Source organism: Lepisosteus oculatus, chromosome 14 (assembly GCF_040954835.1).
Source record: "Lepisosteus oculatus isolate fLepOcu1 chromosome 14, fLepOcu1.hap2, whole genome shotgun sequence".
Taxonomy (NCBI): Eukaryota; Metazoa; Chordata; class Actinopteri; order Semionotiformes; family Lepisosteidae; genus Lepisosteus; species Lepisosteus oculatus.
Genome location: NC_090709.1, coordinates 5,647,223 through 5,718,433, shown reverse-complemented (window position 1 = coordinate 5,718,433; position 71,211 = coordinate 5,647,223). Strand labels below are relative to the sequence as shown.

Genomic DNA, 71,211 nt, shown 5'->3' with positions numbered 1-71,211 from the left:
GTTTTTATTACAGTTCCCCACTCGATCAACTGAGCTATCGAAGAGATATCAGGAGCTGCTCTCTGGCACATACTGCCCAATGTAGTGAAATGTTCCGGATGAGTAAAATCCCAGATCGACATTGTTTCCAACTCGTTTCCTTAGTCTTTTTTACTTTGAATTTAAGCCACAAACCAGGATTCTACTGTATAAACTTCCAGGGATATTTAAACATGTTTGATGGGGCATCAATCATTCCAGGCGGAAATTGACACCTTTTTTTTCTTGGGGGAAATGAGGAACAAAACTAAATGTCATTCTGTGTTTCTTAGAAGCATTATCACAGCTAATGCATGTAATGCCTTTAGTATGTGAAGGTGAGAGTTCAGTTATGCCAGGGAGTAAAGAGAACTGAAATTTAGAAAATTCATATTTAAATAGATTGCAAATCTTCAAAGTGTTCTGTCACTGCAAAATTATTACAGGGGTCTACCAGCTGCGATGCGTGCTTGTTTTGGGACTATTTCCAATAAGTATCGCATTAGTAAGTGTGTGTCCTTACTGGTATCTTTTAAACTGGGAGGGACATTCGGTTATATAGTCATAATCCGATTTTAACGTGTTCTGCATTTTAATTTACTGAACAGATAAATTGAAACGTTCTGATTCAGAGCCCCTGCAGTTCGCGCTAATTAGAACCACAACAATGCTCACATGTCCTGAGCACCACTCTAAGCACATGTTCAGCTGGGCTCTGACTTTGTTCAGCACGATTTCTTGTTACAGTTGAGCTCAGAGCTAGAGATGATCTCCATATTCTACCGCACTAAGTACTTCGAAAGTTAGTACACAGTACACACTTTTAAGTGGAGTCAGGTTTTTAAAAAATTAAACCAGCGCCCTGTCACAGAAAAGTACCCCGGTCTCCCGTGCAACAAGCGTAGGTACTCAGCACTGTACTAACGAGGAGCACTTATTCGCAGCTGAACGTGAGCTCTGTTTACTGTCAGCAGGCATTTCCTCATTTCCAATGACGTTTTTGCCTGCTCTCGGCTTTTTAAAGAGGGTCATAAACGCTCAAGAATTAATTCATGTGAGTTTGAAGTCTGTTTCTGTTGTCTCGGCTCTTGACAAAGAAAAGCCGTACGTGGGAGACTCCCTCTCTGAAGAAGTTTGCCGTCACCCTGCAAGGGAGAAGAGCCATCAATCACTGAGACAATTAACATTAAACACGTGAAATGCGAGATGTTGTGATTTTTTTCTATCGTTTCTACTCTAACGAGAAAAGCTTTTCATCAGAAGTGGGATTTGAACAAATGTCTCCAGGAGAAACTGCTAACTGACCGCAACGCCTTAGACAACGAGCCTTCCTGCCTGTGGTTATTGTATTGAATTAAATGTTTTATTTATTTATAAGAAAAAAGTGAAATCAAGTAATGAGGGAAACGTATTTTTTTCATGGAGGAAACTAGTACGAGCAAATGTAAAGTTTAGAGCAGCGCTTAATTAAAACGATCAGAAACCGAAAGCGCTTCTTTTGCGGAACAGTATATTCCGATACCAGTGGTTCTGCAGAAGAAATAAGCCGAAATCCAAACACTGTTGCCATTATGGCTACTCTGGCTGCAGCTGCTTTAAGATCTACTCAGCGGGCACAGGTTGTAGGAGGTCAGACTGGTTGGCGCTGTCTAAATAACAGTGTGCAAATTTAAACTTATTTAAATAAGTTTTGAAACGCCTTCATAAATGACGCGTAATAGAGATTGATGCAGCTGGCTTTTATGCTTCACAATACATTGTGTAGCGTTTGTAGGTTCTTTTCAGAACTAAAGAACAGTGGAGACGCGGTTAACCAACCAAGCACTAGCTTTATTTAACAACCACACAAAAACCAAACACAGGAGCTACACACACATGAGGAGACTGACGGAACACGTACACGTATTTAGGGTGGTAATTACCTAACAACACACTATACTTTTACAGGACTACACAGGGCACTAGAACTACTAGGACATTATTTACACAGGTAGGGTCAGCCGCTGGTCATCGTGCTGACCCTCAGACTCTCCCCGGCTACCACTCCCAGCATGCCCAACGGTACTACGAGCGCCTAGGGGCGCTTCCTCCTCATCACCAGGCGAGGGCGTTACACTATTTAAAACCCATTAAAAATGCCCTTCATGCAGTACAACAAAAAGTATTTTAGAATATGGTGGTGTGGGCCCCGTTTCCAATCACCTTGGTAAAATATTTCCAATCACCTTGGTCGTGGTACAAAATGTTAATGACCACCTTTAAATGTTTTTCAAAAGCGGTAATGTCTGACAAACTAATTTTCCGATTCTCTGGAAAACCCAACTCTTTGTACATTCGTTTAGCGCCCTGTAACATTTCCCCATCGGTACAACCTTCATTCAACAAACCGTACACACTCCCGGCGAAACACAGATTACCACCCGTGTAATGTAAGTCGATAAGGTGCGCTTTTTTCTGAGCAATTACCCGGCTGTACAGAACGGATTTAAATCTTCGGCGGGCACCCCCCTGCATTTTCCTAACTATTGTCACCACTAATCGGAGGCTGTCATTGGTGAGAGCTTCTGTGTGGCTCTGTAAGAGGTCTGAGATGTGGCTTAAAAAATCGGCAGCATTTAATTCTCCAGGTTGTCTCCTGCGTGAGAACAAGGGTTTTGTTAAAACCACCCGCAGTCAAATGCAGCTGTACAAAATCATTCGCCCCGATGTTTGGAGAAAGTTCATCCAATATTCTCTGGACTGCACCATGCACAGCGTCTATAGCCTGTACATACGAGGCTATTCTGTTGAGATTAACAAAACAAAATTCTTCATGGTGCTCTGTTGCTCTAAAGTTATTATAAGACCTGTGTAGAGGTTTGATGGGTTTACTGAGACAATTATTAATTGTAGCAGTAATCACAAGGTTGTTCGTTGTGGCTTTTAGAAAATCAATCGTCAGAACAACTAACAACGCACACACAATTTATTAATATAAATTGTGCACCAAACATATACTAGTCTGCCTGGATTCGAGCGGCAGACCTTACTGTGAGGGTTATCAATATACAAGGTATATAATCTCGAAGAGATGCAAACACAAAGAGATACACAACAGAGAATATATGTCAATATATATCGTTCGGTTACCAAATCGCTAATCAGTGTTATTACCCACTTCTATACTCGGAAGTAAATACATTACTCATGAATTAAATTGATAACAACTTGTGTTGAAGTACAATTGAATTCTCGAGACGCAATGTAGAACATGGGGTTTACTTATCCACTGTGTATGGATTTGGAATTTCCCGGCACGAACACCAAACCAGCTGACAGGCTCTGTTGCAGCCTCTGTTCCAGCGGTTGTCCAATGGGCGTTGTCCCGGCGTCCTCTGGCTACCGGCCAACCAGTAGAGGTGCAGCTCGGAGTAGGATGGGCGGAGGAATCTGATTGCGGCGCGCAGGGCAGTCGTTGCTCCGAGGGGATCTACCAGCAGTCCGGCTGGCTAGTAGACAGTCTCTATGCACAGAGTGTGACCCTGAGTCCTCACAAGCCACTCTTTTGCCCGGGAAGAAGCTGGTTCATTCCCGGACCAGCGCTGCTTCTGAATAAGCTATTCAGGTTGTCGACGAGGGTCCAACTGTAGGCTGCTGTTGATCAAGCAGAGTTTTCACGTTGGTAGAATTCTGAGTACGTACGGGATCCTCGGCTTCACGCTTATAACAAAGTCCAAGTCCCAGTGCAGACAACAGCATTGTCAAGTGATTGTCTCTGAGGATGCACGAAAATTGCCAAGGAGAGCCCCGATCTGAGCTTGCGCTCCCTTTTTGACCAAGACACAGATGTGTGCTGATTGGTTGAGAGTTTGGCGGGCATTGGAGACCCACGTGGTGTTACCACGCCCTGCCAATCCCTGATTGGTTGATCAAGGTGAGATATGAGTCACTTACTCCTGATACTTAGGAATGCAGTCCAGATGTCCATTCGGCACTCTCTAGACAGATAGGCGCCAATGGATGACCATTGATCATGAAAGCCAGGCTTAGCTAAGTGCATCTCCGTTTGGGAGCTGTCCCTTATCAAAAGAAAACATCTTAAATCAGCCTGCATGGAGAGGGAGAGTGAGACGGGGCCTCATTTAGGAAAGCACAGCAACGCTTAATTCTGTCTTATTAACAAGCATTGCCGCTACAGCTTTAAAGTTATTTGGCGAGCTTGGACCTCTGAGAAGGAGTCTGAATCCATCAAGAAGACAGGAATTCTAATATCGCACTGCCGTCTTGTGTACAAAATATTTGTTCAGCTCTAACGTCTGTGTGCGTTGACAAGGCATCTCAAAAGGACGTATTAAATAAGAAAATGATCCTTTCTGTTACCATTCCTGTGGTTGGAGCGTTGTTTCACCCTTTTACGTTCTACAATATTTACAGACAAGGTTTTATCACTGGAGTTGTACAGAACAAATGTGCATCAGTCCATGAAAATCATCAGTACTGCTGTTGTTCTTTGCATAGTTTAATCAAGAGCACTTAAAAGATGCAAAAGATGGATTGTGTTCTGTGAGCACCTGCACATCTCTAAGTCACTTCCACAGCCTCTTATGTCAGGGGTGTAGCTCAGTGGTAGAGTGCATGCTCTGCATGTATGCGGTCCCAGATTCAATCCCTGGCATCTTCAAGTTCTTTATGTTACTGTGCTCACATCGCACTCTTCTGTTGAGTGAGAACTCTTTGCTCGTGTTCATACAGAGCCAGGTTTACACAATTAAACTCGAAGTGCTACAGTGTTCTCTGCAGTTTTAAATGTACCTCCAAAGCATTTAGTTCTGTTAACTACCAAAGAATGTGAACTAATTTAATGTCACATTCAGGAAATCCAGAGAACGTCTTCACACTTGTCGTGGCTGTTGCAGAAAAACCTCACCCGGGATGTTGAATCTCACCCGGGATTTCCTGAGAGATCATTCACCGAGCGAGTCCTCCCTCTGGATTCCGCACTGAGCTGAAAGCTGCGCGAATTCCTCACTGCGTGTCCTGTACTGTGTAGTACAGTGACAAGAATGCCTTGAGTTCTTTTCCGTATGTGAAGGAAAATGCAAAAGAGCATGAAAAGTATTGATGGAATAAAATATCCATGGTACAACTCGAGAAAGAACTGACGGACAAAACAATGCCATTTGATGATTACAAGAGAAACACAACCGTCTGAATATGGGCTTGGATCCTGAACGCTTGTGTTAAAAGACAAAGCAAATGATATAACCTGTAAATGTCTTCATGTCTTACAGTTTATGAAATAACACAATTTCTTCCTTTGTTAATAATTTCTTACTATTGATAGATGCTTTTTTTCATTTTAACAGAATCACAATTACAGAAATTTGGGGTTAAACTGTTATTCACATATTCTAACGAAGAGAAACGTTAGTGTCTTCCAGTGTGTGAGCCCATTTCTCAAATAAGAAAAAAATAAGTTATATAAATTGAATTATTCTGTTTGTAGGCTTGCATAGTCTTATTCATATTTCAGTTAAACCTTTTCTTCTGTAGTAATTTCATTTGATATTGTATTAGTCCTGATTTACAATTTTTGGACATGGTTCATCTTAAATCATTTGTATTTAGTTTCAGTTTTGGAAAATCGTGCCCAGAAGCTACTAAAACTGGTAATGTTTGCATAATGTGTAATGCAATAGTAGCATTTTGGGTGGGAAAACAAAAGGTATTTCTTGGTATGAATCCTAACACTTCATAAGCGGTGTTCGAGGATTTCTCGCTTCAGATAAAGCTGTCACTACATCATAGATTTTTACTCAATCAATATCAGCAGTGTAATCGCTACCGAACGCTAAATATAGATCCTGGCAATACTTCGTGAGATCTTCGTAAGAAAATCCAAAATACTAAGGAAGCAATCAATTTATACATTTTGATCATTGATATTGAGGAATAATATTATACAAATTGTGGTTTTCTGTTAATTGCCAATTTTATTGTAACTACATCTTCGTTTACAGATGTCTTGCATGTATCACAAGGTATAATAGTCGCCGTGTGTCCTCAGCTAAAATGTTTTAAAAAGTACAACAAAAGTACAATATGCTTAACAACATTTATGGTTATATCTATATTAAAATGAAGGTAAATATACCAAGATATTAAAAACAATTGTACAGTCCTAATCTCATAATGCTTGTGAAGTTTTCCAATAAATCTGAACTGTAATTTTGAAATATTATTGCTGAGAATGGAAAGAGAATACAAAGATCAAAATCAACGAGTGAAAATACGAAAGTAGTTCATTAAACTGAGTTTCTTCCCTGAAATGATTTGATTTGCTTGCAAAGTACTGAGCAACTTTGAAAGGATCGCGGGAATCAAATATACAGATGGGTTCAGAGTGTGCTTTCCAACTTTTGTTTAACATTTGTCTTTGATAGGGCAGAGTCGTCTTCACAATCTGGGTTACATAAACAGGAGTGACGTCAGTACAAAACAGCTTTCCTTCTTGGGGAACAACAGTTGTGTTCCATATTTCTAACTATTTTGGTTTCTGTGGTTATAGCTGTGACCTTGTGGCGCAAATGTAGCATGCCTGACTCCACATCAGAAGGCTGTGTGTTCAAATTATGTCGAGGTCTGCTTTTAGTTTTTCAGGTTCTGCTCGTCCTGAACACGGAATTCACACCATGTAGTTGAGTTCTATCTGTACACCACATAGATAATCTAAACAACATAGAGCCCTACCGGACATACAGTTAGGATCTCACTCAGCGAATACCCTTGAACACAAGAGAGAAGGCACAGTTCACATCTGCGAAACATCACATCCGTCTTTAGAGACAGCTACATCAGAGAATGGAATCCCGGAAGTTTCAAATAACTTCTTTTAATACAGGTTCAAGCAAACCTGAAAGTTAGGGAGTTTCTGGACACTTTTGTTTTATTAAAAAGTGTCTGAAGCCTGAAAATGTAATTTGAAAAAAAAACGCTATTGGACATTAGCAGGTACTTTTTGTAACAATTTGCTATTTCATGCTGGAAAACAGAGGAAACAGACCCAATGTTTGCTTTCAGGTGCGGTTCATTACATAATAGACATCTATTACTGAGGAGCTTGAATAAAATTTACACAAGCAAGGTAGAAGTCGAACCTACAATCTTATGATCCAAAATCAGATGTGTTATTTATTAAACTGCTGGTATTTCACATAACCTGAATTCCCCCATAGTGTGCTCAGCGTCGCTACTAGTAATATAACGCCCTGTCTAAAATTTCAAAGTGAGAAACATGTGTTTTCTGATTTTTTATGAGTTTTAAAATATAATCTCTTTAAATCAGACAAAGGGTTTATGTTTCGCACTGAAATTCCAATTGATTGAGAGTTCAAAGAAAGACTGTTTTCTTCCACAACACCGTATATTTATCACATCCACCAGACTCTCCAACTTCTCCAGACCTTGCTGGGTGAGCATTTGCTCCTATAAATCAGGTCACGTATCATGTTAAATCACTTCTTCTCAACACAACATTTCCCGGTCCACATTTTCTCTATGAAAAAAAGACATTTTTCCCTTGCACGATTTCTCATTTTTTATCAAAGCGTACAGAAATAAAAAAGAAGAAGAAATAGTGTTGCAAAAGAACTCTGTTGCCCTTGGGAGATGTCAAACGCATTGGACATGAAAAATGCCAGATAAAAGCCAATTCTCTTAGTTTCTCGTTGTCGGGGCTGCTACTGTATGTAAAAGAGGCCATTTGCTCTGAGAGCAGGTTCAGCGCTTTCTGAATGCAGATGTCTCAGAGCGATGTGTCCAAGTGGCTGTAAAAGGGGTTGGATGTCATGTCACCGTAGCTTAGTTGGTTAAAGTGCCTCTTTATTAAACAAAAGAACTGCGGTTTGAATCCCAGCTGTGTATTTCTTCCTATCTTGTAGTACAGAACGTACCATTTTGGGCACTCACAAAGGGCTTGATTTCGTTAAATGCATGTGTTCATTTCCTTTCTGGAAAACTTGTTTTTGATTAAATTCACACAGCTTGCGAAACATGAAATTCAGTTCTTGGTTATCAGTGCAGAAGAAATATTACCGGCCGGCAAAAAGAACGGTAAGAGATTTTTTTGGGGGGATTTGAGAAAATTCTCCACCAGTCAGTGTTTGTGGCCCGATCGGTTAGTGCATTTGGTTGTTATCCAGAAGGTTGGTGGTTCAAGTCCAACCAGGGACGGGGTTCTTTTGCGATGTAAACATTGTTTTCGCATAGGTCGATTGGATTTTTGAGCTAAACCATAGCTATTTTAATATTTGTAGGAAATGCGACTGTTCAACACGTGTCAAAAATGTCCAATAATGCCCAACATTGCAACTCCCCAGAAAACCATATTCACCCAAGAAAAATGATCGTTGAATCGTCATTTATACTCCCGTCACATCCTCTGCTGAAATATTTTAAAAATACAATGCAGATTTGTTTGAGAACTTGACAAGCATTGTTTTGTTAGCACTGTGCAGTTGGATTTTAATATTTTGACATATTTACCTTAATTTTAAACTGTAAATACTGTACAATCTATTGTAATTGTGTTGTAATATTAAAATATGTTAGCTGAGGATGCAAAGGGGTGAAAGGGAAAGGTCAGAGGGTACAGTAACAACAAGGTTAGGATTGGTGGAGGTGTTGATGGTTTTTCTCTGAGTTGGGAGTTGAGAGATCTGATGAGGTTAGTTATAAAAGGAAGTTGATGTGGAGCTGTTAGCTGTAAGAATTCCTTAATGTCTTTGATGTTGTCATCAAAGATAAACTGCAGTCAGCAAAGCTAAAAAGAAATGTATCTTTGCATACTGCCCTGTCTTTCTAACACCTGAAGAAGGCTCCACGGCCAACACGTTGTGTTTCCTTTCTTCTCTTTTCAGCATGGAATAACCTTTTACTTGTTCCTTTGCAGCCTACGCATGCTGACGCAGCTACTCACCTGATATTTAACATTCCTATAATCACAAATATGAATGTCCACTGTGGGTATTTTTTCCATGGTTATTTATTCTGTCATTGAAGCATATTTTATGTCATACCGAAGTGTCATAATCACTGAATTTTATTTTTTTATTTAGAAAGTAAGAAAATGATAAATCACTATGAATTGCATTTAGCCTGTTCTGATCTAGATTTTCTATATACTTTAACATGCCATGTTCACAATGTCACAACTGAAATGCAACAGGAACATTGAGATGTTTTGGTAATGAGGAAGGAGGGACATGCCATGTTCACAGGGTCATATTTAAAAAAAAATGGCACAGTAAAATTTCCTAAAGTTCAGAATTTTGATAGTCTGTTCAATTGTCTCTCACACCTCAATGTCAGACTTTTTAGATATTTTTTATAACCAGGGGGTAGGTTTATAGCAAGAAGCAGAAAGTGCCATCACCCGTTGCTCATCCTCGGTTAACCATATATTCTCATATGCCATGTTCTAAATGTCCCATTTATATTAAAAAGTTCTTGTAGAATGCAAGATTTTAAGACTTTTTATGATCAGAAGGTAAGGTCGTGGTAAATATGCAGAAAGTGCCTGTGAACTTATGTTTTGCCTTTGTCTTATTTAATTATTGTGTTTGTGTTATTGTGAGTTTTGAAAATTGGTTTACAATTTTCTGAAATGTGTTTCACACAAAAATTCTATTTGGATATTCACTACTTACATATTCCCCTTTGCTGAGGATAAATACAGTAATCCATCCCGATTAGTACTTTTAAAAATTACTGTAAAGAGCCATCTACAGGTGAAAGGCGGCATAACATCACAGCAGCAGCATTTAAGGCAGAAGAAGCTGGCGAATAAGAAGCCAGATTCAGCTTCGTTAATGCAATACCATTGGGTGAGGTGGAAAAATATTTCTTGCTCTGAATCCTAACATTTGTATAGGAGGTGTTCTAGTACTTCTTGCCTCAGATAAAACTACCAATACACTTATTTCTACTCCATCAATAGCAGCAGTGTTATCGGTACTGAGTCCTAAATGTACAGATGCAGCCATTCAAAATGGGTGAGGTATTTCGCGGCATACCCCGGTGGGCGTGTCGCGGTATCACGCGGTTTCACGCAGTTCACGTGTGTCACGTGACTTACTATCCGGCGTCACCTTGTAAAACCGCCAGGGGGAGCTTAACCTCTCATGTACAGCATTTGAGCCTTTAATTTTGAACTGTGTATTACAGCATGTTAATCATCAGTCATTAAAATGTTGGTATATTTTATGAAAGCAAGATTGCTCAGTTGGACAAAAGTACACAACCTACCTTTATCAGAAATATTTATGCATCAAAGCCTTTACTGAAGATATTACTAATAGTATTAATAATGGATGACTTTGGACAAGCTGTATACTCAAAGTATAATTTCTTTAGCACATTTGTACAAGCACTTGGAATCTGTACAAGCCATACTTTGTCAGGCATTTTGTTTTACTTCAACGGGCATAAAAACTTCCTTGCTTTTAACAGGGCGTTTCATAATTTCTAGCTACGAAAATGATTTAAAATGCGACACCTATCATTCAACTAGAGCTTAAAATATCACAAGGAAAAATACACTCCGGTATTCCATTTCTCCCTAAACATTGTAAGCTTCGAAGTCTTTAACTAACGTGATACCGGAGTCAACAAGCATACTTTTAGAATTTGATTAAAAGGGAATATAATATGGAATTGCGTATCTAAAGAATTTAATAACGGTATGATTATATCCGTGTACTGCAACAGGGCTGTGTAGGGCTGTTTCGCCTGCCTGATCATTGTGTTTACAAACATTGCGAGCTGTCTTGTAGTCTACTGGTCTAGGTGCGTGACTACCAACTGGTAGGTTGTGTGTTCGAATCCAGCTGGTGCTGGACTTTTCTTTTAACAAACATTTCTTCGAAAAAATAGGTAAGCGATATTATGGACAATCAATTGACTTTTATATTTCAAAATATCGCAACATTATCGATATTTGCGATATTTTGAACATATCTTCCCTTCTGACAGCGGTTCCTGCTTGTGTGTGTGTGTGCAACAGTAAATTTTTATAGAGAAATGGAGGCTGGACAGTATGCGTTACAATATAAACATTTATATTGATTTAAATCGTGTTTTGATTTAAATCGCAAACGCGTGTTTAATTATGTGTTTTTTAATCATAATCAGGCTAATGCATTTCTACATTTTCTGTATGAACCAGCTTAGAGGTTCATACAGAAAGACAGCTTGTGTTTAAATTGAGTGTAAGGTAATTTATGCTTCTAAAGTCATGGTCAGTATTATTGTACTGTGTCACATTATTTTATAGCGTTTTTATTGCGTTATTAAATCCGGTGGCGCTGTGTTAGTTTCCTGACTCACATTATTTAAACTGCGACACTGATCATTCATCTCTAAATAAACTTTATTTTATATAGCGTTTTAAGCGAATAGGTAATTAGATTGCTCATAAACCTAATCGCTTTTTCTACATAAACACAGCGTGATTGCTCTCTGAAAATGCTTTTCCTTTATTTTTAAAGTAGGCTCAGATTTCAACTATAGATCGTATTATTATAAACTTTCTTGGAAAAATGTATTTTATGTAAACCATGTTTGCTATTAATTCATTTAGGGCTAAAATACGTTCATTGTCTTCCAATCGAGTCGAGTTGACATTGGAAGCCTGCCACACCCAGACTGTTAAACCAACGCATTAGCACGTCAAAGCCCATTGAGCCAGTATTGGCTTTAGTATTCCCCCCCTTCTCCCCTCAATTCAATTCAATTCAAGGTGTTTTATTTGCATGACAGATGGGTACAAGCAGTGTTGGGTATGTATATTGTAATGCTTACGGCAGACAGGCACTGTGTAGGAGCCGACGCACCAGAGCAGCGCACTGAGGGAGCGTCTGTATTTATAACTTAGTTTTTAAAATTAGTCAAGCAATACGAAGCATCTCCTTTTACTTAGTGCCTGAGCATACTGCAACGCGTGTGAGCCCATAAACGATATTAATTTTGGAACTTAAACATACAGTATATGGCTGGTCTCGGTACTTTAAAGAAAACATACACACCAGTATTCCATTTCTCCCTAAACATTTTAAGCATCGAAGTCTTTAACTAACGCGATACCGGAGTCAACAAGCATACTTTTAGAATTTGATTAAAAGGGAATATAATATGGAATCACGTATCTCAAGAATTTAAAGACCAGACAATCGCAAACTCGTTTTCAATAAAATTATTTTATTCATTCAACAGTTTGTGAGAGGGACATCCAGCAGGGAGAGACACACACACCGGTTTTCATTGACAAAATTGTTTTTTTTTCAATTCCTCTTGTCTAACAGGAATGTTTTGTTTGTGGACAGACTGTTAGACAAGAGGAAAAGACCGCCTCCTCCTACGAAGCATTTCGTTGATCCGATCACGAATTCTTTTCCAGTCGTACGCAGCAAGGGTTGAGAATCTCCGATTCACCATCGTACTAATGGTTTCCCGGAGATTGCAAGGCAAGGCACTTTTGCCTCTGGACCCATCGAAATTTACAGACGTGGTCCACCCCCAGTAAATTTCAAAAGTCACAAGATTTCGAAACACGAGGGCGGTGTAGCGGTCGGCTCTTGCTTTCCCGTCTATGCCGATGCACTGCAAGTACAACCCCCCCTCCATCTCCTGGGTGATGGGTAGCAGTTGGACATCTGGGAGAATTATTCGTCCCACTGGCATCTGTGAATTCCGCTGTGCTTCCTGGGGGGAGATAGCAGGCGGGGACAGCATCAACAGATTCCTGCGCGGTGGTGAACTGAGAGGCCGGGATGGAGTGTCCTGAGGCGGTGTGTGCTCTGCGGGGGGCAGAGCTTCCGTCAGGCATTGCAGCCTGCGCGGCGGGGAGAGGCACTTTTCGGGAGACAGCTGCTCAACTGTTTGATTGCTGGAACTCTACCCTCCCAATCCTCCCCAGTAATGCATCGTAATGCTCCCGCTGCTGCCGAAATGTCTCCATACAGGTGCTGCTTCTACAGGTTGGCACCCTGGCCAGTGGCCGAGAGCAGAGACCCACGGCCTGTGGCAAAATAACATAATTCATGTAAGAAATAAAGTCACACAGTAGTATTCATCAGTCGCGGAACAGAAGTCAAAATAAACTTTTCTTTTTTTCCGTCTTACCGCTTTCTTTTTTACTGTCCTGGTGGTAGATCGTTTCGCCCGTGCGGTGTTTTCTTGAAGAACAGGCTACGAAGAAATAATTATAATTGAATTTAAAATTCAAAACGGCAATAATACCTTGTAATATGCGCTGTAATCGCGTATTTCAGATGAAGTCTGCTGTATTTACTTACCCTTCGCTCTTTGGAAGCTGGGGCGGCAGAAGCACCCCGTCTCTTCCCGTAAAACGCCTTGGTCTCCATACTGTACTATGGTCGCTGTAGTGCAGGTTCGCAGTTTTTTTTTTTGTGATGGGAGCTCACCCAATCCCTTGGTGTCTTTTATGCGTCACACATACTGTATTTCAGCGGCATATATTTCATGGATATTATGGAATATAATGGATGGATATCTTAGTTATCTTTCTAGTTCACAGGTTTGCATGCATAATTTAATTTTGAAAGCCACTGAGACATCAGGTACTACTGTTGTATTTATGAAAAAGAAACAAAACAAAAAACATATTAACAACTGTGCCATCCTACTCCTTAGTTAATACATTTTATTATTATACATTTTATTATTCAGAAACAGTTAACATTGTTAGCAAAATATTTTGAATTATATTTAACCCTATTTTTTCTTTAGTTTTGTATTTAACTTATTATATGATAGTCAGACTTAATGTATATTTGAACAATGAAAATATATTTTTACAAGATTACACATTAAGCACTTAAAATTAATATGGTTAATAATAGTAAACTGTAACATGCTGTAACAAGATCGGTTAAACTGCGAAGAAAATGCTTTCAGAGAAAATGTTTCAGGTGTGAAGAACATAGATCTCCAATGCAATTTCAACCAAACCTGTTCCCACACACCCTGCCCCCACTACCATTAGAATATACACAAACATTTTAGCGTTTCATTCTGAGCAGAAGACCCTCACACCTGAAGAGTGCTGGCTGTGACGAATTAAACCGGTTTTACAGGTTTCAATCACAGACCATGTGACATGGGACTCAGTAAAGTAACACACAGCGCCACTGGATTTGATAATACCTAACCAAAATCCGCAATATGGAAACAGAACCTGTGTAATTGTTGATAGATGATGTACTCGTAACATTTTTTCAAGACGAACTACAACATTTAAAAAATGACTTGTATGTACTTGATATCTCTAATCAATCCACGGGTCCCAGCACAAAACAAAACTAAAACGCATACCGTTTCGCGCTTCTTATTAGTTGCTCAAAAGTAATTTGACCGTATGAAATGCATAATATAAACCTAGAAACATATACGTGAGCAGTACTTAAGCACTGTAGTATCGGTGTTAAGACATACCTCTCAAATACTGTAAATCAAGTTAAAAATATCTCAAGACCGATTCTGGTCGTAATGAAACCATGTTTCGTGTATGTTTTCTTTTTCATCTTGAAATAACTCATTTCTAAATACCTTTTTCACTGTTAACATCTTGTAGCAACTTTGCGACAAAATATACACTCTGACAGTTCATCCTGCTACCAACATTAAATAAAACAAATCTTAAGATTTCTATATTTATGTCTTTATTTAGTGGTTTCATTCGAAGCTTACAATGTTTAGGGAGAAATGGAATACTGGTGTGTATTTTTTTCTTTAAAGTACCAAGACCAGCCATATACTGTATGTTTATGTTAAGATTTCCCTTCAGTGGTAAAATTAGATATGAATATTCAATACTTAAACGGGCACAGTTAAGACATTAAATATACATATACATATTGTATACAGTACAGTTTGCATACGGTAATATGTTTATGTTACGAGATTAAAAAATAAATAAATAAAACTGAAAGGTCCAGCACCAGCTGGATTCGAACACACAACCTGCCAGTTGGTAGTCACGCACCTAGACCAGTAGGCTACGAGACAGCTTGCATAAAGAGGCAGGCGAAACAGCCCTACACAGCCCTGCCGCAGTACATACCGTTATTAAATTCTTGAGATACGCGATTCCATATTATATTCCCTTTTAATCAAATTCTAAAAGTATGCTTGTTGACTCCGGTATCACGTTAGTTAAAGACTTCGAAGCTTACAATGTTTAGGGAGAAATGGAATACTGGTGTGTATTTTTTTCTTTTCATGATAGGTGTCGCATTTTAAATCATTTTCGTAGTTAGAAATTATGAAACGCCCTGTTAAAAGCAAGGAAGTTTTTATGCCCGTTGAAGTAAAACAAAATGCCTGACAAAGTATGGCTTGGACAGATTCCAAGTGCTTGTACAAATGTGCTAAAGAAATTATACTTTGAGTATACAGCTTGTCCAAAGTCATCCATTATTAATACTATTAGTAATATCTTCAGTAAAGGCTTTGATGCATAAATATTTCTGATAAAGGTAGGTTGTGTACTTTTGTCCAACTGAGCAATCTTGCTTTCATAAAATATACCAACATTTTAATGACTGATGATTAACATGCTGTAATACACAGTTCAAAATTAAAGGCTCAAATGATGTACATGAGAGGTTAAGCTCCCCCTGGCGGTTTTACAAGGCGACGCCAGTTAGTTAGTCACGTGACACACGTGAACCGCGTGATACCCCGGTGGGTGTGTCGCGGTATGCCGCGAAATACCTCACCCATTTTGAATGGCTGCATCTGTATAAGAACATTATTCAAGATGCAACATGGCCCAGAATCGTGCATCGGGACAAGGATTAACATCAATTGAAAGTACTCCCAAATAAAAGATTTGACCGAAAAATTGAAAGAGTAGGCAAGTATTAAAACAACGCCATAAGTGCTCGATTTCCAGTCGCTTTTCCGGTTCAGGCTTTGTAAAATGACATGATCAGTGGAGTCATGCCGTGGTTGTGAGTTCAAGCCTCACCTGGAGCATCCCGGTATTCTGTCTTGACAGGTAAACAGTGTTTTGTGTTATTTGCTAAATGGAGAGAGGATTCTGTGTTAATTGTGCTCCTCCTGGGAGAGGTCAAGATGAGAAGTTCACGAGGCTGGTGGTAAATATCCTGTCCAGGAATATCGGGGGTCAGATCTATAGATGCAGTAAATACATCAGTGGAGACGGTGTGTCTGCTCTCTGTGAGAGAGCCGGGCGGGAAGAATAATCTGTGGTCTGGGAAGAAGAGACCCTCGTTGGGAGAGCGGCGCTCCTCACAGGAGAGAATGAAAAAAAAATCTTTTTCAGGGACGCTGATTGTTCTCTTTGGGGGAATTAAAAGCACTTGAGGTGAGTGACCTCGAGGCGCAACGGTAGTGCGTCTGACTCCAGATCAGAAGGTTGCGTGTTCAAATCATGTCGAGGTCAGCTGAGGAGTTTGCAGGTGCTGCTGGTGTCGAACCCAGAAATTACACCATGCAGTCGGGTTTTATCTGTACACCACAGAGGTAATCTGAACGAAGTAACAGCGCAGTACAGAACACCCAGTCAGGAGCTTATGCAGCGAATCATCATGAACATGACAAGAGAAAAGGCACACTGCACATCCGTGAAACATCACGTCCGACTTTAGAGACAGTGACATCAGAGAATGGAAGTTTCAAACCGCTTTTCTGTTACAGGTTCAAGGAAACCTGAAAGTTAGGGAATGTTTGGTCACTTTTGTATGAAAAAGTGTCTAAAGCCTGTAATTATAATGTGCCCTTCTTTTAATTGTGGTTGAAATCCACTCCCATGTACCAAGACCTTACAGTATATTCATGTTTACTTAAATGACTAACGCCATTGGACATTAGTTGGTGTTTTTTTTTTTGTAACGATTTGCTATTTCATGCAGGAAAGAAAGGAACCCAGACCCAACGTTTGCTTTCAGGTGCGGTTCATTTACATAACGGACATCTATTTCTGAGGAGCCTGATTTAAATCACACAACCCCGGTAGAAGTCGAATCGACAATTTATAAACCGAAATCAGACGCGTTATTCATTAAACGACTAGCCCTTCACGTAAATGAATTGCACCATGGTGAGTTCAGCGCCGCCCCTAGTAATACCCCACCCCCATCTTAAATTTCTACGTGAGAAACGTGTTTTCTACATTTTTATCATTTTTTAAAAATCATCACTTTTAAGCAGACAAAGCCTTTATGTTTCGATCTGAATTTCTAATTGATTTAGAATTCCAAGAAAAAAGCGTTTTGTTCCACAACGGCATGAAATGATCACGTCTTTGACTCTACTTCTCTTTTGTAGTAAAGCAGACCTTGCTGAGTGAGTATTTGCTCTGGTAAATTAGGTCACAGATCATGTTAACTCACTTCTGCTAAACACAACATTGTCGGATTGTTTCGATGTAAATATAATCTTTGCTAAAAGCCCTCTTGAACTTTGCAGGAAATGTGCGTGTTTTAAACCATTTTCACGTATGAAATTTTATCTTCAGCTGGCCGTAGTTAGAATGCCTTATACACCCGTTGTGTATCCTTAGCAAAAATATTTTAAAATTATAACAAGTTGTTGGAGAACTTGACAATCCTTGACAATCATTATTAAATGAGCACAGTACAATTACAAATGTACATTGATATTTTTGTTATATGTACTTTAATTTTAAAATATATAAACATAATTGTGCTGATATGGATGTTCATTTGAAGGATTTGAGGAATCTATAAAGGATGTCAGAACAACCAAAGAAACATTTGGGCATCTGCATATTTATAAAGATTAAAGAGCACCGTAATTGTGAAGTTTGCACACACGAGAAGAAATCAGTTTCAATGCACGTCATTAAACTGATGGTGTGCATAAAAGGTGTATAGCAGAGGATGGCTTTGCTCCATCGATCTTTGGGTTATGGACCCGGCACGCTTCTGCTGCGCCACTCAGCTATGTTTAACACAACTGCTTTTGCACCTGAGATGAAAAGTTTCAACGGTAAACGCAGACGTCACTGAGCACTTGGTCTTTTGTAGTACAAATCATCACACGCTGCTCTACATGGGCGTGTCTTCAAGATCGTTGAGAACCAAAGCTTCTGCCTTCCTGGCTACTGATTCTTTCTTCGTTAATTCCCAAATCTTCAATGAGAATCGGTGAAACGAAAACCAAACACATGTACACACTCGCGTCCTAGCCTGAAAGAAAAATGATGGAAGCGTTTGAGAAACAACAAGAGTAGTCTGAACAGCTCCAGCCTATCAACTGCTCTACAAAGTGATCGCTATCTCCACACCCAGTTTATAACACTGAAAATGATTCAGGAAGCCCAGCAAAGTTCTAAAAACAGCGGTTGAAAATCGTCTAGATACAAAAAATGACAATTTCTCAAAAGTAAAATCTTCAGCTTTTAAATATTGTCATCCATATATTTTCGTTTTTCTGTTTTTTACATAACACGATTTCGAGAAATAGAGTGTCTTGTAATGAAGGCTGCATTCGAAAATGTGTATCTAAATTAAAATCGAGTTTATTACTTCTGCGTGTTTCAGCTTTCTTAGCGCTTGGGTCTCGATTCAAATATTGCAATGAAAGCAACAGGGGAGTAAGTTTTCCTTTTCTAAATCAAAGGTGATCTGCTCACAAGGAAGTATAAAAACTTCAGCGTTTACTTTTTGAAGACCGCAAATTGTCGAAACAATATTGCTTCATAAGCTAATAAGTAACGTTTCTGAGCATGCAATGTATTACTAATGCTGTTATTAATAAAAAAAGCTTAAATTCAATTAATGGAATTTGGACGGCTCAAAGTAGTCTTTTCCTTGTACAACTTTACTTGCCCGCTGAGTAGAGTTTAAAGCAACGGCAGCAGAAGTAGCAGTAATAGCAACAACGTGGTTAGAGTGTCACAATACACTCTATGAAAGAATTGCGGCTTCAGATCGTTTTGTTCTGTTGAAGCTGCCTACAGGCTCCGATTTGCTGACATTGGCTGTGATCTTTTTCATGAAATTCTTCACATATTTGAAATATTTAATTCGGGTTCGCCTAATACACGGTGCAAACAGTACCTGCAGCAGAATGCTGTGGCACATGAAGTCGTTTTGTTTATCGGTTGTAAGGATTGAGGAGCGTACTACAAATCGAGGAAGCGAAAAGAAAATTAAACAGGAGTCACTTTTTGGATTGCTAATCCATTGTGCTCTGCTCGTCTAGGTTCAAATCCCATCCTTGTCATGGTTAAGGCCTGAGACGTGTGTGTTTTTTCTAAACGGTGTTTGCATTTGTTTCCTCTTTACTCCTGTAAACTCAGGATTTTTTTTCCTTGGTGGCAACAATACGCTTCTGTAAATGGTAGACTCTGCTTTCAAATTAGCTGCACCAGGCATTCGGATACAGAAAAACACAGGGATTTAAAATTCAGGAATATGAATGGCCAATGGCTTCTGTTCTGATATGATTGTACGAGAAGCAGGAGGAATCTCTTCTCTCCTATGGAGCATGAGCTGAACCAGGAGTGAGACATTTCGTATGCTCGTGCATATGTTAACACATGACCTACATCGTAAAACTAAATTAAAAACTAACATTAAGTTGTCAAAGACATTCATTTATATACAAACAATTGACAGACATAGTAATGATTCTACATTAACTTGTCCTGCACTGATCAGACTAATTGAAATGTATGAAAGCCCGTTTCCGCCAGAGAGTTACAAAAAAACGCGCTATGGTATCGCAGAATTCCGACTAAGTAACTCAGAATTGCGACTTAGTAACTCACAACTCCGACTTTATATCTCACATTTGCAACTTCGAAATAGCCCATATTTCATTGTCTGTCCTTTTGTTATTGTAACGGATTCGGGTTCTAGCTAGCAAGACCTGGGTTTGAGCCACTACAGTGAGGCACGAAGTAGGGTGGGAGCGGCGAGGGCACAAGCCGTAGAACCCGAATCCGTTACAATAACAAAAGGACAGACAATGAAATATGGGCTATTTCGAAGTCGCAAATGTGAGAGATAAAGTCAAAATTCTGAGTTTTTAGGTCGCAATTCTATGATTCTAAGTCACAATTCTGAGATACCATAGTGCGTTTTTTTTACTCCCTGGCGGAAACGGGCTTCCATAGGTTCTCAGTGCTGCGAAGCAAAAGCAATCTCTGGAAAATCAGACAAATTATTATCAGATCATGTCAAAAGCTGATCAGTATTTCTTTACTGGGAAGCAAAGAAATGCTTGTATTACACATTTTAATATGATATGCAATTACACATGAAAAATAGTAAAATTATTTTCATTGCTGTACGTGTTGATAGAACAGCCCCCTCGATAAAAGAAAGTGTGGACGGACGTGTCGCATGTTCCGTACTCTGTCTGACAGCGAGTTTAACACACTTTCCTCGGAAATTAGAAACTAATTGAACAATAAATTAATCTGAGCAAATTTTACACGTGTGGGTGATTTAATTCTGTCGAAATTGCGTGGAACTCCTCCGCTGAGGTCAGATACACACGGGAAAATGTTCAGGCGGCTTCACGGAGTCCCGCCTCAGACTGGAATCAGGTTCTAATTAGACGCTGAGAACAATCCGGGTCTCTGTATGTAATTGATTGTGTTGATTGAGCGGTAGTGTGACCATGTGTGTGGTAGCATAGTCCTGCTAGTATAAAAACCTAGTCACGGCGTTCACACTTTATGCTCTCTTGCTTCAACATAGTTTTGTGGTTTATTTGTCTTACTTCTGTAGCAGTTTAGCGGGACGTCAATTTGGCAATGCGCTCGTTTCTCTTTGTGCTGTGCCTGTGCGCAGGAGCCAGGCGCCTTGCACTGATCTCCGCCGGGCCGGCTGGCTGGGACTCTCGGGAATTAGCGCTCCAGGCCGACCTCCCGGCTCCTGAAGACGCAGCCCAGTCGGAGGACTTGAGCCTGGCAGATGCGCCCTACGAAGACCTGTCTGCAAGCGAGAACGACTCGCAGTCCTTGGCTCCCGACTTTCGCCGCCTTCCCGTGTCCAGAGACGCGTACTCGCCCTACTTCGACAAGGAGAAGATGAAGCCCGAAGCCGGCAGCCGCCCCTTACCCGCCTACATCAAGAGCGTCCTGTTTCCTACCCAGCGAGGGCGGCTGCCGGCTCGCCCGGCCATCGGGGGCACCCGAGGAGTGGCTGTGTGGTGCGACTCCAGTAGGATGTACGTGAGGGTCAGTCGGCTCCTGTTCGGCTTCAGCTGTCGGCCATCGGAGGTGACCTTGGGCAACTGCAGCGTCAGCCGAACCACACGCAGTTACTTCTACTTCATCTACGGGCTTCACGAGTGCGGCACCCAGCGATCGGTAAGCGGGTCTTCATCTACAGGCAGTGTATCGATGTGAGCTGTAGGGCCAGTGTCGGGGTTGCCTTGCCTGTGAATATCCCTTCCTCTGTGACCCTGCAGGTTGTCCAGGGCCGCCTGGTGTACTCCAACACTCTCCGCTATGCTCCGCCCTCCTCCAGTGCACCTGTGCATCGCTTCATTCCCTTCTCTGTGCCGGTTAAGTGCTCCTACAACAGGTAGGCAGGGCTCTGCTGCTGCTGAGAAGCCGCTGGGAAAGTGTCCAGGAGCCCTTCATCCCCCTCTGTCATGCAGGTTCCACTACTCCTACAAGGTTGGAGAAGGACTTTCTTCAAGGACCTGAAGAACAAGCACAGCTTTGTGCTGCTCACCACCAACTGTAAGCTCCTTGAGCGAGTGGCTCATCCTGCCTGCAAGGGGTGCTGTGTGCAGGTGTAATTCTCTCTCTCTCTCTCTCTCTCTCTCTCTCTCTCTCTCTCTCTCTCTCTCTCTCTCTCTCTCTCTCTCTCGAGTACTTCCTGGGTCAGCCCATGTACTTCCAGGCCACTGCCTACTTTGCCACAGCGGAGCAGAGGCTGTACATCCACTCGTGTTACGTAACGGAGAAACCGGACCAGCACTGCCAGCCCCGTTTCCCTGTGATCGACAACTTGGGGTACGGCCCCTTCTGGGAGGAGAGGTGGGCAGGAGCCCCGAGAGCCTGCAGGGGTTCATCCTTGTCCTTGTCCCCAGGTGCATGGTGGACAGCAAGGCAGATGGCTGCCTGTCCAGGTTTGTCCCCTCCAAGCAGAGGGATGTGCTCCGCTTCACGATTGATGCCTTCCTCTTCCAGAAGAAGCTGTCCAGGAAGGTACTGCTCTCAAAGGCCGCTCAGCCTTCCTGCTCTACTGATCCATGGTCTGCTTTTCCATCCATGATCTAGATGTGAACCAGACTGTGGCAGCTGTAGTGCCTAGAGCTGCCAGCTTGCCTTCACTGATGGCAGAAGGTTCTTCTCTGTCCCTCTATTGCTCTTGATCCCTTAATGCTGTGACCTTCCCTCTTGTAGCATGAAGTGACTGAGCTGTACATGCACTGTGTCATGGCTGTGGCTCCTGCTAAAGCAACAGCAGGGACCAAGTCCTGCACCTACAACAGGGAGGCGAAGAGGTACTTCTGCAAGGAGCCTGCTGAGGGTGCTCTGGGACATGCCAGGTGGAGGCCTCACCTGTCCTCCTCTCCTCCAGGTGGGAGGAGCTGTATGGTGACCATGAGGTCTGTGCCTGCTGTGAGTCCAGGTGTGCTGGCAGCCGGAATGAAGGTGGGTCTGGTTCTCTATCCCTTGTGGATGCATCTCTGCCCAAGAGACAACCATGCTTGGACAACTGAGGAATGATCCTGTGCTGGACAAAGGGACTGTGTAGATGAGTAGACTGTGGGTCTCTGGGTGTAGCAGATCACTCAATCCTGGGTGTTGCTTGTCCACAGGTACCAGGAGCCTGGTGACCAGCAGTCGGGTGGCTGTGGCACCAGGAGAAGCTCCTCTGGATGTGGGAGCTTACTGGACTGAGGATGAGGAAGGAGACCCTCAGAGCTCCAGTGAGGATGTGGAGGGAGCAGAGGACTTTGGAGATGTTGGCCAGTGGACAGGTAGGGTCTGGCAGGAGGAGCTCCTGTAGGGGTGGGTGTCCTGCAGTGTAGCTGGATTGTTCTCCTTCTTCCTCCCCAGGTGCCTGAATGAAGGCTCCCGCCTGGCCCTTGTGACTCTCCTGCCTCCACTTGCCTTGTAATGGCAACATCTCAATAAAGCTGTGAAAGACCCTTCTGCCTGCCCTTGTTTCTTTATGGTTTATAGGTTTGAATGGGGTGGAGGAATTCAAGGGAAGTGAGACCCATTAATCAATGAAAGTATTTGTGGGGGGGGGTTCCCCTTTCAAGAATGCTTCCCGTATTGCTGCCAATGAGGACTGAAAATGTCTGGAGTAATAAAGCATTGTACTGGGGGAAGATGGCTGCATTATTCCTTGAGCAGGGCAGTGTGCCTTTTTTTACTGGAGGAGAGACAGAGGTGTTCAATATACTGGAAATCCTCCCATTTCCGAGAGGGGTAGTGCTTATGGAGTGTGAGTTGCTACTGTAGTGCCCAGTAAGAGTGAGATCTGGTGTCCTATTCTAGGCTGCACAAACTGTCTAAAATAAACACAAGGAAGGAATTGTTAACAGGGGCTTGGTTTAAGGTAGGCCTTCCCTTCCTTAGCAAAGGAACAATACTGGTGCACAAACATCAGTGAATAAAGGTACAGTTAGAATCTTGGAGGTCTTGTCTTATGGGTGTTGGTTTCACAGCAGTGGTATTGGACAGTCATGAGAAGTATTAGGATTGAGACTGGAGATCCCAGCACTCGACTGGGAAGACAGGTGTTCACAACCACCTCTACCAGCAGCACAGTCTATGTAGATTGAGACTGAACGCTTATTACACAAAGCCTCACCACTGTTACAGTGTCCTGTGTCATGAATTTCAAGTGAATCCTAGTCTCCCTTTGTGACTACCTATAATTTGCACAAATCATGATGGCCCACTAACAATGTTAATTTTTAGCCCTACTGCACTGCCCTATTAAAGCTTCAAGGTTTTAGGATAAACTATTTTATATAATGCTTTGAGAAGCCACTTCGGAACCACTTGACAGAATTACAATAAGAATACACAGGATAAAACAGTTCCAATAGACTGAGGAGACCGTGGATGGTGGTACTAAGGAAAGGAAGGTAGAAGCAGAGGGGTAAAGAATGGAACCAGTTCAGTAAAGGCTCTTCAACAGAAGAAGGTGTTGAGTCTGAATTTGAAGGAGTTTAGGGAAGGTGACTCTGGTATCCTTGGGGAGAGAGTTCCAGAGCTTGGGGGCATAACAGGAGAAGGCCTTGTCACTCATACAGTGTAGACGGGCTTGGGGGACAGTTAGGAGACCAGAATAAGAAGAGCGACGGTTATGAGGGGGGGAGTAAGGGTGATAATACCAAATATCACAGTCTTCTTTTAACACGCGTGCTGTGATTCCTCTATGTAGCAGAAATGACAACCGAGGAGCCGAGAGATCATTTCAGCATTTCGCGTCTGAACGGAAAACACAAACGACCAACTTGGAATGATTTGCTTTTGACGCTTTTCAAAGCGTTCTCTGCACGACAACTGCGCCACCAAGCAAACTACATAAATATGAGAAAACATGCAAGAGAGTTGTCACTCAGAGTGTCGAAGGGTCGATGTATACTGGGGCTCAGTTGAAATACAACGTCAGGACTTTTCCGAATTATGTCACACAAAGAGAGCACAGCCTTTTCCGCCCTGCCACATGTAACTTGGTAACTTCGCCGTGATCGTATAGTGGTCAGTACTTTGTGTTGTGGCCGCAACAATCCGGGTCACGGCAGAATAGGGGTGTCTGCTTTTACTACTTGCACGAATGGAGGCAAAAAAAATCCAATCGATGTGAACGAACGGCGCTTTGCAGAGGAGTACTGCCTGACTGGATCGTTGATGAACGACAGAGGCCACTCCGACCTCTTCTCGGTTTTCTTCAATGACTTACTAAGGATCTTCTTCACATTCGCCCATGCAGGGGAAGCCAGTTACACCAAAGCAAACGCAGGGAAGTGCATTTCAAGCAGAGACCAGGAGGGACTTGTTTACACCGAGAGTGGTCGGAGAATGGAACAATGCGCCCCGCCCTGTTGCTGGAGCCGATTCTTGATGAGATCTTGGGCTCACTAAGAGGCCCCCGCTGGATGCTAATCTTTCTGTTGTTCTTGCAGGTCCTGCGCTGCTTTTGATTCGACAGAGCTCGTCCTGGTCTGTCGGCACAGCCCAATTGCAAATGATCGGCTCCGCGTACAGAAGGAACGTGCGTTTGGTACAAGAGTGCACGAAGGCACCGGAAATACATTGGGAACAAATGACCGGTCGCTCAAGACCTCTGTGAAGTACAGGAGCGTGCAAAATGAGGCTGTTTCCACCAGGTCTCGAACCGGGGACCTTTCGCGTGTTAGGCGAACGTGATAGCCGCTACACTACGGAAACCTGTAGGAACTGCTGCTGGTGTCTCGCTTGCATTTCGGGCTGAGAAAGGGACGCGGCACTTTAGGCAGGGGGGCGCTGGAGAGAGGAACAAAGGGCGCGATGAAACAAAATGCCGAAACCCGGGATCAAACCAGGGACCTTTAGATCTTCAGTCTAACGCTCTCCCAGCTGAGCTATTTCAGCAGTGCAAAGAGCCCACAGCCACCTGCTCCAGCCTTCCTGTGTTGCGGCATGAGCGCACCAAGAGGAGCGGGAGAGTGTTGCAGGAACGTCACTCAGAAGGAAAGGAACATGTGACCGCTCGCTCAAGACCTCTGTGAAGTACAGGAGCGTACAAAAAGAGGCTGTTCCCGTCCGGTTTCGAACCGGGGATTTTTCGCGTGTGAGGCAAAATTGATAACCGCTGCACTACGGAAACGGTGAGAAAAGGGGGCCACCGGCAGTGAGTATTCAACCTTATTGCATTACTGCTCCCAACCAGTTGATATCAATTTAATTCCTAAGGGTTATGTACTTGTTTTGAGTATCTCATGTAGAAGTTGTAACCAAGTTCACTTTACGAAACGGTCTAAATGAATGATATACTTATGTCCTCTTGATATGTGTAACTCTTTGTAACTGAATGAATTTATATCTTTTGTATTCTGATAACCCTTACGATAAGATCTGTTAGGTTTGCATGCATATTCTATATATTAACAAATGTATCCTCGTGTATTAGTACCTGTGTGTGCGTTGTTTGAGTTATGTCGCATGGTTGGATTCTAAGACCATTAAAATAATCAATTTTGTGATTTACTGCCACAAAAATAATTGTCCCAGTAAATGTCCAAACCCCTACAGAACTGGTGCCTCATGAGAGAACACTACAACAGTGTGTGATTCCCTGCCCCAGCCAGAGGAACAGACAGTGAGCCTGTCTCTCAATAATAATACAGTGTGTGATCTCCTGTCCCAGCCTGGGAAACAGTGAGTCAGCCTCTCAATAATTATAATACAGTGTGATCTACTGTCCCAGCCAGAGGAACACACAGTGAGCCTGTATCTAAATAATAATAATACAGTGCGTGATCTCCTGTCCAAGCCTGGGGAACACTGAGGCTGTCTCTCAATACTAATAATACAGTGTGTGATCTGTCTCAGCCTGGGGAACACTGAGCCTGTCCTCAATACTAATTATACAGTGTGTCATTTCCTGCCCCAGTCAGAGGAACAGACAGTGACCCCGTCTCTCAATAATAATAATACAGTGTGTGATCTCCTTTCCCAACCTGAGGAACAGACAGGAGTGAGCCAGTCTCTCAATAATAATAAAGCAGATTATGATCTGCTGTCCCAGCCTAAGGAACAGTCAGGAAAGAGCAGGTCTCTCTATAATAATTATACAGTTTGTGATCTCCTGTCCCAGCCTGAGGAATAGACAGTGAGCCTGTCTCTCAATAATAATAATACAGAGTATGACCTCCTGTCCCAGCCTGGGGAACAGTGAGCTTGTCTCTCAATAATAATAATACAGTGTGTCATTTCCTGTCCCAGCCTGAGGAACAGTGAGCCTGTCTCTCAATAATAAAAATACAATGTGTTATCTCCTTTCCCGGCCTGGGGAACACTGAGGCTTTCTCTCAATAATAATAATAGAGTGTGTGATTTCCTGTCCCAGCCTGAGGAACAGCCTGTGAGCCTGTCTCTCAATAATAATAATAGAGTGTGTGATTTCCTGTCTCAGCCTGAGGAACAGACTGTGAGCCTCTCTCAATAATAATAATCCAGTGTGTGATCTCCTGTTCAAGCCCAAGCGAAGACACAGTGAGCCTATCTGTCAATAATAGTAATACAGTGTGTGATCTCCTGTCCCAGCCTGAGAAACAGACAGTGAGCCTGTCTCTCAATAATAATAATACAGCGTGTGATCTCCTGTCCCAGCCTGAGGAACAGACAGTGAGCCTGCCTCTCAATAACAAGCCAATGTGTGATCTCCTGTCCCAGCCTGAGGAACAGAGAGTGAGCCTGTCTCTCAATAATAATACAGTGTGTGATCCTCTGTCCCAGCCTGAGGAACAGACAGTGAGCCTGTCTCTCAATAATAATAATACAGTGTGAATTCCTGTCTCAGCTTGTGGAACATACAGTGAGCCTGTCTCTCTATAATAATAATATAATGTATGACCTCCTGCCCCAGCCTGGGGAATACACAGTGAGCCTATCTCACTATAATAATAATACAGTGTCTGATCTCCTGTCCCAGCCCGAGGAACAATGAGCCTGTCAATCAATAATAATACAGTATGTGATGTCCTGTCTTCGCCTGAGGAACAGAGAGTAAGCCTGTCTCTCAATAATAATAATTCAGTGTGGGATCTCCTGTCCCAGTCTGATGAACAGACAGTGAGCCTCTCTCTCAATAATAATAATACAGTGTGTGATCTCCTGTCCCAGTCTGAGGAACAAACAGTGAGCCTGTCTCAAAATAATAATAATACAGGGTGGGATCTCCTGTCCCAGCCTGGGGAACAGTGTGCCAGACTCTCAATAATATTAATAATAATAATACAATGTGATCTACTGTCCCAGATTGAGGAACAGACAGTGAGCCTGTCTCAATAATAATACAGTGTGTGACCATCTGTCCCAGACCGAGGAAAAGACAGTGAGGCTGTCTCTAAATAATAATAATACAGTGTGGGATCTCCTGTCCCAGCCTGGGGAACAGTGAGCCAGACTCTCAATAATAATAATACAGTTTGATCTACTGTCCCAGCCTGAGGAACAGACAGTGAGTTTGTCTCTCAATAATAATACAGTGTTATCTCCTGTCCCAGCCTGGGGAACAGACAGTGAGCCTGTCTCTCAATAATAATAATACAGTGTGTGATCTCCTGTCCCAGACTGAGGAACAGACAGTGAGACTATCTCTCAATAATTATAATAATACTGTGTGAGCTCCTGACCCAGCCTGGGGAACATACAGTGAGCCTGTCTCTCTATAATAATAATTCAGTGTGGGATCTCCTGTCCAACTCTGAGGAACAGACAGTGAGCCTGTCTCTAAATAATAATAATACAGTGTGTGATCCTCTGTCCCAGCCTGAGGAACAGAGAGTAAGCCTGTCTCTCAATAATAATAATACAGTGTGGGATCTCTTGTCCCAGCCTGGGGAACAGTGAGCCAGACTCTCAATAATATTAATAATAATAATACAGTGTGATCTACTGTCCCAGCCTGAGGTACAGACAGTGAGCCTGTCTCTCAATAATAATATAGTATGTGACCACCTTCTGTGGTCTGTTTCAAATCCGCCCGCGATGAGACACCGAGGAGAAATGAAGAGCCCCAGTCGCGCTAGAAAATCACCCGGGAAAGAGACTTTCAATGTAGGAAAAAAAAGTCGTTAGTAACAGACATAATATGTTTGTTTTGTTTTTTTAATCGCTGCGATGTGTGACTAAGCTCATACGACTAAGAGTTGCCCCCTTTGTCTAGATCTGGTAACCTGCTCGTCGCTGATGGGCCAGATCGTGTCCCCCGTCACTACACTGGGGCATTAAGACCCACACAGACCGCAGGGTGAGTGCCCCCTGCTGGCCCCACTGAGAGGTCGAATCCCACCTCCTCCGCTCTCTGTGAAATGCAGTATCTTCAGGCCCTGACATCCCACTCCCGCCACTCTCTGTGTAAAGTAGTGTCATATGGCCCTGACACCAATCCCTCCAATCTCTGCATAAAGCAGTGTTGTCAAGCCCTGACATCCCTCCCCCGCCACTCTCTGTGTAAAGCACTGCTGTATGGCCCTGACATCACACCCCCACCACTCTCTGCGGAAAGGACTGTCATATAGCCCTGACACCCACCCCTCCATTTTTTGCATAAAGCAGTGTCGTCAAGCCCTGCCACTCTCTGCGTAAAGAAGTGTCGTATGGCCCTGACATCCCACCCCCACCACTAACTGTGTAAAGAAGTATCGTCAGGCCCTGAAATCCCACCCCTGCCACTCCCTGCGTAAAGAAGTGTCGTCAAGCCCTGACATCCCACCCCCTCCACTCTCTGAATAAAGAAGTGTCAAATGGCCCTGACACCCACCCCTCCATTCTCTGCATAAAGCAGTGTCGTCAGGCCCTGACATCCCACCCCTCCACTCTCTGCGTAATGCGGTATCGTCAGGCCTTGACATCCAACCCCCGCCACTCTCTGCGTAAAGCAGACATGTTACAGACATTTACAACAAAGACATATTATAAAATATTGACATATACTGTAGGCGGCTGGAGCATTATTGGGAGACAGACTCACTGTTCCTCAGGCTGTGACAGGAGATCACATACTGGGCTGCCAGATCAACTGAGTTCCCTCCTCCCTCTCCCAGTAGGATTGGGACCCGTTGTGATTCTGGCAGGTGTGGGAACTCTGGGATTAGATTTCTGAATTTCGGGAAGAATGTTTCTCTAATCCCAGAGTATCTGTCACAGTGCAGTAGGAAGTGCACCTCTGTCTCTATTTCTCCCCGCTGGCAGTGGGAGCACAGCCTGTCCTCTCTGGGCAGCCAGGTCTGCCTGTGTCACCCAGTTTCTATGGGTAGGTTGCGGTCACTGAGCCTGTACTTCGTCAGGGTCTGTTTCTGTTTGTTATTTTTTATTTTGGTCAAATATTCAGCTAGTGTGTATTGTCTGTTTAAGGTTCTGTAGCATTCCAGTTTATGTTGTGTTTGTGTGTGTGTGTCCCAGTGTGTGAGATATTGCTGTTTGATCTGTGCTGTGATGTGGTTGAGTCTGGGTTGTGGTGCTCTAGCAGTGCTGTCCTGAGGCTGGTTAGTGTCGGTGTCACTCACTGCGAGTGTGATCTCAGCAGAGTCTCTGTACTCTTGGGACACTTGACTCACCTGTCTCTCTCTTTCTCTCCCTGTGCTGTCCCTCTCCTGCCCCCTCTCTCCCTCCTCGGACTCCAGCTGGAGGAGGTCCAATCACCACCTCCTGTGAGACAGAAGAAAAATAAGGTGGGTAATGCTCTGATCCTCTCTTTATTCCTGTCCAGTGTCCAGTCAGTGTCCAGTCAGTGTGTCTGTATGAACCCCTCTCTCTCTCAGTGCAGTGTTCATGTACTGGAGTGTCCAGTCATGTGTCTGTATGAACCCCTCTCTCTCTCAGTGCAGTGTTCATGTACTGGAGTGTCCAGTCAGTGTGTCTGTATGAACCCCTCTCTCTCTCTCAGTGCAGTGTTCATGTACTGGAGTGTCCAGTCAGTGTGTCTGTATGAACCCCTCTCTCTCTCTCAGTGCAGTGTTCATGTCCTGGAGTGTCCAGTCCGACTCTTAACGTGACTCTCCTGTCTCTGCTTCAGAAGCGCTGGTGCGCTTAAACTCCCTGAGCTGCGTGTCGGTGGAGACAGATGATCAGGACGAGCCGATGGAGGCGGCGGAGACTGTGGGTCAGGAGAGGAAGAGCGAGGGAGAGGAGGAGCAGGCTGCCGGGAAGGACAAGAAGAGGAAGAGGAGGTGCAGGTGAGCAGACAGGGGGGCGCCGCCCGGTCGTGTCTGTGATTCAAGGAGGAGTCTCCTCTTGCTGTTTGATGTCATGGTGACGTCTGTGTCTGTGACCCTCACACCTGCAATAACAATATTCTTCCTTTCCTGGTTCTGTGCCTGCTAAGATCTGGAGTGGACTGGACTGAATTGGACTGGACTGGAGCTGAGGGACACCAGACGACTGGACTGGAGCCTAGGGACACCAGACTGGACTGGACCGGAGCTGAGAGACACCAGACTGGACTGGAGCTGAGGGACCCCTGACTGTGCTGGACCGAAGCTGAGGGACCCCAGACTGGACTGGACAGGAGCTGAGGGACACCAGACTGTGCTGGACCGAAGCTGAGGGACCCCAGTCTGGACTGAAGCTGAGGGACCCCAGACTGTGCTGGACCGAAGCTGAGGGACCCCAGTCTGTGCTGGACCGAAGCTGAGGGACCCCAGTCTGTGCTGGGCAAAAGCTGAGGGACACCAGACTGTGCTGGACCAAAGCTGAGGGAACCCAGTCTGTGCTGGACCGAAGCTGAGGGACCCCAGACTGTGCTGGACTGAAGCTAAGAGACCCCAGACTGTGCTGGACCAAAGCTTAGGGACCCCAGTCTGGACCGAAGGTGAGGGACCCCAGTCTGTGCTGGACCGAAGCTGAGGGACCCCAGACTGGACCGAAGCTGAGGGACCCCAGTCTGTGCTGGAATGAAGCTGAGGGACCCCAGACTGTGCTGGACCGATGCTGAGGGACCCCAGTCTGGACTGAAGATGAGGGACCCCAGACTGCACTGGACTGAAGCTGAGGGGCCCCAGACTGGTCTGGACTGAAGCTGAGGGGCCCCAGACTGGACTGATGACCTTTTGTTAAGCATCAATAATTTTTTTTTTAAATCTGTTTAGCTTTTGGTTTTTTCCCTCCTCCCCCCCCTAAGGTTGGTGCTGGGAGAGGTGTGAGTGGGGCCAGCAGGGGGCGCTCTCACCCTGCGGTCTGTGTGGGTCCTGATGCCCCAGTATAGTGACGGGGGACACTGGACTGTAAACAGGCGCCGTCCTTCGGATGAGACGTCAAACCGAGGTCCTGACTCTCTGTGCTCGTTAACAATCCCGGGGTGTTTCTGGAGAAGAGTAGGGGTGTTACCCCAGTGTCCTGGCCTGATTCCTCCCCTGGTCTTGACCCATCATGGCCTCCTAATCATCCCCCCTCTCTGAACTGGCTCCATCCCTCTGTTCTCCTCCCCACTGAGAGCTGCTGTGTGCAGAGCGGACTGGAGCATCATCCAGGTGGGGGCTGCACACTGGGGGGGCTGGAGGGGATCCCCCTGACCTGAGAGGAGCTCTGAGTGGAGAGTCCAGACTTATTAATTATTATTATTATTCGTGCAGCACTGGGCTTCAGTCCTGGCAGTGAGAGGGGGACTCTGTGATCAGTACAGATACTTATGACTGTATAATAATACACGATAGAAATGGAAAACAGGGTAGCGCTGTAGTCTCTTCGAAACGTTTTGAACTGCCAGAAGAAGTTTTCACAACCTGGACTCGTGAAGGTACAGGTCTTCTCCCATCGTCCGGAGCAAGGTGAGAGGCCACCCCCTCGGGGCGCAGTATCCCCGATGCACCCCCCCCCCCCACCACCCAAAACGACACACACTTCTGTGACGATTGGGAGACCCTGGTTTGACCAGCCCCTGTGGTGGAGGAAACGACCCGCTGGAGAGAACACGCAGACTCCACACAGAAGGGTCACCTCGGCATTTATTCCAACAGCAAAACAACACCAGAGAGAAACGGTCTCCGAAAGAGAAGCGTACACCGGGAAAAACACGACGGGGTCATTACAAATGGGAATAGGAGTTCTTTTTTTCTTTTCCGGACGTCAGATGGATCGTGTCCTGGTGATTTCTCCCGTTTCGAACGGAGTTTAATGTCGCGTTTCTACTTTATTAGAGAGAGGCACTGAACTTTGGGGAACGTGACATCCACCCAGTATTACTAGTAGGTTGATAAATATAAATGTTCTTTTTCCCCCCGTATTATACCTCGCGAAATATAACGATGGCCAACTCCTTAATTCAAAATTTAAACCCTTCTCACGCTACAAGACAGTCCGTCAAAATCGCCGCGGCCCGAAGCGCGACCTTCGGTATGACGTTGGCCGAAGGGGGTAGGGTAAGTACGTCACAGCCGGGGGAAGCCCCTATCACGTGAGAGGGGTGCGGCGGGCGACGAGCCCCAGGGGGCGAAGAGAAGTTGATTTGCGTGGGGTGTGGCAAGCGAGCCGTTTTTTTGTTTTGTTTTTTCCAGAACATCAGAACAACCACAGAGATGACCATAGATCCACCTCCGGACGTTTCCTTTTTTGTCCTCTTTGGCCTCCAAAATAAAAAAAAGAACTGGGATCCACCGTGGCGTTGCCAAATTAAAACGTCAACCACTTTTCGGGCTTTCGTGCTGTCCATGATGAAACCGTCATGGTTGTGTAAGCATACGTTACGTCTCAGACCGTGAGGAGTGTCGTTACGTTTTTGAAACGGGCACGTCAGACAAGATCTCTGACAAGATCTCCGAAAAACCCAAACCTGTAAGATTCAATTTCAATTCAGTTTTTTTATATAGCGCCTTTCACAACAAGAATGCCCCAAGGCCCCGAACAAAGGAGTTGTTCCACACCCCCGCCACCCTCTGTGTACAGTAGAGCCCCCTGTCCTGACTGGAGGAGCTCACCCAGCTGTGTCTGGAGAAAAGCCAGGGTATCGGCTTCAACCACAGGGCTGGGCAGCTTGTTCCCCACCCCACCCCCTTCTGTGTACAGAAGAGCCTCCTGTCCTGACTGGAGTGACAGTAGAGACGGGGTTCATGGGTTATCTGGAGGGGGACTTCGCTCCAACAAAACGCCCAGCCCTGCTGCTCCTACCTCGGACGGAAGACACTTTCCCCAGCTGCTTCATCGTCTTCTCCCTGCGGGAGACCGGCCGCCTGCCGGATCGGGGGGCGCTGTCGCCGGGGCAGGCCGCGGCCCCCGACGTCGAGGGGCTCTCGGGGGGGGGGGGCCGCCCCGCTTGTCGTCGGCACCGGCGCCGCATTCTCTGCCGCCGCCACTATGGCCCCCAACGTCGAGGGGGTGTGTGAGTGTGTGTGTGTCCTGTGACGGATTGGTGTCCTGTCCAGGGTGTGTGAATGCATGTTTGTGTGTCCTGTGATGGACTGGTGTCCTGTCCAGGGTGTGTGAGTCTGTGTGTGTGTCCTGTGATGGACTGGTGTCCTGTCCAGGATGTGTGAGTGTGTGTGTGTGTCCTGTGACGGACTGGTGTCCTGTCCAGGGTGTGTGAGTCTGTGTGTGTGTCCTGTGATGGACTGTCCAGGCCAAAGGAATAGTTTCAGGAACCCTCAAGAAATTCCATCCGCCTCCAAAACTCATTGCATTAAGAAGACTCATTTTAAAACATTACCTGCATGCCCCAAAACACTTAAAGTCGCCAATCAGCAATAAAATGTTGATTCCTGATACTCACATTTTGACATACAATTAATAATGTCTCAGCTCCTCCCCCTGTCTCACATAACTAGATTTCACCCCTATTAAAGGGAGCGAGCGCCTACACCGAACGGAATGTCGTTCTCGGACGTGTGGCCCGATTCGCCCAAAACCCGGAATTCGGATGTTGATGGGGGAGCTGCATACCTATCATACCCCTGTCATACCTGTCCAGCAGGGTCGGGGGGGCACGTTCCTCTTTCGGCAAGAGCGAAAGCAACAGCAGGAGGCCTTCCCTGGAACCGCTGGGGGACAGCCTCCTCCCACCTGGACCTGTTTCATCAGCGCCGGTCCGAGGGAGAGGGAGGCGGGCAGGAGAGGAGGACCATGGCCACGGGCGACAGTCCCTCCCGCCCCGGAGGTGAGGATCCGGTCCGCTTCCCCTCCCGTCCCGCCGGAGGAGAGACGGCTCTGCCCGGCCTGCAGCCCCGCGGGACCGAAGGACAGGGCCAGGCAGCTTGTTCCACATCCCCGCCACCCTCTGTGTACAGTAGAGCCTCCTGTCCTGACTGGAGGAGCTCACCCAGCTGTGTCTGGAGAGAAGCCGGGGTATCGGCTTCAACCACAGGGCTGGGCAGCTTGTTCCCCACCCCCACCCCCCTCTGTGTACAGTAGAGCCTCCTGTCCTGACTGGAGGAGCTCACCCAGCTGTGTCTGGAGAGGAGCCAGGGTATCGGCTTCAACCACACGGACTGGGCGGCTTGTTCCCCACCCCCACCCCCCTCTGCGTAAAGTATTGTTTGCAATGCAGTTTCCTTTGCGGACTCCCGGCGCTCCCTGCGTCCTACCACAGGGATTGCCGTCCAGAGTCACCAGTGGAACTGATGGAGAGCCTCCGGCCTTGCAGCGGGTTCGAAGTCCTCTTCAGCTCTGAGGCCTTATCATCACTCAGGCTGCTGCGACAGCGGTGACTGCGGTTTCCTGAGTTTATCTCCGAGTCTCACTGGGAGAGAACTGTTTGTCCCTCTGCACACACACACACTGACCGCTACGTGCTTCTTTCTGCACCGCTTTCATCTCAAGTCTGAATTGCTTCGAGGGGACAGCGACGACAACACTGGCCTCACTGGCCCAACGTATGTACAGCCGGCAGCCATCTCACCCTGCAGCTCCCAGCTGGCAGCCCCCCCACTGGAGCTCAGCAGGAGTGAGCCTGGTCAGTAACTGGAGGGGAGACTCCTGGGAAAAACTAAGGCTGCTGCTGGAAGAGGTGTTAGTGGGGCCAGCAGGGGGCGCTCTCACCCTGCAGTCTGTGTGGGTCCTGATGCCCCAGTATAGTGACGGGGGACACTGGACTGTAAAGAGGCGCCGTCCTTCGGATGAGACGTAAAACCGAGGTCCTGACTCTCTGTGGTCATTAACAATCCCGGGGTGTTTCTCGAAAAGAGTAGGGGTGTTACCCCGGCGTTCTAGCCAAATTTCCCATTGGCCCTTACCAATCATGGCCTCCTAATAAACCCCCTCTCTGAACTGGCTTCATCCCTCTGCTCTCCTCCCCACTGAGAGCTGGTGTGTGGGGAGTGTTCTGGCGCGCTATGGCTGCCGTCGCATCATCCAGGTGGGGCTGCACACTGGTGGCGGTAGTGGGATTCCCCATTCCCTGTGCAGCGCTTTGAGTGGAGTGTCCAGAAAAGCGCTATATAAGTGTAAGCAATTATTATTATTTGCAAATCACTACTTATGTACTTTCTCTGTTTTTTTCTTAAGAAATGTGTTATGCACTTCAACAGGTCCTCAGGCGTGTTCTTTCCGTGTCCTGTTTCTCTGGAAATCAGAATCCGGCCTCTTTAGACCAGCTCATCCGCTTGAACAGGTCCTACAGTTGTGAAAATCTGCTCGGTGCTGCTCTGCTTTTGTTTTCTGTGGGTATGGCTTCAGTGTAGCCGCTACAGGTGTAGACACAGACACACACTCACACACCCTGGACAGAACACCAGTCCATCACAGGACACACACACACCCTGAACAGGACACCAGTCCATCACAGGACACACACACACACACTCACACCATGGACAGGACACCAGACCATCATAGGACACAAACACACTCACACACCCTGGACAGGACACCAGTCCATCACAGGACACAAACACTGTGAGCAGTTAGACAGCTGATCCGCTGTGAAAGCGGACAGGAGTGTCTCCCTCTGGTGGCTGCAGGCGGTACTGCTGGCGCTGTGGAGTCTGCACCAGTAACACCCCCTGGGAGATGCACAGAGATCATTCTGCACCAGCAGCCCCACCTGGGAGACGCACAGTGATCATTCTGCACCAGTAACCCCACCTGGGAGACACACAGTGATCATTCTGCACCAGTTACCCCACCTGGGAGACTCATAGTGATCGTTCTGCACCAGCAACACACCACAAACACCCAGATCACACTGTAGAATACACACAATGCACAAAAAACACATCAGGAGGTGTCACACTGTCCCCCCAGTCTGTGGAGGAAATGCAGAGGGCAAACAGAGGTTGTGACCTCTGACCTGAGTGACTCTCCCAGGGCGCTTGGTGCTGCTGCAGGATTCATCTCTGGGGGAGACACTGGGCTGGGTGTCAGTTCACAACACCGCAGAGCCATTAACCCTGCTGGAGAACAACCTGCAGCTGAACACACCCCAACGCTCATGTTTCCACAGATGCAAACTCGAGTGGAATGGCATCCAGACACTTCACTGCTGGACTTTTAACAAGCTTCAAGTCAGAAAACCACCCAGAACGTCCTCTCGCTCAGTGTGACAGGCGCTTTTATTAGAAAGAAGGGAACCTGACATCTTTTTAACTTGACGTCTTTTTAACTTGACATCTTTTTATAAGCGCAGTGAATTCTGCGCCGTACAGAAGTACAGAATGTGAGTCAGTTCAACAGCAGTTTTATCAGGATGTTGATGAAATAACATGTTCATGCTGCTGAACTTCTGTAGTTTCTCTAAATGCAGTATAATGAAAGCAAATGAGATCTAAAAGAGAGACCATGTTTGACAGGTGCAGTATCACTCGAAGCCCACAGAGTTGTGTGAAGAAGGCTAGAGTCTCCGAGCAGTCCCACACTGCCTGGACTGGACACTCTGCTGTCAGACTGGCTCTGAGTCTAAACTGGACACACACTGGTCTGTGGACAAAACACACGACAGCAGAGTTAGACACTCAGAGCAGAGATAGAGCTGGACATCACCCACACCCACACACACACACACTGGACTGACAGAGCTGGACACCACACACACACACATACACTGTACTGACACCACACGCACACTGTACTGACAGAGCTGGACATCACACACACACACACGCACACTGTACTGACGGAGCTGGACACCACACACACTATATAGGCCACAGGGGTCTGTGCAGGAGCTCATGGCAGCGACAACAGGTCCTGTCAGAAGCAGCAGATCACGTCTCAGGCAGCGAGTCCTGTCTTGGGCAGGAGGGTCCTGTCTCGGGCAGCGGGTCCTGTCTCGGGCGGGAGGGTCCTGTCTCGGGCGGGAGGGTCTCAGACTCACCTCCTCCCACTTCTGCCGGGCAGAAAACCCGTTCATCCGGCTGCTCCCTCCAGCGCAGGGTGTGGTTCCCCAGGAGACCCTGCTGGGCCAACAGGTCATCCATCTGCAGACACAGACGGACTGAGCTGTGTGCAGTGACTCAACACTCAGGCATGCGGCACTGTAGGACAGCTCACACAGCGGCAGCGTGCGCCTCAGACACAGCGCTAACACCCCTGGATTCGAGCAACACGGGTTCGAGCTGTGACCACTCCCAGCCGTCCTGGAGCAGAGAGATCCAGACAGCGTGTCCCTGCGCCGTCGTCCTGATCTGTTCAGACTCTCCCACACTGTCCACCAGGGGCAGGTCGGAGCAGCTCTCTCTGCAGTGTCTCTGGGCTGCACCGAAGGTCTTGTTTTCCCTGATCAAGCTGTACTGCTGGGCCCCACCTGTGAAGACAAAGATCAGGTGTAACGGTGTGTACAGCTGTGAGACTACAAATCCCATAGTGCTTTGCACACCACCATTTCCTGTTTCCTGTTCATTCCGGTGTATAGTTAAATAGGTAGAGGTTTATTCCTGAAAAGAGAAGACAAGAAACACGTTTCAGCTGTGATGCCTTCAGCTGTGTGTACCAGCAGAATTCCTGAGCTCGAACCCATGACAGTTCATCATGTATAAAGTGATACCAGTCAGATGAATTTGTAGCTTGAATTTTGTTTTTATTTCAAACTACTCTTTATCGCATGCCTTTGTTTGTTTCAGGACAATAACATTCTCTGTGATTTGGAGAGATCTTTGTGGTGAGTTTATGTTTTCTGATGCTGTATGATGTTTGTGATCACTGCTCTATCACGCCAAGAGGCGTTAGTAGTGACAGCTTACTGTAATAAAGAAAATAAGATTAATAGATACATTCCAAGAAAAGGGGCCTGGATAGGTCTTTTCCCATGACGTGATGATCCCAGGGAAAAGGTAGTGTTGAAGTCTGTCCATTTAGACTTTGGCGTGTATGTGAGTGCATATAATTTAGGACTACATTTCCCAAGATACAATGCTCATCGCATAATGACTGCAAAGTGAGATGAGACTACAGATACCAGAATGCCCATGCAACCCAGCTCTTCCTGCTTCCTGTTCTTTTCTGTCTATACCTAAAGACAGATCTCAGATTGAGCCCTGCGTGCAGTGTCGTCTCACCTTGACTCTCACATATGAAGTAGACCTCCTCGCTGCAGTCTCTCTCCTCCCAGAATCCCGCTGCGTTGAGAACAGCACAGGGGAGCTGACTCCTCCAGTGGGTGAAGGTCACGACCTCTCCGCCAGACCACCGCCAGCTCTCTCTGCAGTCTCGGTACAGGCCTATCCAGGCTGTGCCACTGGGCAGGTTAGTGGTGTTGAGGACTGTGTCCATGTCTGCTGTGCTGTTGACGGAGGCCAGGTCAGGGGTGAGTCCACAAAGTAGAACTTCCTGATGAGGCCGGATCCAGGAGGACAGAGCACTGGGAACACAGAATTATGGGTTGTGTAAGTTTCTCAAATCCATCTGTATTGCAGTTCAAAGGGTCTGTACGCTCCAGAGTCAGGTTGTTTAAATCTATTGTGAGACACAGTAGCACCACAGTCCTGCTGTCCTCCACCCGAAACTCACTCGTCACCCCGCCAGTGAGACAGGTGACCCCCCCTATCTGTAACGGACAAGTCTGTGGGTGACGGAGTCCTCTCTGTGGTGATGTGAACCAGCTCTGGCAGTGTGGTCAGCCCATCCATTATCTAATGTGCTTTGGCAACACTGATTCTACCCATCGGTCATGCTAATAAAGCACCTCGAATTGAATTGAATAGAATGTCGCTTTATCAACCCTTTACAATTTCTTGCATTAGGAATTTATCTTTTCATGAATAGTGAGCTGAATCTGCAGTCACTGGGGAAGAGTGCAGGTGAGAGAACACAGCCCTTTGGCAGTAGCAGCAGTAGAAGGAATAATGCTTCCTTACAGTTCTAGAGCTCTTTCCTGGACTCTCCCATCAGAGCTCTTCCCAGGTCAGGGGGATCCCCTCCAGCCCCCCCCCCCCCCCCCTAGTGTGCAGCCCCCACCTGGATGATGCTCCAGTCCGCTCAGCACACGGCAGCTCTCAGTGGGGAGGAGAGCAGAGGGATGGAGCCAGTTCAGAGAGGGGGGTGATTAGGAGGCCATGATGGGTAAAGACCAGGGAGGGAATCAGGCCAGGACACTGGGGTAACACCCCTACTCTTCTCCAGAAACACCCCGGGATTGTTAATGAGCACAGAGAGTCAGGACCTCGGTTTTACGTCTCATCCGAAGGACGGCGCCTGTTTACAGTCTAGTGTCCCCGTCACTATACTGGGGCTTCAGGACCCACACAGACCTGCTGCAGGTTCTCTGACCTGGGAGCAGAGTCACAGGCCCACCTGTCAGGAAGAGAAGCACCAGCCCCTTCCTCTCCATCCCGGCAGATCCGCTCAGAGGCGAAGGCGCGGCGTGGCTCCTGGCTCCGGGTTCGAATCCTCCTGCGTGACACAGCACAGGCGCATCTGACACAGCTCCTACAGGTCTCCCTGTCTCTCCCCTCTCCCGATCCCTCCCCTCTCTCCTCTCTCTGACTCTCCTGCCTTCTCTCTCCTCTCTCTCCCCCATCTCTAACCTGCCTCTCTCTCCTCTCTCTCCCCCATCTCTAACCTGTCTCTCTCCTCTCTCACCCCCATCTCTAACCTGTCTCTCTCTCTCCTCTCTCACCCCCATCTCTAACCTGTCTCTCTCTCTCCTCTCTCACCCCCATCTCTAACCTGTCTCTCTTTCACCCCCATTTCTAACCTGTCTCTCTCTCTCCTCTCCCCCTAACTTTCTCTAACTGCAGAGAGATGCACCTTGAACTGAAACCGCAGTGAGGAATAACCAGCTTCCTAAGTAAACAACTTTCCTACGAGACTCAGACTTAGCAGAACTAAGGACAAGGAACACGGATCTTCTTCTGCGTTGCTGGGTAGATAAAAACACGCAGGTTGCTACAGAAATGAGAGCAGCCTGTGGACCTGCTCTCCAGACAGTATCTCTTGATCCCGTTAGAGACACCTGTACTCGTTTAAATCTCTTGCAGGGCAGCAGGCAGCTACTGTCTCAATAACAGGAGGTCCTACACTGAGGGGTCACTGTGCCCTGAGACTTACCTGCTCAGCGCTGTGTGTCGGTGGGTCAGGACGTCTCTCCAGGTGAGCTGTCTGTGGGATGTGTCTGTCTGTCTGTGTTCTTTATTCCTGACTCTCTCTCCTCCTCTCCTCTCGGACACAAACACAGACGCAGCCGGGATGCAAATCAGGGGGTTTCAGTGGGAACAGTGCAGGAAGCACAAACCAGGCTGGAGGACGGATGGACACACACACTCACTCACATACTCTCACACTCTCACACTCTCACACACACTCACACTCACACACAGCGCTGTGTTCTTTTCTCTTTCAAACACCGGAAATCTTGATCAAGGAGCTCCCTTCAGACTAAAGAGACTCAGTTCCTCCCGCCTGTCAGTGTGGGACACTCCCTTCAGACTAAAGAGACTCAGTTCCTCCCGCCTGTCAGTGTGGGACACTCCCTTCAGACTAAAGAGACTCAGTTCCTCCAGCCTGTCAGTGCGGGACGCTCCCTACAGACTAAAGAGGCTCAGTTCCTCCGGCCTGTCAGTGCGAGACGCTCCCTTCAGACTGAAGAGACTCAGTTCCTCCAGCCTGTCAGTGCGGGACGCTCCCTTCAGACTGAAGAGACTCAGTTCCTCCAGCCTGTCAGTGCGGGACGCTCCCTTCAGACTGAAGAGACTCAGTTCCTCCAGCCTGTCAGTGTGGGACACCCCCCTTCAGACTAAAGAGACTCAGTTCCTGTCGGTCCTCAAGCCCTCTACACTCTAGGGGAGACGGGGTCTCCTGCTGCTGCTGCGCCCCAGAGCGCTGGAACCCTCTCCCCGTGGAACTCGGAGAGTCGCCCTCCCTGAGCTCGACGCCTGCGTCTTCAGAAACGCTCTCCGTTGGTTGTCTGCTCCCTTCCAACCCTCTACTACACTTCCAGTCCCTTGAATTTAATTGTACTACATCTGGTTTTTCCCATCCTTTGACATTGCTTTCCTCCTGAGGCTCACTTTGAGAAGCCACTTTCAGAGGTGTTCCAGTATTATTATCCAATTCAACTTGATTGTCATTATACTCACACAGGCACGTAGTTGAGTGAAAAGTGTTTCTCCTGAGTCACTCAGGTGCAGTAAGTAAATAGGACAGCAGGTAAGACAATAGACAGTAAAACAATAGCAATAACAGTAACATGTAATAACATAATAATATCATAATATAATTATATATTATTATTATATATAATAATTATTATTATAATTATTATTATTGGGATGAGACTGGGCAGTGGCTAACAGTGGCTCCACCCTGGCAGAAACACCCCCTGCTTTACAAGTTTGCAATCCAACAGAACTTCAGCCGGAGCTCTTCCAGATCCTCTCTCTGGTTCCCTTCTCCTTCTGTCCCTTCGGAAGAGGGCAACAGAGGGGCTACAACTTCCTTTGCCTCGCCTGCAGACGACGGGAACGTGCCGCCACCACACAGCATGAGTGACAGTACGGGCACGGAGGGCCTGTTTCCCCACCCAGAGGGAGCGTCACACCCCCCCTTCTCTGGCTGCAGACGTGGGGGTGCACGGGGGTCTCCCCCAGAGCTCACAGCCGGTGCCCTCTGGCCGCCCTCTGGTGTCTTTCAGGACACACTGCGGTCCGAACCTTTGAGCGCAGCTTGTCTGAAAGGTGTTCACACCCGGTCTGGCTCCCAGGAAAGACTCTGATCTGGGCTTGAGTGACCTTTTGTAGAAAGATCGATACTTTATTGATCCCGTGAGGGGAAATTGCAGTGCGACAGCAGCTTAACACAGACAACACAGCCACAGTGTGCCGAATGATACAATAATAATAATAATACAATACAATACAATCAGTTCAGTGAGGGGTGCACTAAAAGAGTTTCTCACAGTCCAGGACACACAAAGAACAAACTAGAACAGCACAGCACGCAGACAAATCGTATCACACACATGAATATAAATATAGATGTAAATATAGATATAGATATAAATATAAATGTAAATGTATTTTTGTGTTGACAGCACAAAGACTGTCGAAGAATGTTTTGACTGAGAATTTAGGAGATCGTTCCTTTTGTCTATTTGCGTATTTGCTCCACTGTTATCTTCCTGTTTTTTTTAATTATTTGCTATATTTTCTCCTGTGATTCCTCCTATCGTTACCTTATATTGGGTCATTAAGCTACGGTGTTTCTTACCTATTCAGCCCTGTTTGCTGGGTTGTTAGATGGTCTGATTCCCAGTTTCGTCTCCTTTGTGTTTGATCGCAGCTCGTCTGGAAAGGGTCTTGACACCCTGTATCGTTCACACCAGGCCGTGTCGCAGACAGTGGCTGCCGTCACCCACTTCATCTGTCTCTGGAGCTGTCATCGAGAGCACACGGAATTTGACCGGAAGCCAGTGCAGGGACTCCAGGATAGGAGTAACCTGAACACTTGCACTAGACCTGGTCAAATGACTTGATGTCATTGTCCAAAAATCATACATTCTGCACAACAAGCTAGGAAAAATGCCACTGGTGGGATGCGGACCCAGGATCTCCTGTTTACTAAACAGGCACTTTAGCCAACTAAACTATGGCACCGCTCAGAGACATCTGTGCTCAGTGCGTGCTGAACCTGCTCAAAGAGCAAGTTGCCTCCTTTACATGCAATGGCAGCTCCGACCCTAAGTGAAACGAAGAGAAATGGCTTTTATCTGGCACTTTTCATGTCCAATGCGCTTGACATCTCCCAAGGGCAACACAGTTCTTTTGTGAATTTTGGACCTACTGCAGCTTTCATGCAACCTTATCCTTCAGGTTGATTCATATAAGTACTCATAGACCGTAAACCTGTGCTGGTCTACTCATGTTAAGACTGTTTGCTCCAAAGGTCAGCAGCGCTAATATTTCCTGCGAAGACTACGAGTGTCTGGGATTCGACAGGAAGTGATGCTTCTCTTCTGCCACGCTGTAATCGAGAGCATGATCAGATACGGGATTTCAGTGTGATTCGGTCATCTAGCAGTTCATTTTACATGGCAAATGACCCGACTCATCCAGAAAGCTCTGAAGGTCAAGGGAGTGAGACAGCAGCCCCTCCCTGCTGACAATCTTTGAAAAATCAGCCAGGAAAAATGATATCAGGTCCTTCCCACATCCTCAGCCCTGACTACCAACTTCCTCCTTCTGGCCAACGTTTCAGGGCTCCCAAACGTAAGTCAAACAGATACAGACCGTTCCTTTGTTGCACTATGCGTGATGGCTGTCGCTGCAAATGTCCGGGATAAACACACTTTTGCCTCTTACAGCCCACTTGAGTGCGATAGGTTTTGTCATGATGTGTCAGAAACGTCCCATGTTGTTATGTGTCCTACTGTACGTGTGCAATAGAGTGATGTGCGATGTTTTTCTGATTTTTTTGCGACAGTAAAATGTGCAACGATGTTCTTTTTTGCATGCTATTGAAGTGTACAGGAGTGCTTGGTGTCCATACAGACATTCCCTCGATGGGGACAGTAAAAGTCTTCTCTCTTTGCTGGACATTTTTTTTTTCCCATCGGTTGAGAAAGTTGACATGTGAAAGAGTGTGGAGTGTTAAAGTAGTTTATTTTATTGCTGTTGCTTTGTGTGAATGTACTGTGATCTGTTGGGGGAATTTAAAGATGATCTCATCTGTGCCAGTGTGGGCATGACTCTGTAAATGGCTGGCTTAGCTTGTAACTCATAACTGCACACCAAGATAACGAGAAGCAGCAGACAAATGTCTCTTGTGATCTCTGTGATGGACTTGTCTCCTATCCAGGGTGTGTGAGTGTGTGTGTGTGTCCTGTGATGGACTGGTGTCCTGTCCAGGGTCTGTGAGTGTGTGTGTGTGTCCTGTGATGGACTCGTGTCCTGTCCAGGGTGTGTGAGTGTGTGTGTGTGTGTCCTGTGATGGACTGGTGTCCTGTCCAGGGTGTGTGAGTGTGTGTGTGTCCTGTGATGGACTGGTGTCCTGTCCAGGGTCTGTGAGTGTGTGTGTCCTGTGATGGACTCGTGTCCTGTCCAGGGTGTGTGAGTGTGTGTGTCCTGTGATGGACTCGTGTCCTGTCCAGGGTGTGTGAGTGTGTGTGTGTGTGTCCTGTGATGGACTGGCGTCCTGTCCAGGGTGTGTGAGTGTGTGTGTGTCCTGTGATGGACTGGTGTCCTGTCCAGGGTGTGTGTGTGTGTGTGTCCTGTGATGGACTGGTGTCCTGTCCAGGGTGTGTGTGTGTGTCCTGTGATGGACTGGTGTCCTGTCCAGGGTGTGTGTGTGTGTCCTGTGATGGACTGTTGTCCTGTCCAGGGTGTGTGTGAGTGTGTCCTGTGATGGACTGGTGTCCTGTCCAGGGTGTGTGAGTGTGTGTCCTGTGATGGACTGGTGTCCTGTCCAGGGTGTGTGTGTGTGTCCTGTGATGGACTGTTGTCCTGTCCAGGGTGTGTGTGAGTGTGTGTGTGTGTCCTGTGATGGACTGGTGTCCTGTCCAGGGTGTGTGAGTGTGTGTCCTGTGATGGACTGGTGTCCTGTCCAGGGTGTGTGAGTGTGTGTCCTGTGATGGACTGGTGTCCTGTCCAGGGTGTGTGTGTGTGTGTCCTGTGATGGACTGATGTCCTGTCCAGGGTGTGTGTCCGTTTCTGCTTTTCTGCGTGGAATGAACCCGCGCCGCGCTCTTCCACGGAGCAGGGCTGTGGGTGTGTCGGGGTTCCTATCCCACTCAGAAAAGTTCAAATCTGTGTCAGTGGTGGGTTTTTTTGTTTTAACGACCGATGCGTGAAGCAATCAGGATAAAAAGAGACACGCGTGTGGCTTTCTTGCGGGTTCCCCCGTCTCGCGTGAAGAGCACGAAAAAATGTCACTCGGTAAGAATTTGGACCTTCACTCCCACGATCCCCAGCAAACGCGGTAGAGGCAGCAGCTATAAGAGAAGATCAATTCACTTTATGATCACTTATGAGGAATTGGTCTTGTCGCAGAGCCCAGCTGGCTCTCCAGGAGACACACAGACAGGGAGAGAGAGAAGCTGGGGGTCAGAGCGCAGGGTCGGCCATTGTACAGCTCCACCTGGAGCAGCTGGGGTTCAGGGCCTCGCTCAGGGGCCCCAACGGAGTAGGATTCCTCTGCGGGCCGTGGGATTCGACCCGGCAAACTCCTTCCAGCCCCAGGCGCTGATCCTGAGCCACAGAGCCACCACTCCTTTGTATATAAGGAATTAATTCAACACACCAGCAACCCCGGAGCTGCCCCTATAATGAAGGATGCTGGAAAAAGTTTCCTCTTACACAAAAGGCAGCTCATATTATTCAACCCCCCCCCGCCCCCCTGTACACCTATATAGCGCCTCTTCCGGACTCTCCAGCTCTCTCCGGGTCACGGGGATCCCCTCCACCGCAGCCCGGCCTGGATGACGTTTAGGGTATTGTTTTAAAAAAACAACAACAACAACAACAACATTTTGACTCCCCCGTCTCTTTCTTTTCCAGAAGTAGAGAAGATCAGCGACCGAAAATGGTCGGAGAACACGGGTAGGTGTGTCGGGAACCCCAAGGTCGAGAGGGACGCGCACAAGGCGGCTTAAAAGATCAGACGCTGTTAAACGAAGGGAACTTCTCATCCCGTTATATTAGAAGGACGGAAGTCTGAGAAAATCGAGGATATTCTTGAGCAGGAGCAGCGTTAAGTGAAATCTCATTTATAGACTTGAAACTTAATGCCCCCCCCCAAACAGCCACGGGTGGGTATATTATCCTCGGGAATCTCTTCCCTCTGTCCAAATCGCTTCAACTGTGGGAACGCGTAGACCTGACGGAAGTCTGATAGGACTTTGGGCACCCTCTGGCGGAAAAGGGCCGCATTACCAGCCGCCCGGCTGTTCAGCCATGAGGCGTCCTCAAACAACTAGTCAAAAAAAAAGTGTGTCCTCGTTACTGCTGAAGTTACGGCTCAAATACCCGCTTATTAGATGTCAACTACCACCGTGTCCTCATCGATGTTCTAGCGAATTCATTTTTATTTCGGGATTTAAGCGAAAACGGCGCTGGGGTTCTCCTCCCGGGTAACCGCGCAAACTCCCGGCTCTCTCCTCCCTGTTGCCAGGACAAGCTTTTCCCGCAGCGGCCGAAGCAGCTGTATTTGAACACTCTCCCTCTCTCTCTCTCAATTCAATTCAAGGTGCTTTATTAGCATGACCGATGGGTACAATCAGTGTTGCCAAAGCAAATAAAAATAATAAAATTAACATGGAACAAAACAAAAAATAGAAGTAAAATAAAATCTACAGACATGTTACAGACATTTACAACAAAGACATATTATAAAATATTGACATATACTGTAGGCGGCTGGAGCATTATTGGGAGACAGACTCACTGTTCCTCAGGCTGTGACAGGAGATCACATACTGGGCTGCCAGATCAACTGAGTTCCCTCCTCCCTCTCCCAGTAGGATTGGGACCCGTTGTGATTCTGGCAGGTGTGGGAACTCTGGGATTAGATTTCTGAATTTCGGGAAGAATGTTTCTCTAATCCCAGAGTATCTGTCACAGTGCAGTAGAAAGTGCACCTCTGTCTCTATTTCTCCCCGCTGGCAGTGGGAGCACAGCCTGTCCTCTCTGGGCAGCCAGGTCTGCCTGTGTCGCCCAGTTTCTATGGCCAGGTTGTGGTCACTGAGCCTGTACTTCGTCAGGGTCTGTTTCTGTTTGTTATTTTTTTATTTTGGTCAAATAATCAGGTAGTGTGTATTGTCTGTTTAGGGTTCTGTAGCATTCCAGTTGATGTTGTGTTTGTGTGTGTGTGTCCCAGTGTGTGAGATATTGCTGTTTGATCTGTGCTGTGATGTGGTTGAGTCTGGGTTGTGGTGCTCTAGCAGTGCTGTCCTGAGGCTGGTTAGGGTTGGTGTGGCTCAGGTCGGTGAGCCTCAGGACCAGCTGGCTCAGGGGGCTCTGTTTTGGGTTTAGCTCTTGGCTCAGCAGGGCTTTGTGGTGGTAGGAATTGTGGTCGCTGTTTTTAAGGTGTAGCCAATACTTTAATATTCTTTTCTGTATGTTAATCAATAGTGGGTACTGGCCTAATTCGGCCCTGCACCCGTTGTTAGGTGTTTTTCTCTGCACACGGAGGATGTTTCTACAGATCTCCACGTGCAGAGTTTCTGTGGGGTGTTTGTCCCATTGAGTGTAATCCTGGTCTGTGAGGGGACCCCACACTTCACTGCCATATAGGGCAAGGGGTTGGATTACACTTTCAAATATTTGGAGCCAGATTCTTGTTGGTGGGTTGATGTTGAAGAGCCTCCTTCTTATTGCGTAGAAAGCCCTGAGTGCCTTCTCCCTCAGTGCCTTCACTGTCAGGTCAAAACTCCCGGAAGAGCTGATGGTGAGACCGAGATATGTGTAGCTGGATGTGTGCTCCAATGTGTTGTTGTTCAGTGTGAATTTGTACCTGTTTCCCTGAGGTCTGGCTTTCTTCTGGAAAACCATAACTCTGGTCTTGTCCAGATTGACTGTCAGCACCCAGGTCTGACAGTCCTGCTCCAGCAGTGCCAGGTTCTGCTGTTCTGGGTCCAGATGGGCTGTCAGTGCCCAGGTCTGACAGTCCTGCTGCAGCAGTGCCAGGTTCTGCTGTTCTGTGTCCAGATGGGCTGTCAGTGCAGCAGTGCCAGGTTCTGCTGTTCTGGGTCCAGATTGACAGTCAGCGCCCAGGTCTGACAGTACTGCTCCAGCAGTGCCAGGTTCTGCTGCTCTGGGTCCAGATTGACAGCCAGATTGACTGCAGCCCCTGTTCTGTGGGCGACAGCAGGACCAGGTCATCTGCGTAGAGCAGGAACTTGATTTCTGTGTGGTGTAGTGTGAGACCAGGAGGTGCAGACTGCTCCAACATTCCTGCTAATTCGTTGATATAGATATTGAACAGTGTTGGGCCTCTCTCTCCCCTTTCCCCTTACTATCTCCTCTCTCTCCCCCTCATTCTCTCTCCTCTCTCTTTCTCCCCTCACTCTCTCCCCTCTCTCTCCCCTCTCTCTCCCCTCTCTCTCCTTACTCTCTCCCCTCTCTCCTTTCTCTAACAGGGACTGGAGGAGAGGCAGCAGCAGAGGGAGACAGAGCTGAGGCAGCAGCAGAGGGAGACAGAGCTGAGGCAGGAGCAGGAGGAGAGACAGAGACAGCAGCAGAGGGAGGCAGAGCTGAGGCAGGAGCTGGAGGAGAGGCAGAGGCAGCAGCAGAGGGAGGCAGAGCTGAGGCAGGAGCTGGAGGAGATACAGAGGCAGCAGGAGAGGGTGGCAGAGCTGAGGCAGGAGCTGGAGGAGATACAGAGGCAGCAGCAGAGGGAGTCAGAGCTGAGGCAGGAGCTGGAGGAGATACAGAGGCAGCAGCAGAGGGAGACAGAGCTGAGGCAGGAGCTGGAGGAGATACAGAGGCAGCAGCAGAGGGAGTCAGAGCTGAGGCAGGAGCTGGAGGAGATACAGAGGCAGCAGCAGAGGGAGACAGAGCTGAGGCAGGAGCTGGAGGAGAAGCAGCAGCAGAGGGAGGCAGAGCTGAAGCAGGAGCTGGAGGAGAAGCAGCAGCAGAGGGAGGCAGAGCTGAGGCAGGAGCTGGAGGAGAGGCAGCAGCAGAGGGAGGCAGAGCTGAGGCAGGAGCTGGAGGAGATACAGCAGTGGAGGCAGAAGAAATGGGCCCGGCCGAGGCAGAGGAGAGAGGAAGGCGCGCCGGACTCCGCCCAGCTCGGCCCGAAGCTGAGAATCCAGTACAAGCCTCCGCGCCGTGTTTTCCGCCGTAAGTACGCCTCCCGCTGGCACAGCCCTGCCACGACCAGAGCCTCGCGCCCTCAGTGCCTTCCTTACACTTCTGTATAGCGCCTTGCTGGACCCTCCCCTCAGAGCTCTTCCCAGGTCATGGGGAATCCCACTACCACCACCAGTGTGCAGCCCCCACCTGGAGGATGCTCCAGTCCGCTCCGCCCACAGCTGCTCTCTGGGGGGGAGGAGAGCAGAGGGATGCTCGTCACCCGCTGTGCTGCTCCCGTATTCCAGCCCCGTTTTCCCTGTGTTTTCCAGGATCCGGGACCGAAGGGACCGGGCCGGACTCGGGACACGTCCCGAGTGCAGCAGCCGGACAGCAGAGAAGCATCGCGCTGCAGCCTGCAGTAGCGTCGACAGCCAGCGACACACCCCACACAGAGACCCTCATCCAGGCAACTTAATCCACACAGAGACCTCATCCAGGCAACTTAATCCACACAGAGACCTCATCCAGCCAATTTAATCAGGACAGAGACCCACATCCACGCAACTTAATCCAGACAGAGACCTCAACCAGGCAATTTACTCGAGACATCAGTCATCTGTGATCCAAGTCCACCATCTATTATAGACCCTCATCCAGGCAATTTAATCCACACAGACCCTCATCCAGGCAATTTAATCGAGACAGAGACCTCAACCAGGCAATTTAATCGAGACAGAGACCCTCATCCAGGCAATTTAATCGAGACAGCACCCTGATCAAGACAGCAGTTAAATCCAGACAGCAATCTCATCCGTGTTATTTCATCTCTGCCAGTGTGACTTTTGCAACTCCTGCTCTTAAAAAAGATGTATTCGGATTCTGAAGATTCTGACTTTGTAATGACAATACAGTGCCTTGCGAAAGTATTCGGCCCCCTTGAACTTTTCAACCTTTTGCCACATTTCAGGCTTCAAACATAAAGATATAAATTTTTTATTTTATGTGAAGAATCACCAACAAGTGGGACACAATTGTGAAGTGGAACGAAATCTATTGGATTTTTGAAACTTTTTTAACTAATAAAAAAATGAAAAGTGGGGCGTGCAAAATTATTCGGCCCCTTTACTTTCAGTGCAGCAAACTCACTCCAGAAGTTCAGCGAGGATCTCTGAATGATCCAATGTTGTCCTAAATGACTGATGGTGATAAATAGAATCCACCTGTGTGTAATCAAGTCTCTGTATAAATGCACCTGCTCTGTGATAGTCTCAAGGTTCTGTTGAAAGCGCAGAGAGCATCATGAAGACCAAGGAACACACCAGGCAGGTCCGTAATACTGTTGTGGAGAAGTTTAAAGCCGGATTTGGATACAAAAAGATTTCCCAAGCTTCAAACATCCCAAGGAGCACTGTGCAAGCGATCATCTTGAAATGGAAGGAGTATCAGACCACTGCAAATCTACCAAGACCTGGCCGTCCCTCTAAACTTTCAGCTCAGACAAGGAGAAGACTGATCAGAGATGCAGCCAAGAGGCCCATGATCACTCTGGATGAACTGCAGAGAACTACAGCTGAGGTGGGAGAGTCTGTCCATAGGACAACAATCAGTCTTACACTGTACAAATCTGGCCTTTATGGAAGAGTGGCAAGAAGAAAGCCATTTCTCAAAGATATCCATAAAAAGTCTCGTCTAAAGTTTGCCACAAGCCACCTGGGAGACACCCCAAACATGTGGAAGAAGGTGCTCTGGTCAGATGAAACCAAAATCGAACTTTTTGGCCACAATGCAAAACGATATGTTTGGCGTAAAAGCAACACAGCTCATCACCCTCAACACACCATCCCCACTGTCAAATATGGTGGTGGCAGCATCATGGTTTGGGCCTGCTTTTCTTCAGCAGGGACAGGGAAGATGGTTAAAATTGAGGGGAAGATGGATGCAGCCAAATACAGGACCATTCTGGATGAAAACCTGTTGGAGTCTGCAAAAGACCTGAAACTGGGACGGAGATTTATCTTCCAACAAGACAATGATCCCAAACATACAGCAAAATCTACAAAGGAATGGTTCACAAATAAACGTATCCAGGTGTTTGAATGGCCAAGTCAAAGTCCAGACCTGAATCCAATCGAGAATCTGTGGAAAGAGCTGAAAACTGCTGTTCACAAACGCTCTCCATCCAACCTCACTGAGCTCGAGCTGTTTTGCAAGGAAGAATGGGCAAGAATTTCAGTCTCTCGATGTGCAAAACTGATAGAGACATACCCCAAGCGACTTGCAGCTGTAATCGCAGCAAAAGGTGGCTCTACAAAGTATTAACGCAAGGGGGCCGAATAATTTTGCACGCCCCACTTTTCATTTTTTTATTAGTTAAAAAAGTTTCAAAAATCCAATAGATTTCGTTCCACTTCACAATTGTGTCCCACTTGTTGGTGATTCTTCACATAAAATAAGAAATTTATATCTTTATGTTTGAAGCCTGAAATGTGGCAAAAGGTTGAAAAGTTCAAGGGGGCCGAATACTTTCGCAAGGCACTGTAATAACTGTGATCATAAGAATATGAAAAGCATAATAAAGACTGAAATGTTGGCTGTGCCCTCTTGAAATCTCTCTCCCAGAGCTTGTCAGGTGCGGAAGGAAGAACGGGCGGTAAGGTTTTGGGAGAGCAGATCCCATTTTCCGGTGGAATCTTCCGAGCCAAAACGTAACCTAGCATCTCTTTAAATAAAAAAAATCAACAGACAGACGCACTTTAATTCTATAAACAACCTTTACTTCCTTTAAATTCAATACAATCATAAGAAACAAATCAGATCATCAAAACCAAATAAGCGTTTGGCGCCTACAGCCCTGAATTGGAAAAAATGCTTCGAAAACAGATGGATGAACTATAAAAGTTACAACTGAGCAGTAATTCACACAACAGCATCAAATAGCAAACTGCAGGCATCAGATAGCATGGAAAATAACTCAGTCATCTATTATAAAGCTAGTCTTAAGGCTAAAGAATTTTTATACTAAAGTCTTGCTCTGAGTAAACATGCAGCAGTATATAAAATATCATTGGATTATAGAGCCTTGTAACTAAGATATGCTATTAAAGAATTGTTAAGATCTGTTTTGAAAATGGAGAAATAAACTTCATGCAAAATGCGAGTTAATCTCTGATGTTGCTTAAATACCCAATTTCTATGGAATTGGTCCATTTTTCAGTACAATGTACCATCGATGTCCCCTGGCTGTAGTTTGGTGTCCCACTGTTTCCCTCCTCTTCTGTCTCTGGAGTGAAGCACTGCCGGGTTTATGAGGCCCACGTCATGTGATCCAAGTCCACCAATCGCAACCAGACACCGGGCCATGAGGCTTTAAGACAGGTGTGCTTCAGCACAGGAAGTGACATCGACACTGTGTGTTGTGCACCCACCCAATCTGACTGGAGACAGAATAACTGGAAAACAGACAAAATAATCTAACAACCCAGTGAATATGGCTTAATACCTAAGAAACATTCAGAAATGAAATGAGAAATTATATAACAAACAAATAATCTTAGAGAAAATCTGATGAAGCAGTATAAAAAATGGATGAAAATAAACAAAACACAAGGTCACAATTGTCTTAAAATACCCAAGGTTTAAAACGGCAAAATATGGGATTGAAAGTTTGACCATGGGTTCTCCGACAATCTTGCACAATAACTGTTATCTCTAGCATGTCACGTTTCTTATACCAATCTTTCACTTTTTTTGTAATTGCATTACAGAATCAATTTTTGACTTCCTCAGGCTTGTGTTGCACCCATGAATACCAGTGTTCACCAAAAGAGGACCAGCTCCGTGAAACATTACTCTATTTGTTCTTAAACATGAACTTATGCACTGGCCTGATTTGCTGCGTTTTTCGAGGTCTTGTGGATGGACATGCTTCTTTTCACTGTCCAGAGAGCTCCACAATTTCACCGGTGCATCTATCTCCGCATGGTCATACGTGTTAAATGTCTTCAGTTCTTCTATTGCGGATTTCTTGTCAATAGTTTTCCAGTATTCTGGTATCTCTCCTTTACCTTGAAAGGTCTTGCTATAACGCTTCTCCAGCTTGTCTTTAAAGGCACAGATGAACCACTTCCAATACATCTGTGCAGAGTTATCTGGGGTGATGTGCCATCTATTGAAGGGTGGACCTGCTTCTCTGTATCTCCTCCACGGAGTTTCTCTTGATTCGTCGTTATTGGGCAGGAAAGTCCCATCACTGCAGACGGAGGTGGTACAGATCTCTATGGAGAAGTTCTGAGTGCCGTGGTGAAACCAGCCATTCACAGCCCTGGGGCGATGAAATTGGACACAGTGATCTGTAGAGTGGTCAGGGATACTGTTGGTACAAACAGCGCAACAGAGAGGGCACTGCTCCCAGCACCCATTGAGCTGCTTCGACAGAATGTAATCGGGGCTTTCCCAGAACTTGTTGATGTCTACTCCACCTTTGGTTTCTTCTGATAAAGTGTGATGCATCGCTATGATGGATTCATATACCTTTTCTTTCAGACACTGCAGGTCAATGTCCTCTTTCTCAATAGCCCTAAAGTAATTCCGTGGAATGTCCATGTCACTCCCCAGTTCTGAACAAAATTCATCCAGCCACATGGAGACATTGCCCTGCTTATCTTCAACAAGCCCTGTTACTTTACAAACTGTGAATATAATGCGGTCTATCAGATATGTGAGATTATCGGTCAAGATCTCAGTAATTCTCTCCCTCCCACTGTGTTTACAGTATTTTTCAACACAGTCTGTTATATACCTGTCAAAACAATCCTTTGGTGCAACAAAGTATTCTTCATACAAATCAAATCTCTCCTTCTCAGCCAGGTATATCAGTAGGTGATTTTCCAGGTTGGATCTATTACTGTTGAAAGCTGGATGGGTCGACCTCATCTCGCCTGCAATTCTGATGCCAATTTTTTCATACACTGCCTGCTGGACAGCGGTTTTCAGTTTTCCATGAAGGAAATCAACAAGAATGTTGAGGGCTGTGCTTTGTTGGCAGAAACTCTTAAAGATTTGTAGATATTCCTCTCTCTTGCTTTTGAAGTACAGCATTGGGTCGTTTGCCTTCTTGAATGCTTCCTGCTTTACCTTGAACTGTTCTGCTGCAAACACACAAAGATGGGCAAATAACTCGATTCTGTAGTTATCTGTTAATGCAAAGTGTTTTGTATGTTCTTCAAAGTCTTTGATCCCTGATTGTATTAGATTTAGTATTGCATTGATGTAGCCCTCATTAAAGTCCAGTATCACATCCTGCAGATCATCAATGTATTGTTAAATTGTTTTCGATATACTTGCTGAAAGATGGATTACACTTTCTTCATCTGTTGGAGTAAAAGAGTGTGTAAAAATTCCATATTTGGATTTTTTATGAATGTGTTTTTTCTCATCAAACTGAAAGGTTTGGGGACGCTCAGTAATTACTTGTCTGGAATTTGCTTTTGTTTTAAATGTTTCACAAAAGATTTTTTCCACTGCTGCATCGATGTTGACGTCTTTCTCTGCAGGGGTCTTTGAGGCAACTCTGGTCATCAGTTCCACCCAGAGTTTCTCAAACTCTTTATCCATTGTCTCATCACACTCGCTAATTAGATTAGAAGCCAGACATCTGCTTTTTGCGAGCAGCTCTGCCAGGTACTGGGATTTCTTTTGATCCAGTCCTGATCTAGACTTACGTTGTGCAATCCATTTTTTACATCTCCTCTGGGTGTCCTCGATGAGCTCCTCTTTCACTGTCTGTAATCTGAAATCAAAGTTATTTTTCCACTGATTCAATATATGTGGATATTTCTCCTTTTTAAAGTACTCTTCAGTTTCTTCTGAAATGGCTTTTGCCTGCTGCTCAAACGACTTTTTAATGCTTGAGCTGTCTACTGCTTGCACTTGATCACTCATGATTTGGTGCCGCAGTGTCCTTTGCAGGTCAAGACCACATTTTCTCAGCTGCCATGTCCAATTACCACAATTTACTTCTAACCTCTTATAAACCATGACTTCCAAACTGTTTCGAAAGCTGAAAACAAAGTTTTCCCCTAGCAGTGCATTCCACATGGCCACTATCCGCAATTTCATTTCTGAGATAGAAGCAAATCTACAGTCCGACTTCCATTCTCTTATTCCGAGTATTGTGCTCTTCAGTTCTTGGACGTTTTCGCTGTAGCTTGGGTTGGGAGGTGCTGTTGATGGGTTTCCTTCAAAAAGATTTTTGAAAAAGTAAACGTGCTTTGTTATGTCAAATTGAATGATGTCATTAAAACTTGTAGCATCAAACCCTTCTTCACTGGCTGCAATGCGAGCCATTTCATCCAGTGTCTCCTGTAGGCGCATCCTTCCTGTCATATTGTCTTCACTGGCAGATGGTTCTGCAACATTTTGATGCACAAAAAGGCAGCTTGGAGTGATACTGACTCTCTTCATCCTCATAAAAGCCTGGACACAAATCTGAAGAATATCTTGCATATCCAGTAAGCTCTCTCCCATGATGTTAATTAGGGTTGCATCAGCTATTCCAACGATAAATGTAGCGAGTTCATTGTCATGGGCCAGTGCAGTTGCATTATTAATCTCCGGTGATCGAAGGCCTTCTGTGTCCACTATTAGGACAAAGTCATACTGCAACTCATCTCTGATCTTTTGATCCACTGTCACTTACTGCATGAATGCTCCTCTTGTGCATCTTCCTGCACTCACTGGAAAGTGAAGACCAAACATAGTGTTCAGTAATGTGGACTTGCCAGAGCTTTGAACACCAAGAATGGACAGAACAAATATCTGTTTGTCACCAACTTTATGGATCAGTTTGTCCAGCACTGCTTCGATCCATCCAAGAGGGACGTAGGAAGCATCCCCATCCATCAGTTCAAGAGGATATCCTGCGATCAACATTTCAGCCCCTATCCCTGGAAGAGCAGTAAGATACTGTTTTTCATCTGCCATATCTGGTGACATTTTCAAAGCTTCATAGATCTGACTGACTTCTCGCAACAAATGCTGAAGGCCAAAGTTTGAAGCATCGAGTTCCCGAGATATATTCTCTGCTGTCTTTTGCAATTGACTTTCATCGCCTCCGTTTGAGGTGCGCTGCGATTTCATGTCCACCCATGTTGAGTAGTAGAGCGCTGAAGTTTAGTGAGTGAATCTGTGGTAAGATCATCCAGGAGTGTTCCTAACCACTGTAGCATGTACAGTTTAGTGTCCGGAGAAAGTGAAGAGGAGCCGAGACACTCCAGGAAGGATCTCATGAGGTTGTTGAGAGGGAAAGCTTTGCCCAGCTGTTCTTTGCGTAAGTCTTCTTTCTTAGCTTGGATTTTACTCTTTTGCTGCTCAATACTGGTAAAGGCACTAGACTGTAGTCGATAAGACTCTTTATCTTTCCTGCACCATTCATACCAGAGATCACCTTGTAATGGTAGAAATGTCCTTTTCACATTGGCCAGGTCTTCTTTCTTTATTAGATCCATAAGTCTCTGGGCAATTTCATGACCTTCTCTGCATTTCTCATTGACTTCATCTGTTACAATGCTATGTCGTCTGGCTACTTCTATGCAGGCTTTTAAAGAGCACTTTTTATCCTTAGTACCTAGAAAATGTTTGATGTGAGAAATGATTTCATCTGTTAACTGGGCTTCATTCTTATTGTGAACTGCAAGTTTCACCTTAGTTGGATTAGGTCTGTGAGCAACCTTTTCTTTTTCTGCAAAGAGACAGATGACCGGTGTGGAGCTCTTGAGGAGAGAAGAGAGGGTCTCTTTTCTGGTGTCATTCAAAGAGGATTCCGAAACCAGAACCACGATAACAGCACTGACTTCCTGCAGAAACGCGATCTGCTCCTTGTGGTTGCTGGCGTCGCCGTGCAGATTAGTGAACGCCACGCAGCTGTTAAGAACGTCGTCTTCCATTCCACCTGGCCAGTACCACGCAATCTCCACCAGCCCATCTGTGAGAAGGCATTCCCTCGTACTGCCTTTGCAGTGCCGGTGGAAGAAAACATTGTGCTTCTGTCTGTTGATTACGCTGTTCAGGATTTTCGATTTAGATGTTGGGCATATTCCAAACCTAATGAAAGACACTATCGGTACAGATGCCTGGAACAAAAGTCCGCTTTTGACACTGTCTTTATTGGCACCTTTACTTTTCCAGCTCTTCTTAACCTGCTGAAATGCCCACATGGGAAATTCGGTCGTATTGTTTCGTGGGTCAGGTACTAGCAGAGGCAGGGCATATTGGCACTTGGTCAGTTTCATACACATCCACTGCCTCAGGAAATCGCTAGCACAAAGGAACACAGCCATCTGAATATCCATGGGATGGATCTGCAATTCTTCCTCTGTGTCATCATCACACACATTTGTATCACCCACGAAATCATCGACATCACAGCTGACCTCTGCACTCTTGTGATGTGGCTGCCCTTTTTCCTTGACGCACAGCACACTCCTGGCTCGGTAGTCCAGCATCATGAGCTTGTACAGGTAATAAAAAGACAGCTCCTCTTCTGCGGATGGCTGAGTGTTATTCAATGATAACTTGTTTACAGTTAGTACATCTGGCTTTGTCAATTTTTGCAAAATAGAACTTCTGGAGTCCGAGTCTTTCCAGTAGTTTCATAAAAATATATGCTTTCTCCCCTGCTCCTGACGGCTGGGTTCCAATGCTCTCCTCTTTGTTTCTCGTGCCCAAGACGCTCGGCTTGTCCTCTTGTTCCCCCACCTGCAGCTGCCGCTTGCCTTCTTGTGAGGATTCGGAGAAGCGGATCTCTGTACACAGGAATACTTTGTCCAGCTGTTGTATCTCATTTTTCTCCGTCCCCAAGACGATGGAGTGTAGCTCTTTTTCAATTCTCTCCCAGTCTTGACGTGGACTGTCACAGTCCAGTATTGCAGAAAGGTCACTGGGAGAGGTCTCTCTGAAGTGTGCTTTAAAGAACTCCAGTCGTCTCCCCTTCTCTTCATAAGAAACTTTTCCTCCGTCAGAGGATATTGAAAGGGCTAAATGCCACAAGAAAGCCAGGGCTCTATCTGCACTCTTAGCACTCAGCTGGATGTACTGGGTATGTTTACTGAGCAGTGTTTCCTCAATGAAGTCAATTTCCGCCCACCCAAGAAGGTGAGAAAATATACCATCTTTTGCACTATATCCCAAAATGTTGACGATGGAAAGGATTAGCATCTCTTCCCTGTATTGATTGGTCTCACTTTGCGTTCTCAGCAATGAGTTCAATGAGAGCAAGACTGTAAGTGTTGCTTTGATTTTTGCTTCCTGAACACTTTCCAGGTCACAGTGTGAAAATCTTTCACCTCTGGTCTCTTCTTTAGCTGTCTTGAGAATTTCTATGAAATGTGACAAATCAGCAACAACAACATCTTTGTGGATCTTCTCAGCGGACTGATGAGCCCATTTCAGTATTTGGGCCTTACTTGGGAAGCTTTTCACCTGAAACGAATAAGGCTCAATTAAATCACACATCAGTGCCCTGAGAGTTGTGGTTTCTGCAGGAGCAAGATGCTTGTTTTCTTGAGTCACTTGAAGTAAAAAATCTTGAAAGATATTGTCAGAAAGACATGATTCTACCCAAATAGCATGGCTTCCCGTTTTTACATACAACTTAATCTTGAATTCGAGTAATTCTTTTAGGCGCGCTTCACTGTCTGACGTCTGCCTGCCCCTCATGGAACTGAGAAGATTTTTAACGTCTGTGACTGCAGAGAGCACATTCTCACCCCATAGTGTCTCGGGGCTCAAGTTTGTGATCGACTTGTACGCTTCCCTGAGAGTGTTGCTCAGCATTGTGACGTCTTTAAAATCCTTTCTGTGAGCGGAGAGGATGATTTCCCAAACAGGCATGAGAGTTACTCCTCTGTCGATGACACACCAGGTTCTGTTACTGGATACAAGAGCAGATCTCCACTGTAGGTAGTTATCTGTTTCAGCTGGACCCCCAGTTTTACTCACAGAGAGCTGGATTTTGTTCAGAAGAGCTTCACTTTGCCCTCCAGAAAGGAATTCCTTCAGTTCAGATGAAAGGAACCCCGCATTGACCTCAGCGGTCAACAAGGAAGCTACACTGCACCGAAAGCCAATGTAGGCGGACAGGACCTGAGACATGACTCCCTCCACCTCTGTGAGCTCGTTGTTCATGATGCCCTCAGCAGCTGCCTTCCAGCAGAACCTCCAGCCAAAGTGAAAAGGACCCTGGTTCACATGGGACCCAAACCTTTCAAAATACTGGCGAACTTCGGCAGTGAATTCAGAAGTTTTCTGAGCTTTGTTAATATTCAGCAGAATTTTTTCCAGGTTCTGCAGCTCACGCAAAGCTGCAGTTGATAGTTTCACCTGTTCCTTAGCAATAAAGGCAAAAGCCAGGGGTATGTACTTGTACACTGTAGTGCACTTGTAGGAGACCTCACAAGAAGACGCGCGTTTCTCTCCGAATTCTTCTGAATTGCGTTTTTCTCTTGTGCCCGCTAGGCTGACACCGCGGACACCAGTAGATACCGCGCAGTTGCTGCTGAAGCCGAGCCTTTCCACAATCTTCATGAAAAGCGTCTGAGATTCAAGGGTTGAAAAGTCTCTCTGTGCATAAAAGGAGCTCTGCTCTGGACCCTTCAGGCAGAACAGTTTCGGGACCTGAATGAGCTGCTGTCTTTTCTCCAGCATGTCCTCCAGTTTCCCAGTTTTAAATACCCCCTCCAGAGCCAGGCCACCAGACGCATGCAGCAACACCTCCTCGCTGGAGACACGTTCTGGAGGATTACGGGGAGTGATGTCTAGAACAGCGAGCTGCTGCAAGATGCTTTCTAGTTCCTTCCGAGGCTGTCGAGACTGCCCTAGAGATGAGCATAGCTCCTTCGCTCTTGCTTCAAGATCTGTGTGGCCGTGTTCTTTTTCCGTTCTGATCAGTTCAGTGAGAGCCCGTTTTGTTTTCTCTAGTTTCTCCTGCAGTCTCTCCATTTGCTCTTCCGCCAGGTCGCTAGATTTCACATTTGGATCGGGAGTTCTGACAAGTTTGTGAAGAGCACTTTTCTCCCACACTTCTCGCACGTGCAGTTCTAACTTTGCGTACTCCTCCTCCGTGACAAACTGTAAAGAGTTTGTGTTTGTAAGATGGAGACTATGTAGCTTTGGTAGCCAGTACTCTGCTTCGAGGCCCACGCTTTCAAGCTCTTTGGAAAGTTCCGCCTGTTTTTGGTCCATCGATCTTTTCAAATCTTCACTTTCCATACTTATTTGAAAAAAACAGAGACATTTGTCTATCAACAAGGTGACCAAATTCCCCAAAACGCGTCCCATTTCTCTTGTCTGCTCCTTTCCCCCATTTCAAATAGCCATCTTAGATCGCACAATTATTTGGTCAAAATGTAAATGATTTTTTGTAGACTCACTGCATCAATACAGTAACAGACAATCGAATTACGGTGTCATAATGACACCGATAATGATAAATATTTAGTCAATGACAAATATTTAGTGAAAAGCAGTATCAGGTAAAATAAAGTAGAAATTCCCTATATCATGAAAATATACTTTTTTCCAGTATTCGCTCTAAACATTACTTAACTATCTATTGTCAAAATGATCATTAGAGATGTTTTTACTGTTTAAGAAGTATAACTACGTATAACACTAGGTGACCTCCAAATCTGCTGTACTGACAGGCCTCCCGGGTACGAACCGCAGAGAGTTATCTTTTGTCCACAAAAACACCTTGTCTACATATCTGGAAATAAATGGGTTTTTTTTTCTCTCCAATTAGGAACATAATTCATCACTTGAAGACCCTTCGTAAGGTAAAACTGAATAAACCCAAAAACGAAAATCCCTTCACCTGTAAAATCTTCCTGTTCATTCACAGAATTCATTCCCAGATCAATATTTATCCTGACAGAACACTGAATCATCCATGTAGGAGTGGCAATAGCTCATCTCCAATTTACCCTGCTATAGTAGTTATCTTGCCGTAAACGTTTAACTTTTGTGGGAGGCTGTAAAGTCACATTACCTCACTAGGTGTCTTAAAATCACTGTGTGGGTAAAGGACCTATCTCCGTTCAAATGCACCTACCCACGTGTAACTGGAATTAACTGCCTGCTGAAAAAACACAGGGCTGTAAAACCTTCTACCAGCATGTCTTATATCCAGCAGCCATCTCACCCTGCAGCTCCCAGCTGGCAGCCCCCTCCTCACTGGAGCCCAGCAGGTGGGAGCCCGGCCAGTACCTGGAGGGGAGGCTCCTGGGAAAAACTAAGGTTGCTGCTGGGAGAGGTGTTAGTGGGGCCAGCAGGGGGCGCTCTCACCCTGCGTTCTGTGTGGGTCCTGATGCCCCAGTATAGTGACGGGGGACACTGGGCTGTAAACAAGCGCCGTCCTTCGGATGAGACGTCAAACAGAGGTCCTGACTCTCTGTGGTCATTAACAATCCCGGGGTGTTTCTGGAGAAGAGTAGGGGTGTTACCCCAGTGTCCTGGCTTGATTCCCTCCCTGGTCTTGACCCATCAGGGCCTCCTAATCACCCCCCTCTCTGACCCACGGAGAGCTGGTGTGTGGGGAGCGTTCTGGCGCACTATGGCTGCCGTCGCATCATCCAGGTGGGGCTGCACACTGGTGTTGGTAGTGGGATTCCCCATGACCTGTCAAGAGCTTTGAGTGGAGTGTCCAGAAAAGCGCTATATAAGTGTAAGCAATTATTATTATTGTGTCTTGTAAACCAGCTCCTTATTGGACGAAGTGTATTACCAGTCAGCAGTGAATCAACTGATGCAGAAGTCGTGGTAGGTAATCTTTTGCTTAAAAATCACATGGTTTGCAAGAATGTGACAAGCTTTTGTTTTTTAATTTTAAATTACTATGGAATACTTTCATGGGTATACAGTTGATCAGAATATGTAGCACCTCTTCAATATATGTCATGTCTAGGAGTTGATACCTCCTTGTGATTATTATTTTCTATACACCCGTCTCCCCACTGCTCTCTCCAGTCCAGGGTCACAGACTGGGGCAGCTGGAGTCTGTCCCAGCAAGCAACAGGCACAAGGCAGGGAACACACTGGACAGAACAGCAGTCCATCACAGGACACACACACACACACACACACACACACACACACACACACACACACACACACACACCTGGACAGGACACCAGTCCATCACAGGACACATACTCACACACCCTGGAGAGGACAGCAGTCTATCACAGGACACACACACACACACACACAACACACACACACACACACACACACACACACACACACACACTCACACTCACACTCACACTCACACACACCCTGGACAGGACACCAGTCCATCACAGGACACACACACTTACACACCCTGGACAGGACACCAGTCCATCACAGGACACACACACACACCCTGGACGGGACACACACTCACACCAGGGCCAGTTTTCCCAGAAGCGAATTCACCCAACAGCCTGTCATTGGACTGTGGGAGGAACCAGAGTCCCCGGAGCAAACCCACATGAACATGCAAACTCCACACAGACAGCACCACAGGTTTAGAATCGATACCGTGCTGCCCCTACAGAGAGACCCCCCTTCTTAATATCCCCTCCCTGTGTAAAATATATATATCCCTGCCTTGACAGCATGTTCGCGATTAATTTCATTAACATCGTTTCCTGTCTTGAGGATAGCAGTTTGCGTCTGCGGTTCGAATATTTCGATCTTCATTGGCTTACATCTCAGGAATCTTCCGAATTCGAAAGCAAGAGCAGGGCGGATGTGTCTTTTCTTTTTCAAGAACAGAGAAAAAATGACGGTGAACATTATTTTGCTACTCAACAGAAGCAGAACTCTGATTGACGCCGGCAGTTTAGCATTCTGAACTGTTTTCGTCATGAAATGCGTTCACACCAACATCAGCGCTTAAGAACGAGTGCGAAAGTGTATTAATTTTAACCCAGAAGGTGTACTGTATAGCGTCCAGAGCATGATACTGTTGTGAAACACCCCGTCCCCGCCTCCAAAATACAGCTTTTGTTCGAGAGCTTGATTTCAAGAGTTTATACACCGGAAGCTTTTGTTTTCATTCCTCATAGCTCGTCATGACGCCATTTCCCCCAACATTACCTGTACAGGGGAAGCCGCTCGCCGGAGACTTGGATCTTGTGTTTGTGCTGGAAACTGATCTCACGTGAACTGTTCCTGACGGCAGTTTGAAATGGTGCAGGTCGCTGTTTCCGCATTTAACTCTGGACAAGGCTCTTAAAACGAAAGTATAAAGTAGAACTTGCAGTTCAGGAAGTGTGTGTGTGTGTGTGTGTGTGACTGTCCTGTGATGGACGGGTGTCCTGTCCAGGGTGTGTGAGTGTGTGTGTGTCCTGTGATGGACTGGTGTCCTGTCCAGGGTGTGTGTGTGTGTCCTGTGATGGACTGGTGTCCTGTCCAGGGTGTGTGTGTGTGTCCTGTGATGGACTGGTGTCCTGTCCAGGGTGTGTGTGTGTGTCCTGTGATGGACTTTATCCTGTCCAGGGTGTGTGTGTGTGTCCTGTGATGGACTGTTGTCCTGTCCAGGGTGTGTGTGAGTGTGTCCTGTGATGGACACACTGGACAGAACAGCAGTCCATCACAGGACACACACACACACACACACACACACACACACACACACACACACACACACACACACACACACCTGGACAGGACACCAGTCCATCACAGGACACATACTCACACACCCTGGAGAGGACAGCAGTCTATCACAGGACACACACACACACACACACACACACACACACACACACACACACCCTGGACAGGACACCAGTCCATCACAGGACACACACACTCACACACCCTGGACAGGACACCAGTCCATCACAGGACACACACACACACCCTGGACGGGACACACACTCACACCAGGGCCAGTTTTCCCAGAAGGTGTACTGTATAGCGTCCAGAGCACGATACTGTTGTGAAACACCCCGTCCCCGCCTCCAAAATACAGCTTTTGTTCGAGAGCTTGATTTCAAGAGTTTATACACCGGAAGCTTTTGTTTTCATTCCTCATAGCTCGTCACGACGCCATTTCCCCCAACATTACCTGTACAGGGGAAGCCGCTCGCCGGAGACTTGGATCTTGTGTTTGTGCTGGAAACTGATCTCACGTGAACTGTACCTGACGGCAGTTTGAAATGGTGCAGGTCGCTGTTTCCGCATTTAACTCTGGACAAGGCTCTTAAAACGAAAGTATAAAGTAGAACTCGCAGTTCAGGAAGTGTGTGGGTTTCCTCAAGATGTGCGTGTGCGTGTGCGTGTGCGTGTGTGTGTGTCCTGTGATGGACAGTTATCCTGTCCAGGGTGTGTGTGTGTGTGACTGTCCTGTGATGGACGGGTGTCCTGTCCAGGGTGTGTGAGTGTGTGTGTGTCCTGTGATGGACTGCTGTCCTGTCCAGTGTGTACCCTGCCTTGTGCCTGTTGCTTGCTGGGACAGACTCCAGCTCCCCCAGTCTGTGACCCTGGACTGGAGAGAGCAGTGGGGAGACGGGTGGATAGAAAATAATAATCACAAGGAGGTATCAACTCCTAGACATGACATATATTGAAGAGGTGCTACATATTCTTATAAAGTGGACGGACGAGGGGATAGACGAGAGGACAGACAAGTGGACGGATGAGTGGAAAGACGAGTGGACGGACGAGGGGACGAGGGGACAAGTGGACGGACAAGTGGACTAGGGGACAGATGAGTGGATGGACAAGTGGATGGATGAGTGGACAGACGAGGGGACGGATGAGGGGACAGACGAGGGGACAGACAAGTGTACAGTCGAGGGGACAGACGAGGGGACGGAAGACGGGGCGGACGAGAGGATAGACAAGTTGACGAGGAGACAGACAAGTGGATGGACGAGGGGACAGACGAGGGGACAAGTGGACAGGTGAGGGGACAGACGAGGGGACAGGCGAGAGGATAGGTGAGGGGACACTTGTCTGTCCCCTCGTCCGTCCACTCATCCGTCCACTCGTCCCCTCGTCCGTCAACTTGTCTGTCCTCTCTTCTTTCCCCTCATCTGTCCCCTCGTCCGTCCATTTGTCCCCTCGTCCAGTTGTCTGTCCCCTCGTCTGTCCACTTGTCCCCTCGTCCATTTGTCTGTCCCCTCGTCTGTCCACTTGTCCACTCGTCCCCTCGTCTGTCCACTCGTCTGTCAACTTGTCCACTTGTCCCCTCGTCTGTCTCTGCTCCAGAAGCGCTGGTATGTCTTTTTTAAAGTCCCTGAGCTGCGTGTCGGTAGAGACAGATGATCAGGACGAGCCGATGGAGGTGGTGGAGACCGTGGGTCAGGAGAGGAAGAGCGAGGGAGAGGAGGAGCAGGCTGCCGGGAAGGACAAGAAGAAGAAGAGGAGGTGCAGGTGAGCAGACAGGGGGGCGCCGCCCGGTCGTGTCTGTGATTCAAGGAGGAGTCTCCTCTTGCTGTTTGATGTCATGGTGACGTCTGTGTCTGTGTCCCTCACACCTGCAATAACAATGTTCTTTCCAGGTTCCTTTCCTGGTTCTGTGCCAGCTAAGATTGGACTGGACTGGACTGGAATGGACTGGAGCTGAGGGGCCCCAGACTGGACTGGACTGGAGCTGAGGGGCCCCAGACTGGAATGGACCGAAGCTGAGGGACCCCAGACTGGACTGGACTGGAGCCTAGGGACCCCAGTCTGTGCTGGACTGAAGCTGAGGGACCCAGACTGTGCTGGACCGAAGCTTAGAGACCCCAGACTGTGCTGGGCTGAAGCTGAGGGACCCCAGTCTGGACCGAAGCTGAGGGACCCCAGTCTGTGCTGGACCGAAGCTGAGGGACCCCAATCTGGACTGCACTGGAGCTGAGGGACACCAGACTGGACTGGAGCTGAGGGGCCCCAGACTGGGCTGGACTGGAGCTGAGGGGCCCCAGACTGGACTGGAGCTGAGGGACACCAGACTGGACTGGACTGAAGCTGAGGGGCCCCAGACTGGTCTGGACTGAAGCTGAGGGACCCCAGACCCCAGTCTGGACTGAAGCTGAGGGACCCCAGTCTGGACTGAAGCTGAGGGACCCCAGACCCCAGTCTGGACTGAAGCTGAGGGACCCCAGACTGGACTGTGGAAAACTTTCACATTATCCCCACCTGAGTCCTCAGATCGTCTGCATGACCTTGTATTATTAAGTATTATTTTAAGGTCCTGTGATGATCGTAAGATGGGGGGGTCACTAAATAAATCCTTGACATTAATCTGTATTGTAATTTTTGTTCTTTTGTTAAGCATCAATAAAAATTTTTTTTTAAAAATCTGTTTAGCTTTTGGTTCCCCCCCCCACCGAAACGAACGAACAGAGTCTATCCTTCTCTTTCATCCCAGAGAGTTTGTGGTTGACGGATTGAGGCCGAGAGCCCTCGTCGTCGGCGTGCCACCAGTTGGCGGGGATATAGCAGGGGGGGCATCGTGTCCAATACTCCTTGAAATGAGACAGATTTCAAGCCACCTCTGTCTGAAGAGCAGGAAGTCGACCACGAAGTCCTGAGTGTCCTAGGAAGCTCTTTAGCCATCGTTTGCCCAGCAGCTATCTCACCCTGCAGCTCCCAGCTGGCAGCCCCCTCCCCACTGGAGCCCAGCAGGTGGGAGCCCAGCCAGTACCTGGAGGGGAGACTCCTGGGAAAAACTAAGGTTGCTGCTGGGAGAGGTGTTAGTGGGGCCAGCAGGGGGCGCTCTCACCCTGCGGTCTGTGTGGGTCCTGATGCCCCAGTATAGTGACGGGGGACACAGGCGCCGTCCTTTGGATGAGACGTCAAACCGAGGTCCTGACTCTCTGTGGTCATTAACAATCCCGGGGTGTCTCTGGAGAAGAGTAGGGGTGTTACCCCAGTATCCTGGCCTGATTCCCCCCCTGGTCTTGACCCATCATGGCCTCCTAATCACCCCCCTCTCTGAACTGGCTCCATCCCTCTGCTCTCCTCCCCACTGAGAGCTGCTGTGTGCTGAGCGGACTGGAGCATCATCCAGGTGGGGCTTCACACTGGGGGGACTGGAGGGGATCCCCCTGACCTGGGAAGAGCTCTGAGGGGAGGGTCCAGACTTATTAATTATTATTATTATTCGTGCTGCACTGGGCTTCAGTCCTGGCAGTGAGAGGGGGACTCTGTGATCAGTACAGATACTTATGACTGTATAATAATACACGATAGGAATGGAAAACAGGGTAGCGCTGTAGTCCCTTCGAAACGTTTTGAACTGCCAGAAGAAGTTTTCACAACCCGGACTCGTGAAGGAACAGGTCTTCTCCCATCGTCCGGAGCAAGGTGTACCGTGTCCTGGTGATTTCTCCCATTTCGAACGGAGTTTAATGTCGTGTTTCTACTTTATTAGAGAGAGGCACTGAACATCCTGTGATGGACAGGTGTCCTGTCCAGGTTGTGTGAGTGTGTGTGTGTCCTGTGATGGACTGGTGTCCTGTCCAGGGTGTGTGAGTGTGTATGTGTCCTGTGATGGACTGCTGTCCTGTCCAGGGTGTATGAGTCTGTGTGTGTCCTGTGATGGACTGGTGGATCACAATATTGATTCTCCTCCTTGATTCCCTCCTTCATCGCCAGAGTGAAAGCGGGACACGGCAGTAAAAGCTCAGCCCTGCGGGTGGTGGTCCTCTCGGCCACACGGGGGCGCTCTGGCTCCACGGGGGGGGTTATGTACAAGTCCCGCTGGGAATCGCACCGACGCGGCGGGGTTTGTGAACGTCCCAGACACCAAGAAAACGAGAGAGAGAGAAAAAAGGTCGTTTTCGGGGTTCAAGAAGCAACCCCAAGATTCAGGAAGTTTCCCCGCTGAGCTTACTCTGCCGAAAACACGCAGGTTTTATTTTTTTCCGTGTCTCCCCCCCCCCACACACAGGCCGTTTCTGTAGCGTGAAGTTGTGTTTTTTTGTGCGGCGGTCGGTGAGGGGCGAAATTGTATTTATTTTTTTTTTCCCACGGTCTGAAACAGAAACGGCCGGGTGGTGTTGTAGAGAGGTTGACGTGCCTGGTTTTCCAAGTCTGCGAAGCCCGTTTGGCGTCTCTTTTCCCCGCAGGACGGGGGAACCCGTGGTTTTTGGACGTGGCGTGGCCCGAAATTTCTGCCCTTGGGCGCTAGAGGGGGGTGGAGGTTGGTCTTTCTTTTATTTGGGGGTCGGGGGGGGTGCTAATTTCACTGAACCAAACCCCACGGAAACCCGTGTTGGACGTGGGGGTGCTGAATGCGCCCTCGACGTGATTTTGTCTTTAAATTCAAGTGCAGCTTTTGTAACCCTTGGGCCGGAAACAGCTGGACCCGTTTCCCCTGCCTGTCCGAGGTGGCGACTACCGGGGTCGTACAGGGACACCCGGCTGGCCGCTGAGAGTTGGAAAAATAAAATGTCCACCCCAAAAAAAAACAACCGCGAAAAATGTCGGCCATTTTTGTTTCGCGGCTGAGCCGTGAGCGCGTCGGGGGCGACGTCACGGGGGCGTCACAATGAGCCGCCTGACGTCACAGAGCGGCGGATTCTAGCGGGGGGCGGCGCCGGAGTCCCGTGAGCTCAGAGGAGTGAAGAGAGAGGAGGAGGAAAGGACTATATAGCGCTTTCTAAACACGTGTTTCTTCCAAGAAAGATTCGCGGGTTACTTCGACTTACCGGGTTACCGTGAAATCGGTAAGTCGCTCAAAAGCGCCGCTGGCGAGAAATAACAAAATAAGTTGAGAAATAAGTTGTTTTTTTTACCGTTACTCCACTCTTATGGGTGTGATCGTGCTGTAAAAAGATATTGAGAGGAGGTGCACCTCTACACAGAGGGTGACGGGGGTGGGGAACAAGCTGCCCAGCCCTGTAGTTGAAGCCGATACCCTGGCTTCTCTCCAGACACAGCTGGGTGAGCTCCTCCAGTCAGGACAGGAGGCTCAACTGTACAAAGAGAGTGGCGGGGATGTGGAACAAAGCCGATACCCTGGCTTCTCTCCAGACACAGCTGGGTGAGCTCCTCCAGTCAGGACAGGAGGCTCTTCTGTACACAGAGGGGGGCGGGGGTGGGGAACAAGCCGCCCAGCTGTGTGGCTCCGCCCCCTCCCCTCCCCACTGTGACTCTGCTTGTCTCGGCAGGACGATGCACCGACAGAGATGCCGCATGGCCGTGCGCGGTCGCAGCAGGACGAGGGCCTGGCGAGGTGTCGTAAGTCCCACCCCTCCCGCCCGCCGTCCAGCGTCCAGCATCCAGCCCTCCTCCGACTGACCTCTCCGCCCCCAGCAGCGCTCGCTGTATTATAATAAGAATAATAATAATAAACTTCACTGATAGAGCACCTTTCATACACATAGCAGCGCAAAGCACTTGACAGACCAGGTCTTACGGTAACACCTCTAGATGAGGAGAGACACTTCCAGTGGTGATCTTGACTGAGGACACGCCCTCGGCTCAAGAGACAGGGTCAAGTGTCCAGTATGGCCTTCTGAGAGCACAGATTGCCTCTGGACGTCCCAGACTCTTCCTGGACACACTGTACACACTCACCTGTCCAGACTCTCACTGGACACACTGTAGAGACTCACCTGTCCAGACTCTTACTGGACACACTGTACACACTCACCTGTCCAGACTCTTACTGGACACACTGTACACACTCACCTTTCCAGACTCTTACTGGACACACTGGTCAGACTCACCTGTCCAGACTCTCACTGGACACACTGTACACACTCACCTGTCCACACTCTCACTGGACACACTGTAGAGACTCACCTGTCCACACTCTCACTGGACACACTGTAGAGACTGCCCAAGGCCCCTAGTCTCGACACGACTGGGCTGGGCTATTTGGTCAGAGCTGTCTCGGAGATGGGCTGTTTGGCGTCTTCACAGGTCACACCGGTCAGGCCGAACCCGGACTGGCAGCGGGAGAGGTCCCGGCACAAGTCCCGGTGCTTTTCCGTAAGTCTGACCCGGTCGCCTTCCGCAAGACTGGACCGGCCACCCTGTGGTGGGCCCGGTGCCCCACATCTACCCTACAGCTCCCCCACTGACCCCTAAACTCCCGATACCCTACAGCTCCCCCCACTGACCCCTAAACTCCCGATACCCTACAGCTCCCCTCACTGACCCCTAAACTCCCGATACCCTACAGCTCCCCACTCTGACCCCTAAACTCCCGATACCCTACAGCTCCCCACTCTGACCCCTAAACTCCCGATACCCTACAGCTCCCCTCACTGACCCCTAAACTCCCGATACCCTACAGCTCCCCACTCTGACCCCTAAACTCCCGATACCCTACAGCTCCCCACTCTGACCCCTAAACTCCCGATACCCTACATCTCCCCA

At 47.0% G+C, this 71,211-nt stretch overlaps 2 protein-coding genes, 1 non-coding gene and 1 pseudogene across 7 annotated transcripts; 1 reads left to right on the top strand and 3 right to left on the bottom strand.

Annotated features, from left to right (window-relative positions):
* Window positions 1-20,758: 20,758 nt before the first annotated feature.
* LOC138242832 (zona pellucida sperm-binding protein 3-like) lies at window positions 20,759-23,187 on the top strand. 5 transcript variants are annotated; one of them, XM_069198404.1, is made up of 7 exons: window positions 21,682-21,766; window positions 21,915-22,042; window positions 22,120-22,237; window positions 22,436-22,536; window positions 22,614-22,687; window positions 22,855-23,016; window positions 23,096-23,187. In XM_069198404.1, exons 2-7 carry the CDS (start codon window positions 21,918-21,920, stop codon window positions 23,101-23,103), a joined length of 588 nt encoding a protein of 195 aa, XP_069054505.1. In that variant the 5' UTR covers window positions 21,682-21,766; window positions 21,915-21,917; the 3' UTR covers window positions 23,104-23,187. The 5 variants fall into 5 exon arrangements, with proteins under 5 accessions (XP_069054502.1, XP_069054500.1, XP_069054503.1 ...); XM_069198403.1 differs by having other exon boundaries at window positions 21,900-22,042; XM_069198401.1 differs by lacking the exons at window positions 22,120-22,237; window positions 22,436-22,536; window positions 22,614-22,687; window positions 22,855-23,016; window positions 23,096-23,187 and adding exons at window positions 20,759-21,388; window positions 21,490-21,605 and having other exon boundaries at window positions 21,915-21,991.
* A 2,370-nt stretch (window positions 23,188-25,557) lies between these two features.
* trnaf-gaa (transfer RNA phenylalanine (anticodon GAA)) lies at window positions 25,558-25,630 on the bottom strand. The gene has a single exon. It is a non-coding gene; the product is annotated as a tRNA-Phe (tRNA).
* A 28,528-nt stretch (window positions 25,631-54,158) lies between these two features.
* LOC138243388 (interferon-induced very large GTPase 1-like) lies at window positions 54,159-56,913 on the bottom strand (annotated as a pseudogene).
* A 65-nt stretch (window positions 56,914-56,978) lies between these two features.
* On the bottom strand, window positions 56,979-60,027 carry LOC138243387 (interferon-induced very large GTPase 1-like). The gene is made up of 3 exons (XM_069198953.1): window positions 59,960-60,027; window positions 59,610-59,698; window positions 56,979-58,384 (listed from the first exon to the last, which is right to left on the bottom strand). The coding sequence occupies exons 1-3, from the start codon at window positions 60,025-60,027 to the stop codon at window positions 56,979-56,981; spliced, it is 1,563 nt and encodes a 520-aa protein (XP_069055054.1).
* Window positions 60,028-71,211: the final 11,184 nt, after the last annotated feature.

Coding starts and splice junctions, on each gene's coding strand:
- LOC138243387 (XM_069198953.1), bottom strand. CDS start 60,027: ATGAACAACGAGCTCACAGAGGTGGAGGGAGTCATGTCTCAGGTCCTG. Junction 59,699..59,959: donor TCCGCCTACATTGGCTTTCG/GTGCAGTGTAGC, acceptor CTCCGCTCACAG/AAAGGATTTTAAAGACGTCA. Junction 58,385..59,609: donor GAGCCCCGAGACACTATGGG/GTGAGAATGTGC, acceptor AGCCATCCGCAG/AAGAGGAGCTGTCTTTTTAT.
- LOC138242832 (XM_069198401.1), top strand. CDS start 20,831: ATGCGCTCGTTTCTCTTTGTGCTGTGCCTGTGCGCAGGAGCCAGGCGC. Junction 21,389..21,489: donor AGTGCGGCACCCAGCGATCG/GTAAGCGGGTCT, acceptor GTGACCCTGCAG/GTTGTCCAGGGCCGCCTGGT. Junction 21,606..21,681: donor GTTAAGTGCTCCTACAACAG/GTAGGCAGGGCT, acceptor TCTGTCATGCAG/GTTCCACTACTCCTACAAGG.